The sequence below is a fragment of the Lepus europaeus genome, chromosome 8 (assembly GCF_033115175.1).
Source record: "Lepus europaeus isolate LE1 chromosome 8, mLepTim1.pri, whole genome shotgun sequence".
Taxonomy (NCBI): Eukaryota; Metazoa; Chordata; class Mammalia; order Lagomorpha; family Leporidae; genus Lepus; species Lepus europaeus.
Window position 1 is genome coordinate 11,938,204 of NC_084834.1, and position 58,772 is coordinate 11,996,975.

Below are 58,772 nucleotides of genomic sequence, written 5' to 3' on the forward strand. Positions count from 1 at the left end.
GCTTGTGAGACTTGGTGTACTGCCTTCCCAAACTCCCTAAGCACAAGGTAATCTTAATTAGTGACCAGCTCCTCTGAGAAATAATTACAGCTGCTTTAATTTAACAGAAGCAAGGGGAATCCTTCATCCCGCTGTTACATAAAAGTGACCTGGCTCCAGTTTCTAATTATATGAAGCCATTAATTATTAAACCTCTGAGTTAAGTGCAGGTAAGAGAGGTGCAGAAGATGTTAAAAACCAGAGGGGCCGGCGCTGTGGCACAGCAGGTTAACGCCCTGGCCTGAAGCGCCAGCATCCCATATGGTGCTGGTTCATGTCCTGGCTGCTCTACTTCTGATCCAGCTCTCTGCTGTGGCCTGGGAAAGCAGAAGATGGCCCAAGTCCTTGGGCCCCTGCACCCATGTGGGAGACCTGGAGGAAGATCCTGGCTCCTGGCTTCAGATCGGCACAGCTCCGGCCATTGTGGCCAATTGGGGAGTGAACCAGCAGATGGAAGACCTCACTCTCTCTCTTTCTCTCCTCTCTCTGTGTAACTCTTTCAAATAAAAAAGTACATCTCTTAAAAAAAGAAGGAAAAAGAGTAAATTCACCTTGTGAATTAGAATTAAAAAAAAAAAAAAGAGTAATGAGCATTTCTAAAATAGCTACACAGGGGGCTGGCACTGTGGTGTAGCAGGTAAAGCCGCCACCCATGGTGCCGGCATCCCATATGGGCGCCCGTTTGGGCCCTGGCTGCTCCACTTCCAATCCAGCTCTCTGCTATGGCCTGGGAAAGCAGCAGAAGATGGCCCAAGTCCTTGGGCCCCTGCACCTGTGTGGGAGACCCAGAAGAAGCTCTTGGCTCCTGGCTTCAGATCAGCACAGCTCCGGCCGTTGCACCCAATTGGGGAGTGAACGAGCGGATGGAAGACCTCTCTCTCTCTCTCTCTCTCTCTGCCTCTCCTTCTCTCTCTGTATAATTCTGCCTTCCAAATAAATAAATATTTATAACATAAAAAATAGCCACATAGAAAAGTTATCATATATAATTGCCAAGCTTATATGACATACACTTGTGAATGTATAAGTAACCCACATTGTAAGGACATCTCATGAGGGCACTTCAAAAGCTTCATGGAAAAATGGAATTAAAAAATAACGTTTATTTTGATGCAAACATTTTTGAAGCCCATGCATAGCTTTTTCATAAAAACATTTTTGTGAACTTTTTGAAGACTCCTCATACAATATTGCTATCTTCTTACAAGTGTGTGTAATTTTTATTAAACAACCTTGGTATAGAAAATAAGATTGATTGATTGATTTGACAGACAGAGAGAGAGAGTTCTCCCATCCGCTGGTTCACTCCCAGAACAGCCACAACGGCCAGAGCTGTGCCTATCCAAAGCCAGGAGCCAGGAACTTCTTCTGGGTCTCCCACACGGATGCAGGGCCCGAGCATTTAGGTCTTCATCTACTGCCTTCCCAGGCCATAGCGGGAGCTGGATTGCAGATGGAGCAGCTGGGACTTGAACTAGCGTCCATATGGGATGCCGGTGCCGCAGGTGGAGGCTTAACCTACTACACCACAGCGTTGGGCCCTAGACTTTTCCTAATTGGAAAAACATAGCCCAAAGCAACATCCTACCTGTGATAGCCTGATATAATAATCTCTATGTAGTTATAAGTAATGAATACTGTTGTCTGGGAAATATATATTCAAAGGTAGATATTCAGGCCATTTGGGGGGCTGCGTACAAACTCCTTATCGGCGTTATCCTGTGGTCTTCCTAGGAGAACTGAATACTGAGAACTGTGATGAGTGCTGGGAGCCAACACTGGCTGGCATCACTGTTGCTGTTTGCATCATTACAAAGCAGGAGAAAAGAGTGGCAGTGACATTATACACTATCGTCTGGAATAGAATTTGATAGCTCTTCACACCTGGGCGCCTGCATTCCACAGGTGAGGCCACACAGCGAAGGCGTCCCAGCACGCATCCAGCTGCCTGGACCAGTACACATTCCGGAACCCTTGTCCTGTCAACTCGCGCCCCCTACAGGCCACTGTTTCCACATAGCCGATCTTTCTGAAGTTGAAAGCATAAAACTGACTGGTCATCCCCCTGCTCAGAGGCTCTCCAACACTCACCTCAGAACTCTTCCCCACACGGATTGGCCCACGCTCCTCTCTCCCAGGGCTCTTGCATTCGCTGGTTTTGACTGGGGACAGGCTCCTTGCTGGCTGCAAAGCTGTGGCTCAGATGTGGCTCCTCAGCCCGGTCGCTTCCTGCCTAGTGTAGCTCACAGCACATCCTCCGCCCTTCTCTGCCTCCCTACCCCGCTAATGTCTCGGTAGTGTCTGTCTTGTGCACCGTCACGTCCTGTCATTCCTGAAACACGCTAAGCTCTGTGTCTTGTTACATCCCTGGGGCCAGCACTGTGGCGTAGTGGGTAAAGCCTCCGCCTGCTATGCCAGCATCCCATATGGGCGCTGGTTCGAGTCCCAGCTGCTCCACTTCCAAATCCAGCTCCCTCCTAAGGGGCTTGGACAAGCAGCAGAAAATGGCCCAGATGCTTGGGCCCCTGCACCCACGGGGGAGACCTGGATGAAGCTTCTGGCTCCTGGCTTTGGAAAAAAAAGAAAAAAAAATTCCTCTGCTCTTTCTGCTGAAGACAAAGAGGGGCCAACTCTGGGGAAGCAGGTCTGTACTGGTCCGAGCTCATCGCTGTTCCCAAGTCATCAAACCTAGGTGCTTTCCAAGGGCCTTCTCACTGCAGCTAGCTACCAAGGCTGTGTGTGAAAAAACACTAGTAACAGCTAGATTAAGGCGGTCTTTCCACACAGCCTGAGGTTTTATTTATTTTTAAAGAGTTATTTATTTGAAAGGCACAAATATGGAGAGAGAAGGAGAGAGAGAGACGGAGAGGGAAAGAGAAATCCTCCATCCACTTGTTCACTCCCCAGATGGCCGCAACAGCTGAGCCAGGCTGAAGCCAGAAGCCAGGAGCTTCTTCTGGGTCTCCCACGGGGGTGCAGGGACCCAAGGACTTGGATCACTTTCTGCTGCTTTCCCAGGCGCATTTTCAGGGACCTGGATCAGAAGTGGAGCAGCCAAGACTTGAGCTGGTGCCCATATGGGAAGCCAGCACTGCAGGCGGAGGCTTAACCTGCTACGCTACAGCACTGGCCCCACAGCCTTAAACAAAGTTAATGTAAAGTGTAATTAGGAAAACAGATGTGCAGAAATAAATACTTTTTTTAAAAAAATTACTCATTTATTTGAGAGCCAGAGTTACAGAGAGGGGGAGAGACAGAGAGATCTTCCATTTGTTGATTCACTTCCCAAAGGGCTGCAACAGCTGGAGTGGGGCCAGTTTGAAGCCAGGAGCCTCCTCTGGGTCTCCCACTTGGGTGCAGGGGCCCAAGCACTTCGGCCATCTTCCTTCCACTGTTTTCCCAGGCCATCACAGGAAACTGGATCAGAAGTGGAGCAGCTGGGACTTGAACTGGGTGCCCACAGGGGATGTAGGCAGAGGCTTAGCTTACTATGCCACAGCGCCAGCTCCAACAGCTTCAGATTTTAAACAGAGTTCATGTAGAGCATAATTAGGAAGACAAATGTGCAGGAATAAAATACCTCTTAAAGCCAAATGAAGATGTGCGGAGGTCTCTCCTGTTTGGATCTTTTACCCTTTTTAGAATTGTAATCAAACCCTCTACACAAAGGAATCGGTGCAATGTTTTCCAAAAATCAGCTTTCCCAGGAAAGAGAACAAAAGAATCTAAATCCCAGCAGCTCTGCCTCCTGTTCACCCAGTTTCAAGAGGGAGGAAAAAAAAAAAAAAAAGCCTGGCATTAATTGGAGAATGGCTGCCACGCTTAAACTGTGCGCCTTCACCAGCATATTTCTTCTCAAGATCACGTCTCTGGCACACAAGCAGGCAACAGCTTCCAAACAGCCTGAACCTTTAGAAGTCACCAGGAACAGACAGCTAACAGTCTACTCCGGGAGGATTCTCAAGATCAAAGAGACTTTTTATCTTCCTCGCCAGCATCTGTAATTAAAGACCTTATCTTTTATTTTAAGCAAAGCAAAACAAAAACAAAAGTATTGCCTTTATGGAATTGGTTGTTTTTTTGTCTTAAAACCCACAAGGTTGAGGGAATGTCATTTAGAATGGCTTCCCCCAGAGGTTTCTGGTTAGGGATCCTCCCCAGGGAATTTCCTGATGGCTGGGTGGATTGGCATCTAAATTTATTCTTGGCAACCTCAACAGTCCAAAGACCTACCAACAAAACACAAGCACAGGAAAAACACCCAGCGCCCGGTGGCGAAAGAACCTCTTCTTGGCTTATGATTGCCAAGGCTGGCGTGCTTCTGGGTTACTCCTTAACTACAACAGAGGCTACCACCTGGGAACCCCACCCAAAGCCAGGGTCAAAAATTACAGGGACACAGCAAGGACACAGCAAGAAGGGGTTGTGGTTTCAGAAAGAAAAATGGCTCTTGGCTAGCACCTCTTAGCTGGCGCCTAAGAACCTTTGGCTCTGTGCCAAACACTGGCTTTTTTTTTTTTCTATGATTAAAAAAGTCATCTATCCCGAGAGGAATGTGAATTCAGTCTATTCCGGAAGAAAGAAGGGGATGTGGGTCTGCCCTCCGTCTGAAGAGGCAGGTGCTTCACACCCAGGAAGCTGCAAGAGAAAGCTCTGGCTGTCGACCGTGTCTCATCACGTCGGGAACCGGGTTTCCCTCCACTCAGATCTGACGGTCACCAGGAACGGGCAGAAGCAACAGGGGGGACAGCACTGACCCACGTGCATGGCGCCGTTTAGATGTCAGCGTGTCCCACCTTCCACGCCAAAAATGCCCGACGTGGCTTAGCTGCTTACGAGTCTTCCAAGGAGATGGCTGAGGTCAAGGTTTTAAGCTGCTTAATGGCCTGTTTGCTTTGCTTAGCTCTGTTCTCTGTGGGACATTAATCCACCTCTCAAACTCAGGTTTCTAAGTAAAGGTGGACCAGGGAACAGGGCATAAGCAAAACCACCATCAATGACAGGAAGACACCTGGGCACTGTAGCCAATGGGGAGGGTCATCCGCAACACCGCATCTGGTCCTCCTGTTCACCCATGCCCCGCGGCGGGTGCTGAGACCCCAGCAGGAAGCCAGGGAGCATCTCCACCCAGAAGGAACTTGGTGTAAAAGCCAATAGCAAAACTGCAATGCAAGTCCTGTAAGCCGGAGTCCGCAGCCACGGCGTCCAGCCTGGGAAGGCGGCGGGGAGATGGCAGGAAAGGAGCGGCCAGAACGAAGAGGGAATATCCTGCTGCAAGGTGGTGCCAATCAAGGCACCCGCACGAGCCCTGGATGCAGGGAGGCGGGGCCGGCACTGTGGCATAGTGGGTTAATCCTCTACCTGCGGTGCCAGCATCCTGTATGGGCACCGGTTCAAGTCCCGGCTGCTCCTCTTCTGATCCAGCTCTCAGCTATGGCCTAGGAAAGCAGAAGATGGCCCACGTGCTTGGGCCCCTGCACCCGCGTGAGAGACCTGGAAGACACTTCTGGCTCAGCTCTGGCCATTGTGGCCATTTGGGGAGTGAACCAGCAGATGGAAGAGACTTTCTCTGCCTCTCAATAAAACAAGCCCCCTCGCCCCCCAAAAAAAACAACCACCACACGGACAACCACACTCATTAATTAAATACCCAGCATGGGGCCAGTGCTGTGACAAAGTGGTTACATTGTGATCTGCAGTGCTGGCATCCCATATGGGCGCTGGTTCCTGTCCCAGCTGCTCCACTTCCCACCCAGCTCCCTGTTAATGTGCCTGGAAGACGTCACAAGTGCTTGGCCCCCACACTCAAGTGGGAGACAAAGATGACACTCCAGCCTCAGCCATTGTGGCCATTTGGGGGAGTGAACCAGCCGATGGAAGATCTTTCTAACTCCTCCGTCTTTCAAAGAAATGAATCTTTCAAAAAAAAAAAAAAATCCAGAATACATGATTATTTTATCATACCATATCGATGAAGTCACATGTTCCATTAGACAGAAACTAAACTTTTCTGAAGTGAGCATATTTCACCTGTAAGTTCCCTCCTAAAATCCCATAATCAAAAAGGAGGCTAGATCTGATTAAAAAAAAAAAAAAAAAAAAAAAAGTTTGCAAACCAGTAAGGCACCATCGCCCCCCTGTGTTCAGTAACCTTCATTACACCCACAGGATTACCACAAAAGACCACACATGGATTGTCAACAATTACAGAATATAGCTTTATTTATAGAACCTTACAAATAAAACATTTACAGTCCATATAAGTTATTTTCTCTGCTAATTTCTTCTCATAACACCTGAGTTATTTAAAAAAATACTGTGGTGGAACTGTAGGACTGTGAAGGGAATATAACAATAAAAACCTAACCTCTCTCTGCAAAACTCAGACTTTATTTCCTGTAAAGCAGATTTCTGGCATATTATCACCTCCTCGGAAGAGGACTTAGGAGCTGGTCTGTCTGGGAAAAAAAAGAAGGCTGAAGATGCTAATGTCAGGGGTGTGGACAGTCCTCCAAACAACCCATTACCCCATGGAGGTCTCCTGTGTACAAATGCCCAACACGGCCAAGTTCAACACACGAAAGCCGAACTGCCACATCTCTCACAGGGCCAATCCACTGCCAATGGCAACTCGACAATCAGACGACCTGGCAGCCCGGCCAGTCCCAAGCTTGAGCTTGACTTTGGGTCTGGCCTCTACACCGATTACGGTGCCAACAAGGAGCCTTTGCCTGTGAGGGCGGGTTCTTGGGTCACTGCAGGTGCACATACACAGGGAATGCACTGCCCTAGTCCAAAGCTTGCTTCTCTATTTGCTAACAAAGAGACTCTGTAGCTCCCAAACGACAAAGCACTACCTTTAGCTCAGGATGGTTCTGTGGAATGAATGACAGGGCTCACAGGGAACGCTAAGGCTATACACTTGACACATCAACGTGAATTAAGTACAGCAAGATCTCCCAGAGTCTTATGTTTCAAGTGTTACCTTCTGCCGGCTCCCGAGAGCAGTGTAAGAAGCACAGAACAGATGAAGAAATTGCTTTAAAACAATAATAACGATCACAACACAAAAACGTTAAAGATGCCGACACGCGAGGAATTGGTTCTTTGGTTAAAAAAAGTGGACCAAAACCCTTAGGAGGAGTTGGTTTTGATTTTGAACCGAGACTCTTGGTCACCAAAGGTTTTTCTTCAGCAGAGTTGTGGGCGGTCATCCACTTCCACCACAGCTGGTGGATCAGAACCGAGCCACTCCGAGGAAGTCGCCCCCGCGGCTTCCCCACTCGCGCCCAAGAGTAGCTGGGGTCTCGGGGCTTGTTGTCCAGTGAGAGAAAACAAAGGAGATGCTGTTTTTCAGGACTGAGGGAGCTAGAACAGACTGGGGCCTCCGGCCAGTCACCCACGCGAGCCCCTGGGCTGCAAGTGTGGGCGCCTCTAAGAAAGGGGCCGAGGGGTCTCGCATTATCAATATGATAATGGGAAATCCATTCACCTAGTGAACCTGGAGATCGGAGGAGGGGGCTCCAGTGCCCGAGGCTGGCCCCCCAGCTCCACAGAGCAGCCTGCCTGTCCGCGGTCCCGAGAGAACGAGAGCATTTCATCGCCAACCCAGGACTTGGCCTGGGTCCCGGCTGAGGGAGGCGGCGGCGACCTGGGCAGATCCGCCGGCAGCAGTGACATCCACGGGGCCGCAGCCCGAGTTCCAGAGACGGCCGCGAACTCGTCCTTCCACGGACGGGACGGGCCAGTCCTAAATTCTGCCTGCCTGATGCCACTCTGGATCAGCCCTGCCTCAGCGGCGCGCACCCTGCCTCCGAGTCTGAGTGTGCTGGGGGGACGCAGACATGTGCTCAGGATGTGCTTCTAAGGGAAGCTGGGAGCCGGGGAGGGGAGGTGGGGGTCACAGCCAGGAAGAGGAGGGTCCCCGCGCCTGCTCACCGGGGAGCCATGCACCTGCAGCGGGAGCCAGCGAGCACACACAAGTCCCCGGGCCTCCTGCCCCTCCAATGACCCGCGGTGATGCCCGCCTCCCCTATTGGCTGCCTGCTGAGAGAAGAGGCAGGCAACTGCCAGGGCTTCGGAAAGCTGCGAGGGAGGGGTTCCTGTCGCCTGCCCCTTCTCTGTTAAGAGCAAGCGAGAACGGGCTTCAGAACGGGCCGCCTGTGGTTCCCCTGTGAACCCGCACGGAGATTCACGGGCCCCAACTCCGGATGCACCTGCTGCTTCCAGCCAGGTGCTGGCCACCGGCTGGATTTTGCATTGTAGGGTACAGAGATCTGCAATCTCTTGAGCGATGATTCCGAGACAAAGAGGCCAGGGTGACGAGGGAAGCAGGCTCGGCTCGGCCTGGAAGGTGCATTGAGATTCTAGAGTCGCTGTGGGAGGAGAGAGGGCAAGGCCAGGGTGCGAGGCGCTACCTAGCTACCAAGAGGCTGGCTCCCAGCCTGGCTTACTCCCAGGGCAGAGCGGTGTGACAACAGCCAGCATCCGAACACAGGGACGCACAGTCAGGGTCGCAGGCTTTAACCCATGGCCTCCTCCGTGGTGCTCGGCGGACGCCAGGGCCAGGGACCGGACGGTCCGGGGCCGCTAGCCGATCTGGATCTGTCCCGAGTACATGGTGAGCAGCAGCATGATGGAGAATCCGGTCAGGAGACCCAGGTTCTGGATCACGAAGGGGATCAAGACGCTGCCCTTCCTCTCATCCTCTCGGGAGACCTCATTCATCTCGGGGAACTGAGGACAGAGAGAGAAACCAGCGCTGCAGGCCTCTCCCACCCTCGGGACGCTAACCCCGTTCCCTGCATATCCACACTCCACAGCTGCCCGAGTCCCTTCATAAACAACACAGTGTTTGCACGGAATTTGCATACACCCTCCCCGTATGCTAAAGATCATTTATTTATTTATTTGAAAGGCAGAGTGACAGGGAAAGGAGGGAGAGACAGAGAGAGAGAGGTCTTCCATCCGCTGCTGGTTTGCTCCCCAAATGGCAACAGCTGGGACTGGGCCTAGGGGAAAGCCAGGAGCCAGGCACTGGTCCACCCAGGTTTCCCATGTGGGTGGCAGCGACCCAAGCACTGGGGCCGTCCTCCACTGCCCTGCCAGGTGGATCAGCAAGAAGCTGGATTGGACGTAAAGCGGCCAGCACTTGCACCTGTGCTCTGTATGGGGCGTGGACGTTGTCCCAAGAGGCGGTTCAACTCCCCGAGCCATGTGCTCGGCGGCTCAGGTACACTTTAAATTACCCCAGACGACTTGTAACACTGCACCTAACGTAAATGCAGTGCGCACGGTTATCAGGCTGTGTTATCTCGGGAATGACAAGAACACCAATCTGTACATGCTCAGTAACAGGCATCCTTTGAAAAAAAAATCCTTGGGACCCACAGGTGGCTGAGGCCGTGCAGGGACGGAGACGCCACAGCGGACTCAGAGCGCCACCGGCTACCGCACTGGCCGCCGGAGAAATCTAACAGCGGGAGCCGCTGGAGCCGGTGCCCGCCGCAGCTGCACGAGGATCTAGGGAAACAAAGTACCGCCCAGCCACGTGTCTCGTGGGCTTACAAACACACTTGGAGAATCTCTCTGCTGGTCAAGTGCCCCTGTCCTCTCTTCGGGAACTGGAGCAAGTGTCTCAGGCAGGGGTGGGGCGCGTCCAGCCTGCGGATCCGTGAGGACCGTTGCGGTCACTGGGGCCGGGGCTGGCCCTGCCAAGGCGACCGCAGGCGCGACTTGAAATTCACGTCTGCATGGGGCTCCTTTGGAAGCCGGTAACCTGTGTGGCCCGCCACTGATACCGTGCATATCCACGTGGCCCTTGGTGCAACAACAGGATCCCCGCCCCGGAAGGGGACGGAGAATGGAGGGACAGCACCGCTGGGGTTCAAGGCCCCACTGGCTGCTATGAACCGTCAAGCAGTGCCCCCTGAGAGACTGCCACCAGAGAGGGCAGAATCCAAAGCACTCCCACAACCTGATGCTGCACTGGGGCGGCCAGCACTCTCTCGGTATCAAACGTACTTTATGCAAAGGATATGGAAAAATAATTCATGCCAACAGGCCGAAGCCCGTGCCATGCCAACAAACAAGGCAAGGAAACAAATCGACCCCATCAGTGCCACACAAACACACAACAGGGGCCGGTGCTGTGGCACAGTAGGTTAAGCATCTACCTGCGGCACAGGCATCCCATATGGGCACCGGTTCGAGTCCTGGCTGCTCCACTTGCAATCCAGCTCCCTGCTAATGCACCTGGGAAAGCAATAGAGGATGGCCCAAGTGCTTGGGTCCCTGCACCCACGTGGGAGACCCTTCTAGAAGAAACTCCTGCAGGGCCAGCGCTGTGGTGTAGCAGATAAAGCCACTGCCTGCACTGTCGGCATCCCATATGGGCACTGGTTCAAGTGCCGGCTACTCTACTTCTGATCCAGCTCTTTGCTATGGCCTGGGAAAGTAGTGGAGGATGGCCCAAGTCCTTGGGCCGCTGAACCCGCGTGGGAGACCCACAGGAGGCTTTTGGCTCCTGGCTTCAGATCGGTGCAGCTCCGCTGCTGCGGGCAACTGGGGAGTGAACCAGCAGATGGAAGACCTCTCTCTCTGTCTCTCCCTCATTCTGTCTGTAACTCTGCCTCTCAAATAAATAAATCTTTTTAAAAAATGCAACAGATGCATCATTGCAACAGTGAATTCAAACAACTTAAATGGTTACACCAGGGCCCTGCACTGTGGTGTAGTGGACGCTACCTGCGGCATCAGCGTCCCATGTGGGCACTGGTTTGAGTCCCAGCTGCTCCATCTCTGATTCAGCTCCCTGCTAGTGCATCTGGGAATGCAGTGGAGGATGGCCCAAGTGCTTCAGCTCCTACACCCATGTGGGAGACCCAGCTCTTGGCTCCTGGCTTCCGCCTGGCCCAACCCTGGCCATTGTGGCCATTTGGGAAGCGAACCAGCAGATGGAAGACCTCTCTCTTAACTCTGCCTTTTAAATAAATAAATAAACCTTAAAAAATTGGTTACACCGAATGTTAGCAGATACAGAGCAATGTATACTTTCAGACACTCTTTGGCAAACAATTTGGTGATGTGTGTTTTAAATGCCTGGGGTGGGTGTTGGGCCTGGTGACTAAGCTACTGCTTGGGATGCCTGCACCCGTCTCACAGTTCCTGGGGTCAAGTCCCAGCTCTGGCTCTGACTCCAGCTTTGGCTAATGTGCACCCTGCGAGGCGGCAGACGATGGCTCAAATAGTTGAGTCTCTCCCACCTGGGAGACACGGATGGAGTTCCTGGCTCCTGGCTTTGGCCTGGCCCTGTCCCAGCTGTTGTGGGCATCTGGGGATTGAACCACTGGGTGGAAGCTCCCTGTCTCATAAATAAATAAAGAGAATTTTAAAGGCCTGAAATCATGTGTCCTCTTTCAGCCTACAAATCTAGTTCTGGAATTACAGCTTGTTTGCTCACCAAACACCAGCACCTGCCATCGTGTGGGTGTGGCTTACACCCAGGGCTTCCTGTGTTGGAGGCCTGGCCCCTCCATGTGGTGGGGGTGACATAATGGAACCTGTTTTCAAAAATTTATGTCCTGGGGCCAGTGCTGTGGCAGAGAAGGTTAAGCCAGGGCCTGCAGTGCCAGTATCCCATATGGGCACTGGTTGAGTCCTGACTGCTCCACTTCCAATCCAGCTCTCTGCTGTGGCCTGGGAAAGCAGTGGAGGATGGCCCAAGTATGCAAATGGCTGTTGTGGCCATTTGGGAAGTGAATCAGTGGATGGAGGTTCTCTCTCTGTAACTGTTCCTTTCAAATAAATAAATCTTTTTTTAAAAAAGAAAACAAATACAACACATGAAGAGAAAAAAGGAACAAACCCAAGGGCTTTTGTTTCTTGCTTTGGAGCGACTACGGGATCCTCTTCCTCCCTCCACGTATCTGTTGGGTGCCCAGTCTATACATTTACACAAGGGCCCTGGATTCAGCAGAGCCACTGTCCTCAATGACCTACGCTAACGGAAGTATCAACTCCATGCTTCACTACCTCCTGTGTCCTTCGCACCACCGCGTTACATCCCTAACCAGGCGACCTGCGTAGGTGTGTGAGAGGCGCCTCAAGAAAGCTATTAGAACCAACACGTGCTCAGCTTTCTGCCCGGCCGACCACGTGCAGGAGCCGGCCCGGCCCCCGGACACTCACCATATCAGCCAGAGCAATGTACAAGAACATGCCACCGGCCAGCGCAAAGATCCAGTTGGCGGAGAAGTGGCTGCCGGCCAGGATGCCGAAGGCCAGGCCCACGTAGCAGCAGCAGGCGGAGAGGAAGTTGAAGAAGAGTGCCTGCTGGATGCTCATGCCGGCGTTGAGCAGGATCACGAAGTCCCCTGTGCGTGGACAACAAGCAGGAGAAGGCGGCTGGGAGTGGGGTCCCAGGAGGAGACAGCACAAGGGAGCAGCAGAAGGCGTCAACTCCCAGACCAGAAGGGACGTGCCCAAGGGACCTTCACCTTCCCGCGCCCAGCTGCCCCCGCCTGCCCAGCTGGCCACGCCCCTGCAGCCTAGAGGCCCTCGAGACCAGCAGTGTCCTCCTCGCTCCTAACAGCTGGGGAACAGGAGGCACTTCCTCCCTCGCAACTGCGGTGAACAGTACTTGTGGGAAACAGAATTGGGACTGGGGCAGGGACAGGCGGAAGTCCTTCGCCCACAGGCACAAGCTGCTAAAGGCCATGATTTGACCTTGAGGCAACACTGAGCCTCCCAAGGGGACACACCCAGTGCCTCCCACCGCTGGCTCCAGGCCTCTCCTCCCCTATCAGACTTCTCACGAACGTTCTCGGGGTAAGACAGCATTGACTGTGCACTTAGAATAGCGCATTTCCCCTAGTGCTCACAATAACACCATAAGGAGGTACTGTTATTAAGCCTACTGTGTAGCTGTACAAACTGAAGTCACAGCACGATGGGGCTAAGGGCAAACACACACCCCTGGAGATGTGCTAAGCTACTGTCTCTCCTGCGCAGATTTCACATGGTCTAGTGAACATTGTGCGGAGGGCAGGGAGTGGCGTGGGATCGGCCACAGGAAGCGTGCCCGTGCCGGCGCAGGTGCGCCGCGGGACGCGGGCGCTCACCTAGCTCATGCGGGAACTCTTCGCAGAGAATGGCCACAGACGTGCTGATGCCTTGGAACACGGACACGGTGAAGGAGGCGCCGATGGCCAGGCCGTCGATGAAATTGTGGAGGCCGTCGCTCAGGGTGATCATCCAGGCCAGGGTGCCAATGTCAGAGTAGCGGACGCCTTTCAGCCAGTAGCAGGCGCTCTGGGAGGCCTGCAGGTCCTAGAGGAAGGCACAGCGCTGCAGCCCACGGCAGGCCCCCCGTCGCCGTCGAGGCCATCACCCTGGAAGGCTCCCACTGGGCTGCTGCCGGGGCCGCCACCGACCTGCACGGACAGCGAGCCCACGATGACCTTCTCGTCCCCCGCGGCGGCCTTGCCATCCAGCTCGCTGTCGCAGTGCTGGGGGATCATGTGATCCAACTCCCCATTCTGCAGCTTCTCCGTCACGCCCTCCTCCTGGTCCTTCTTGGAAGGCAGCGTGTCAGAGGCATAATGGCTGTGCCCATGATGATGCTGGAGAAGTGAAACACTGTGGTCAGGACCAGCACCAAAACCGCCCAGCTCGTGAGCACCTACCGAGCCCAGGCACGGGCAAGAACTCGCTCCCACCATCAGGCCAGACCCAAGGAGGCCACACCCAGCAAAGGCAGGGGAAGCAGCTGTGCCCGGGGCGGGGCGTGAGGCCTCGCCGCTCAGACACTCGGCTCCCAGCAGGGTGGGTTAAGGTGCCAGCTGGGGTGCCTGTGTCCCACATCAGCTCCATCCCGACTCCAGCTTCCTGCTCATGCACACCCCGGGAGGCAGCAGGAGATGGCTCGTTCAAGTACTTGGGTCCCTGCCGCCCACATGTGGGAGACCTGGATGGAGTCCTAGGCTCCTGGCTTTGGCCTGGCCCAGGCCTGCCCATTGTGGCCATTCAGGAAGTGAGCCAGTGTATATGAGATCTCCCTCTCTCCTCTCAAACAAATAAATATGCAACAGGGGCTGGCATCATGGCGTGGCAGGTTAAGCCACCGCCAGCATCCTACGTGGGCAGCCGGCTTGAGTCCTGGCTGCTCCACTTCTGATCCAGCTCCCTGCTAATGCACCTGGGAAAGCAGCAGCAGATGGCCCGAGTCTTTGGGCCTCTGCCACCCACATGGCAGACTGGGATGAAGCTCTCGGCTTCCGCCCAACCCTGGCCGTTGCAGCCACTTGGGGAATGAGCCAACGGGTGAAAGATCTCTTTCTCTAACTCTGCCTTTTGAATAAAATAAATAAATCTTTAAAAAAAAAAATGTAACTGCACTTAGGGCAGTCGCTCCATCCAGGGAGGGACCGCTGCTCGCTGACTCCACGTCCAGTTCAGCAACCACCTAGGCGATCGAAATATACACGCCAGGCACTGAAGACGTCCTTCTTGGAAGCAACCGTGGTCCCAGTGCTGCTGTCTCCACGGTCACAGGCCCTCTCCCATATTAAGGAAATGTCTGGGACAAATCCGAGGGGACAGATCACTGCCTGCTGGCCTGGTCTGGCTGCCTGGCTCCCAGCGGTGCCTTGTGCCCTGCTAGCAGCCCCACAAAGTGACAAGCGGACCCTCTGTCCTAACCCACGGCAGGAGCCGCCTTAAGCCACCCGCAGGACGCAGGCGGAGCTCTCCCGGCGGTCCTGTCCCCGGGACGGCCTCCCGTACCGACAATCGGGCCTCACCTCGTTCTTCTGCTTCAAAAGCATCTTCAAGATCTTCTCTGTGAAAAAGAAAAGATAAAAGCCCCCAAACACCACTGCGGACTTGGAGACATAATAATCTTCCAGAGGATTGAACCCAAAGGCCTGTGGAGCCAGGAAAACACAGTGAGTTGATGGGAACCAAAAACCCGGCGCTGGTCGCTGCTCATCTCTCAGCTACTTCCTGGAGTCTAGGACAGAGGAGAGACCGGTCCTGGGGTAGCTGCCACCTAACGACCCTGCTCCCTGTGGGTCCGTCCGAAACATCGGGCCCTAGCACGGCCCCGCCCCAGCTGGAGGCGCTCTCCGCCCCCCTCTCGGGCGCAAAGGACACATCCAGCATCCTGTGGGCGCCTACCACTCTGGGAGGACCATGCCTTGGCTCTGCCGCCGGGGACTGTGGCTCGTGCACTCGTGTGTGTGTGTGTGTGTGTGTGTGACCTAGCATCCCAGGCCGCTCTGCCCATAAACCCAGAGCCATGGGGTAATTACGCTTTCTAAAACGGGAAGCAGGAATTACAAGATGCGTCTGACCACAGGGCCCGCTCTGCGACCGCAAAGCCGAGGAGGCTGGCGACGGTGCCGCAGGCATCCTGGGGGGGGGGGGGGTGCTCAGAGCTCTTCCTGAAAGCCCTGCTTGTTCAGAAGGGGGGGCCAGCGAACCCACTGGGAAGAGTGGAGATCAGGAGAATTCCAAGGTACGCTCCTGATTCGCGGTGCAAAGCGCTGCTTTTCCCAGGACCAGCCAGAGATAAAAGCGGATGGCCACCAGGGGGAGCGCTGCGCTGCTCGGGGAGAGGTCAAGGTTCTCCCAGATTCGGGCTTCCGGGGGCCAGGTTTGGTGGGCACCCTCCAGGGCAAGGTCCCAGGGAAAAGCAACGTAAAAACAGGCAGCAGGCACCTCTCCTCCCACAGCCGGAGCCATGAGGGCCGGAGGAACACGCAGGCCTGGCTTTGGGACCTGCAGGGCCCGGACAGGCAGGCTCGGGGACATGGCGGGGTTCCCGGGCAGGTGAGATTCCAGTGTTTCGGGAAAGCCCCGGCCCGAGGGCCGCCAGGGCTGACTGGCTAGGAGAACACGGCGCGGCCTTTGGGAAGGCAGCGTGTGCTGCAGGAAACGCAAGGAGTCCTCGTTCTGTTCCAACTGCGGCTTTACCCGGGCTGCATTCACAGTGTCTCCCCCAGAGACCGCAGGGGCACAGGTGCAACCCAAGGCTGCCAGCCGGCAGCCCTACAGACCCCCGGCTGCCTGCTCTCTCACTGGCTTTTCCCACTGCCAGAGGCACAGCCAGTGCACGTGAGCCCTGCCTGTGTGGGATGTGGACAGCGCTGCCCCCAAGCTCCCTCCTGAGAACTGGGGCTTCGGACCGAGCCCCCCGCTTCTGCCGATGTGTCTGAGCCCTCTCTGCACCCCTTCCAACACTCACAGCTTCCTCCTGAGATGGGTCCTCTCATTATGCTCTGGGGGTGAGGGGCTGGCCCAAGGCTGCAGAAGCCACTGGGGTCTGGACCCAGCTCGCCAAGCTGCCTCGGCTGGCCTCGCTATCCAGAAGGAAAGGACCCCGAGGTCCCCCCACACATACTCTGCCTTCCGTGTGCATGGGGTGGGGGACGGGGAGACGGCCCTGGCCGGCCATACCTCGGGGATGAGCTGGAAGAGGGCGTTGGAGTAGAGGGTTCCAATCGCCAGAGCTATGAAGTAGAGCAGCAGCCGCTTGTAAAAAGTCTTCTTCATGAAGGGCACCACGCTGGCCCCCATGAGGGAGCAGAGGGAGATGACGGTCACACACAGGAGACCGTATCCCCACACTGCCGTCGGGAGGGCCAGCCCCAGCCCCAGCCCCAGCCCGGGACAGAAGGAGCGCCGTCACCAGGTGGGGCAGGACGGGGTAGGGATGGGGAGGCGCCAGGGGAGGTGGAGGTGGGCATTGCATGGAGAATCAGAGAGAGGGAGAGAGAGAGAGAGAGAGAGAGAGAGAGAGAGAGAGAGAGAGAGAAACAGAACATTTGTTAGTGATTCAACTCTGATGAAATCCCCTTCAATCAGTTCAGCGGAAACAAGGAGGAGTCCGAGGGGACCCTGGAGCCTGGTGACTGCTTAGAGCCCCTGTGGCCAGCAGGGAGGGGTGAGGGCAGGGCAGGGGTGGGCTGAGCCTGTGGCAGAGGCTCCCGCTGCCAGGAAAGGGGACCAAGCGGGAAGCCCCCGCTCGTCACACAGACGGCACCCCCGGGGCGTGGCTTCGCTCGGGCATGGTCCAAGACCCGATGCCTGTCACGACCCGATGCCCATCACGACCTGTGCCCGTCAAGCCCGATGCCCCTAAATCCCACTGCTAAGACTCTTGGTGGTCTGTGTTTCCAGCTGCTCAGAGGAGCCAGGGCAGCAACAGAGCTCCAGGGTGCCCCCGTCACAAAGAGTATTTCCTCCCAGCGCTCCCCAGCAGGCCCCGCTCTGGGCCCCAAGTCCAGGCCCAGGAAAGGCAGGACACAGGGGAGCCAGGACAGCGCAGGGCCCGGACGATGGTGGCGTTTTTCCGTTCAAACCGGCGACAAGGCATTTCATTTCAAGTCTTTTTTTAAAAAAAATTAATACAATCGATTTTGGGAGCTGGAAAAAATACCCCCGAGGTGAGCGTCCGTGGTCCCTTTGCCCCGCTGAGCGCCTGCCTGCGAGATCCAAGTGGAATTCTGGGATGGTTTCAAGTTGCTCAGCCTGAAGCCACTTCTGCTGTAATTAGGCAAGGCACGTGGTCCCACCCGGCACTCTTTCTGGGCCAATCTTGACCGGGAAGGGCTGGAGAGCCATTGTCACGGGCTCTTTATGGACTCTTGCGAAGGGGTCTGCCGGGTGCCGGCACCCCCCGCCCCGGTCTCCAGCAGCGTCCTGGCCTGAGCTGAAAAGGCAGGCGGGCAGGCGGGCGGGCAGATGTCAACTCGGGTGGTATTTTTTAGAGCTCCTCAGTGATGACAATTAAGACCCCAAATTAAAGAAACTTTTCAAAAACAGTCCAGGAAGGGCACCAGGAAGTCAGCCGTAGCAGGAAACTCAAGATGCAAGACCTCAGGGCCTCGGGGCCCGCCCCTCTCGCCCCTGGGCATCTGTGAGCTTCTTTGTCCAGGCCTGGCCAAAAAGCCCCTCCAGTGTGGCTGGGGGGGGAGTCACAAAGGACAGCCCTTGTCCAGGGCCATTCTGTGTGTGCCCACGGCTCACCGCACTTCCACCCACCTCACTGCAGGCGGAGAACGTCTCGGGGCTGCCCTGAGACCCACACCCACGGTGCAGTGGGGGGAGACCGGAAGCTGCCCGGCATGGGAGGGGCAGGACTTGCACCCAGCTCAGAGCCTTGCATCTGACCCCAGTGCCCGGAGCAGTGAGAGAAGGCCCCGGAGGTCCGGGGTGGGGGCGGCGCCGGGCGCGGGGGGCTGATCTACTGCACCTCTGGGATGAGCTGGAAGAGCGCGTTAGAGAGCAGCGTTCCAATGGACAGCGCGATGAAGTAAGTGAGCACGCGGCTGAAAAACGCCCGCTCCGTGCACGGCAGGACGAGGACTCCCAGGAGAGAGGCCAGGTTAATCAGTGAGACACTGAGGAACCCGAAGCCCCACACTGCGGAGGAACAAGAACACACGGGGCCTCCGTTACCGAGGCGGCCGCCGTGGCCCGGGGCCTGCGGGAGGGCGCAGGGGACGCTGTGGCTGGGGGGACAAGGATGACGCGGGCCCAGGACACACCACGACGGCTCAGGGGCTGCACGAAGAAGCCACTGGGCGGGCATGTGGCCTGGCAGTTGGGATGAGAGACCGGCACCCGGTTACCAGAGTGCCTGGGTCCGAGTCCCAGCTCCGCTCCGTATCCAGCTCCCTGTGAAAGCAGTCTCTGGTAGGCAGGGGAGATGGCTAAGTAACTGGGCCGCTGCCCACGCCTGGCTTCTCTGGGCATTTGGGGAGGGAACCCAGGGATGCGAGCTCCAAGTTTTCCTTTTGAAACCAAGGTGTGAGTCCCACTCCCTCCTTTTTTTTCCTTAAAGATTTATTAATTTATTCATTTGAAAGGCAGAAGGGGGTGGGGAGGTGAGCGAGAGATCTTTCATCCATCCCCGGGTTCACTCCTCAAATGGCCACAATGGCTGGGGCTGGGCCAGGCTGAAACCAGGAGCCAGGAGCTTCATCTGGGTCTGCCACGCAGGTGCAGGGACCCAGGCTCTCGGGCCATCTTCTGCTGCTTTCCCAGGCACATTAGCAGGGAGCTGGATGGGAAGTGGAGCAGCCGGGACTGGAACTGGTGCTCATACCAGATGCTGGCGCCACAGGCGGTGACTGTACCCGCTGAACCACAGTGCCGGCCCTGCATTAGCCCCTTTGTGGCTTAACAAAAAAAGCAAAAAAGAAAAATAGACCAAAAAAAAAAAAAAAGGCATCCTCAGGCTGCGGAGGAAGTCTCGCGGTAAACGTTCTCGACACCCACCCAGGACCCTCGCACAGTGCTAGACCAGTTCTGCCAACAGGAGACTCGGCAGGGCCGCCGTGCCCCTCAGGGGCGGTGCGGGTCTGGCAGCAGGGGTCCAGCGTGCGGCGACGCCCGTCTGGGGCCACGGAGCTGCGCCTGGCTCGCCTGGCTCACCTTCCACGGCGCTCGGCCCGCCCTCTGCCGTCTGCTCGTCCTCCTGGTTCTCCTGGTTCCCGGAGGTGCAGGCGCGGGAATCCAGCTGCTGCAGCACCGCGGGACAGAACTCCTGGAGCTCGCGCCTCCCGATGCGGGACTGCTCGCTGAGGTTGTGGGCAGCAAACAGGTCCCCGGAGCTGAAGCACTACACGAGAGAGAGCGGGCGGCCGGAGGCCTCTCAGAACCCGTGGGGGGCCGCTCGCCCGGGCCAAGCATGCCCACCGGCCATCGGCTGCCTGGGGGCGCGGTTAGAACAACTCCATCCTGGCCGCCGCGATCTGGGGATGGTTTCGGGAAAACACCGTGCTATCGGCCTAGGTGAAGATACCGGCTTGGCCACAGCCTCACCGGGCTGCACAATGCAGATTCCAGATTCTCCCCACGTGGCACTCCTGGGAAACTCTGCAGTTTTATTCTGCTTAGACTTGATCCACACACTCAGCAGCCCTTTCCGGAGCTGGTTCTGCCTGAGCTGCTCGCCAAGGGTTAGCCCTGCAGGCGCAGCCACACATGTGCGCGTGCCCAGAATGCTGAGGGCTGGACCTTCGGGGCCTCAAGCTGCAGCCGCCACCAAGGCAGGCCCTGAGACTCTAGGGCCGGGCTCTGTCCTGCCACACACACACACACACACACACACACACCCCAGAGCCTCGCATGGTCTCTGTCCCGCCACACATACACACACACACACCTGAGCCTCGCATGGTCTCTGTCCCGCCACGCACACGCACACACACACACACACCTCTGAGTCTCATGGTCTCTGTCCCGCCACACACACACACACACACACACACCCTGAGCCTCGCATGGCCCATCCTCTTACCAACAGCCTCAAGGTACAGCCCCTGGACACCTCATCCCTGAACTGCCTCCAATGGTCCCAACACGCACGTATCCCCCGCTCTCCCGTCTGCATTGGTTACTGCCCAAGCCACAAACGCCAGGCTTCGGTCTAAGCCCGGCTGGCCTTGCTCTCTGCTGCTCGTGCTGCCCAGACTGAACTCCTTGGGTACTCACCCCTCCCCCTCCTGCTCACAACACCGGGCACAGGGCACAGGGAGCAGGGCTGATGGACAGACCCTGCTGCCACACGCAGCCTGGACTCTGCGGAGCTGTGGGCTCGGTGACACAGGAGAACCAACCCAGAGCCAGGAGCCAAAGACCGGCTTCCCTCCGTTCTCTGCCAGTCCCTGCCACACGCAGCCTGGACTCTGCGGAGCTGTGGGCTCGGTGACACAGAACCAACCCAGAGCCAGGAGCCAAAGACCGGCTTCCCTCCGTTCTCTGCCAGTCCCTCCAGGAGCTCACCGTGGGACTCAGTGCCCGCCCCGTGCCACTTAGGGTTTGAATGGGATTTGGCTTCCCACGCTCCAGCAGTCCAAAAGTGACAAAGTCTTAGGTCAAGGGCCAATGGATTAATGCTGGAGGCTCCACCCACTTGAAGTGTCTGAAGGCGGGACCTTTGGGAAGTGAGGGGACTGGATTGGGTTGCTGGGTGGAGCCCCATGACCTCGGAGGAGGCCGCCCACCACGCACCACTCTCATCTGTGGACCTCCCGAAAGGGTGAGCTGCAGTGAGACCTCCTTCCCTCACGGGGCGCCCCTCTCAGGTCACGGAAGGAGGCAGCTAATGCACACCTGCCCCTGGACAGACTGCAAGGAGCTCCCGGGACGGAGCACAGGGGGTGTCCTGGAGCTCCAAGTAATCCCAGCACAGCTGAGCCTCTAGCCTCACGTCCAGCCTTCGGGACTCGCATTTGGCCCTAGACCCACCTGCCCCCTCTCAACCCACGCCACGCCGCTCAGCCACCCTGGACCCAGCCCGGCTGCAGCCCCAGAGAGCGCCTTACTGTGGAGAGGTTCCGGTGCCCGTGCAGGGGCTGGGTCGCATTCTCCCGGCCCACTCCCACATGCAGGTTGTTCAGCAGGGTCGTCAGCTGCAGCAGGGTGAGGCTGTCCCCCTTGCCATAGCGGTCCATGAGGTCTTGCAGGAAAGAGGCAGCACTGATGGCCGGTGTGGCAGTGGCCACGGCGTGGGCCTTGGGGGCAGCTCTCCACAGGCCCAGCAGGGTCAGCAGGAAGTAGCCAGGGAGGGCTGGGCGCAGCAGCTTCATGGTGGCCATATGCACCTGCAAGGGCACAAAGCCGGAGAAGGTGAGGCCCCGCCCGTCCCCATCTCCTGCCAGCCGTGCCTGGCCCGTGAGCCCCGCTCCAAGCACGAGGCCACTTCTCTACTTCCCCTGCCTGGCCTCTGAGAGAAACCTTTCTCTGCAAAGCAGAAAAGGAAAGTAGGTGCCGGCCATTGTGATGCACTCCTCAATTCTGGTGCCAGCATCCCACGTGGGCACCTGATCGAGTCCCGGACACTCCGTTTCTGATCCAGTTCCAGCCAATGCACCTGGAAAACTCAGCAGAAGACGGCCCAAGCGCTTGAGCCCCGGATGGAGTTCCTGGCTCCTGGCTCCATGCAGCCTGACCCAACCTGGCCGTTGCGGCCAGCTGGAGAATGAATTAGTGAAGAGATCTCCTTCCCTGTCTGCCCCCTCTCTCCCACCACTCTTTTTTTTTTTTTTTTTGACAGGCAGAGTGGACAGTGAGAGAGAGAGCAGAGAGAAAGGTCTTCCTTTACAGTTGGTTCACCCTCCAATGGTCGCCGCGGCTGGCGCGCTGCAGCCGGCACATCGCGCTGATCCGAATCCAGGAGCCAGGTGCTTCTCCTGGTCTCCCATGCGGGTGCAGGGCCCAAGCACTTGGGCCATCCTCCACTGCACTCCCGGGCCACAGCAGAGAGCTGGCCTGGAAGAGGGGCAACCGGGACAGAATCCGGCGCCCTGACTGGGACTAGAACCAGGGTGCCGGCACCGCAGGCGGAGGATTAGCCTATTGAGCCACGGCACCAGCTTCCCACCACTCTTTCAAATCAATAACAAACAAATCTTCAAAAAGATTAAAATTAGGGGCTAGTGTTGCGGTGCAGTGAGTTAAGCCCCTGCCTGTGAGGCCGGCATCCCATACAAGCATAAGTTCAAATCCCAGCTGCCCCACTTCTGATCCAGCTTCCTGCAAATGTACCTGGGGAGGCAGCAGAAGACGGCCCAAGGACTTGGGCCACTGCCATCCACATGGGAGACCCGGATGGAGTTCCTGGCTTCTGGCTTTGGCCTGGCCCAGCCCCACCTGTTGTGGCCATTTGGGGAGTGAACCAACAGATGGAAGATCTCTGTCTTTCACATAAATAAATGTTTAAAAAGTGAAAAGTAATCCAAAGGCAAACTCGGCAGGTTTGACCACACTTAAAATTAAACAGACGTGGTTATCATTTTGTCACGCCTTTATCTGGTAGAGATACTGGGATCATAGGGAGGGAAGCGCAGGAGCCGTGAGTCAGCCTCATAAAGACACGGAGTCAGGCACGGGATCTGCTCACACGTGATGGGGGGCGGGTGCACGCAGGGCCGCTGCTGAGACCCAGTGACGAGCGGACAGGACCTCATCCGGTCCTCGGGCTGCTCTCTGCCTGTCTGACGTTCTCCAAAGCAAAGCCCAGACTGGCACCAGGGTACACCGGCACAGGTGACCAAGGTTTACTTCATCCCGTGTGAATTCGTGAACAAGCATGAAAAAAATCCTCAGCCTCGCTATGGCACTGAGGACGTACGTTTTTCACACGTGGCGAACACCACTTTGCTGTTTACAGCAGAATGCATTTTTAGCTGTCACCCCTTACCTTAGTAAGACTAAGCATGAGAACGACGCATTGCCACGGAACGGACAACTTCGGGGAAGCTGCGTGCTAACAGAAATACTACGGAAGTGGAAAACACAGCCACACCGCACTCTGCATGCCAGGCTCGCTCCCGCTCCCGGTGGGGCTCCCCATTCCAGGTTCCTGATAAGCAGACTCCGGAAGGCAGCAGGAAGGCAGCAGGTGACAGGTGACGCTCAGGTAGCTGGGTTCTTATCACCCTCTGGTGCTCTGGGCTGAGCCCTGCCCATCACAGACATGTGGGGAGCGAGCCAGCATATCCCTTTAACTCTTTCCCTTCCTCTGCCTCTCAAATAAAATGTTTTCAAACATCCGCATTCAGGAGCAGGTGCTGTGGTACAGGCACAGGCATCCTATACAGGCGCTGGTTCAAGTCCCGGCTGTTCTAATTCTGCTCTGGCATACTGCCACTGGGCCTGGGGAAGCAGTGGGGGGTGACCAGGTGACCCAAGTGCTTGGGCCCCTGCACCAGCCTAGGAGACCTAGATGAAGCTCCTAGCTCCTGGCTTTGGGCTGGCCCAGTGCTGGCTGTGGCCACAGAGGCCACCTGGGGTCTGAAGATCGGTCTCTCTCTCTCACGCTTTCAAATAAATAAATAACTATTAAAACAAAGCAAAACAGGAAAGCTCTAACAGCAGGCTTGCCTGAATCCTGTCTCTATTGTTGACTAAGTTATTTCCCCAAAGTCCACGTTCTAGAAACAGCCAGAGTAGCCAGGCAGCTCTCCGTGCTCTTTAGCAGGTTCCTGAGCCGCTCTCTACCTCAGTCTTCTCATCTACAAAATGGGCAGCCACGTCATAACGGTGAGGAGTTAATGGCATAAGCCACGAGCCATAGAAAGCATCTGACAGGGCCTGGCTGTAATCACTGTAAGACCTACACTTTAGTTGGGTGCCCTCAACTTCGACTCTCTCGGCCCAGTGAGAGGCGCACCCGTCACAAAAAGCCACTCCTGCAACGTGTCCGTCTGGGGACATCTGGGGCTTTAGGGACACGCACGGACCTCACAGAGGTCAAACGGTGCTGTGATGGGACAGCCAGGGTCACCCAGTGGCTGGACCGGGACTCGCGGAGCTCAAATCCCCAGCAAAACGCAGAAGTTCCAGCACGGGGCGGGGGGGGGGGGGGGGGGCGCAGGCTGGATCTTGGGAGAAGATGACCACCTGGCCCGGCTGCGAGCCACCCTACAAGGGGAAGAAGGCGGGTGTGGGCTCAGGAGAGGAGAGGCCAGGAGACGGTGGACGGCAGCCGCCACGTGCCCAGTGCAGCCCTCGTGGTGCCCACGCGCCCCTTGCTTCCTTCAGGGCAGGCAGGGACCCCGTCCCCAGCCGACCGACGTGGAGACCGCGACACGGAACCCACAGCCAGCAAGCAGCAAAGCCAGAAAAGGAACCGCTCGGGAGGGGAAGGCGTGCGAGTCAGCGCATCAGGCGACGTCCTGCCCTCCGCCCGGAGACGTCGGACACCCAGGCCAAGCACTGGAGATGAACCCACGCCGCCAGGCGCCAAGGCGAGACACAGTCTGTCCACAGCCAGAGGCCCAAGGAGGCCCGGTGCAGAGAGGTCACGCCGCCGCTGAGCACGGCTCGGGGCCAGCTGAGCCTGCCTCTTGGCAGGCAAGAACGGGAGCCCTCTGCACCAAGGGAGCGTCTTTGTGTTGTTTTTTTTAAACTACAAGTTATTCTTAGATGGGAAAAAGTTTACAGAGGATTCTCTGGAGGAGGGAAGCAGAAAGCAAGCATCCTTAGCTGGGAGGGCAGGGCCATGGCTGCAGGAGGAAGCCCAGCTAGAGGAGTGTGTGTGTGTGTGTCCATCCGTCCGCCTGTCCATCCGTCCCCCAGGGGAGCAGGACAGGGGGTCGGTGTGTTGCCCGCTCTCAGGGACAGGCTCTGCCTGCCCAAGACAAGCCACAGCCTCTCAACCCCCTGTTCACTTGCCCAGCAACGACACAGTCAATTATTTCGGCGCCAGGGCCAGGACGCAGACACAGGAGACGTGAGCGGGAAGTGGCCGTTCTGGAACCCTCTGTGGTGGCCCAGAAGCTTCCGTGCCATCCCGAAGGCTGGCGCACGGCACTGCTGCCTCCCCCCGCCCCTCCTTCCCCTGGTCCAGCAACACCTCTGATCCACTCTGCCGCTCCGTGGGTGCACTTTATCGTCCTCCACGAGGGTGCTTTCTAAAGTTCCTGGGAACAACCAATTAAAAGACACATTTGTTTTGGCGCAAGTAAACCCTGAAACCTATGCATCAAGGGGGCCCACGGGGCGGAGGCGTTTAGCTTAGCAGCTGAGACGCCACGCCAAGCCCGGGTTTGAGTCCCACTTCCGGCCCAACTCCAGCTTCCTGCTAACACAGACCCCGGGAGGCCATGGTGATGGCTCAGGTGACAGTTCCTGCCCCCTCCCTGGGAGACCCCGATCGTGTTCCCCACCCCTCCCCGGGTCTGGCCCCGGCTGCTGCAGGCATTCGGAGAGTGACCCAGCGGATGGGAACTTGAGGCGTCAGGGCGTCCAGAGCCCTGACGTCACCCACCCAGGCAACCACGGCAAGGCAGAGCCCACTGATCTCTCGGGGCTGTCTCCGGCTGGCAGCCCTCACGTCTGCCTGAGAGGAAACCATCTCCCGCGGCGGACACCCCCACTCGAGGTCAACACGGGCCAAACAAGCAACCGGCGGCTGTGGGCGAGCTCGGGGCATTTCAGAGCCTCCGAGAGAGCAGGACAAGCCCACATGCCCGCAGAGAGCAGACGAGCGGGCTCCGGGGTGCAAGGCAGAGCGGGCTGCTGGCCCCCAGCAAGTGTGGATGCTGGCGCTGGTAGGCCTTGGGGTGTGACTCTGCTAAGTCAGGTTCTTTTTTTTTTTTATTTTTGACAGGCAGAGTGGACAGTGAGAGAGAGACAGAGAGAAAGGTCTTCCTTTGCCGTTGGTTCACCCTCCAATGGCCGCCGCGGTAGGCACGCTGCAGCCGGCGCACCGCGCTGATCCGATGGCAGGAGCCAGGTGCTTCTCCTGGTCTCCCATGGGGTGCAGGGCCCAAGCACTTAGGCCATCCTCCACTGCACTCCCTGGCCACAGCAGAGAGCTGGCCTGGAAGAGGGGCAACCGGGACAGGATCGGTGCCCCGACCGGGACTAGAACCCGGTGTGCCGGCGCCGCAAGGCGGAGGATTAGCCTAGTGAGCCGCGGCGCCGGCCCTAAGTCAGGTTCTTTCCTTCTTTCTCTCTGATTTGTTTATTTGAAAGGCAGAATTACAGAGAGGGAGAGAGAGAGAGAGTTCTTCCATCTGCTGGTTCACTCCCAAACGGCCACAACAGCCAGGGCTGGGCCAGGCAGAAGCCAGGAGCCTGGAACTCTATCCTGGTCCCCCACATGTCTGCAGGGGCCCAAACACTCGTGCCATCTTAGGCTGCCCTCCCAGGCGTGTTAGCAGGGAGCTGGATAGGAAGCGGAGCAGCGGGGACTGGAACCGGTGCCCATGTGGGATGCCAGCATCGCAGCTGGCAGCTTAAACCGCTGTGCCACAGTGCTGGCTCCAGGGGGTTTCTTTAGTTTGAAAAGAGGAAGAGAAACCCACAAAGTTGTTTTTTTAATGGATATTATAAAAGAGAAAGTGTGTTGAAACGCTGTACAGAATATAAAGATTTCTGAGTTAAGACAGAGAATTGAAATGGCAGCACAATTTTTCTTCCCCTGATAGCAAACAACAACAAAGTGACAGTTGGGGCTGGCGCTGTGGCATAGCAGGTAAAGCCATTGCCTGCAGTGCCGGCATCCATATGGGCACTGGTTCGAGTCCTGACTGCCCCACTTCCCATCCAGCTCCCTGCTAATGGGCCTGGAAAAGCAGCAGAAAATGGCCCAAGGGCTTGGGCCCCTGCACCCACGTGGGAAAGCAGGACAGGGTTCCAGGATTCTGGCTTCAGCCTGGCCCAGCCCTGGCCATTGTGGCCACCTGGGGAGTGATCCGGCAGATGAAAGAGCTCTCTGTGTGTCTCTCTCTTTCTCTGTAGCTTTGACTCTCAAATAAATAAATAAATAAATCACACAGAGAGAGGAGAGACAGAGAGAGAGGTCTTCCATCCACTGGTTCACTCCCTAGATGGCAGTAACAGCCGGAGCTGAGCTGATCCAAAGCCAGGAGCTTCCTCCAGGTCTCCCACGTGGGTGCAGAGGCCCAAGGACTTGGGCCACCTTGTACTGCTTTCCCAGGCCACAGCAGAGAGCTGGATTGGAAGTGGAGCAGCCGGGTCTCGAACCGGCACCCACATGGGATGCCGGCACCCCAGGCCAGGGCATTAACCCGCTGAGCCATAGTGCCGGCACCTCAAAGTTTTAAACAAAAGAGTAAAAAAGCCAGCCCCAAACACAGCAACGGCAGCCAAGCAGAAACAGGCTGACTTCGAAACCAGAGGCCAAGAAAGGAAGGAAGGAGCCGCTCTGCCCCGCCCCCACCCGACCCCACAAGCCCAAGGAGTGGAGCAGAGCTCGCCGAATCCGCAGAGGTCCGCAGAGCTGGCCAGAGGCAAGCTGCCACCCGCTCTTTACCCTGTCCGACTGAGGAGCGCTGGGCTGACACCCCGGAGGGAAACAGGGCTCCAGGGCAGACGGACATACCTCCCAAATCCGGGGCGCTACTGCAGTCCCGCCCCTGCCCTACAGCGCGCACACCCGGCCTGGGGTGCTCACTCCTGCAGGTGGGCAGGAGCCCACGGCGCACGCACGCACAGGGGCACAGGCGTTAGCTACAGCACAGCCAACAGCAGGTGGACCGGCAGCTGCCCCTCTATGGCAGGGTGAGTTAGCACACTTTAACTGGACCAGGAGATCGCAACGCCAGGAGTCACAGGAGTAGAACCCAGCGCTAGCTCAGAACGCAAATCCTGACAAAGGAGACGCTGAGAGGAGCTGCAGGGAGCGCACACGGAAAAGCCCTAACTCACAGAGCAAGCAGAGGGGCTGGCGTTCAGCAGAGTGGGTAGAGCCGCTGCCTGCGACGCCAGCGTCCCATATGGGCACCAGTTCCAGTCCCAGCTGCTCCTCTTCCTATCCAGCTCCCTGCTAATGTGCCTGGGACAGCAGAGGATGGTGGCCCAAGTGCTTGGACCCCTGTACCCATGAGGAGACCTGGATGGAGTTCCTTACTCATGGCTGTGGCCTGGCCCAGCTCTGGCTGTGCAGCCATTTGGGGAAGAGAATCAGCAGATACAAGAGTGCGCGCGCTCTCTCTCTCTCTCTGTCTCCTTCTCTCTGTAAGCTCTGCCTTTCAAATAAATAAACCTAAAAAAAGAAAAAAGAAAGAAAAGGAGGATGCCCACAGAACAGGGGTTCCAGACGGGAACGGAGCTGAGTCCCGGGGTAACTGGCCAAGCTGTCCCGTGGCAAATGAAGCAGAGGCTCCAGCCCCGATGTCACTTCTACGCCACTGCCTCGGGTTCAGCTGCACGCACACGGCAGGACCTTGGTGGCCAGTGTCACACGGCGACACGGGGTAACGCCGCTCCGGTTCCGACCCGGCTTCCAGCTATGTGCACGGGAAGGCGGCAGAGGATGGCCCGGGTACTTGGGCCCCTGCACCCGGACGGGAGACCCAGGTGGGGTTCCAGGGTCCCGGCTTCACTGTGGCAATCTGGGGAGTGAAGCAGCACACGGGAGACCTCTCTCCTCTCCCCCGTACCCGCCGCCTCTTTCTCTCTCTCTCGGTGTGTTGCTCTGTCTTTTAAACAGATCTTGAAAACACAGGATTTTAGGCAACCAGAAGAAATCCTTTTGCCCCTGAAGATCTCACAGGAAGGCTGTGAAACACGCCCACTTCCAAGTGGAAGAAAATGCAGACGCCCTCCCGCTCCCGCTTCCACTTCCGCTTCCGGGGAACATCCAGTACGGGAGAATCCAGGTGCGTCTACACAGCTCCGAGAGAAAGAATACAGGGGCCAGGACAGCGGGCCATTTGGTAAGGACAACGGGCAGCAATTTCTGAGCGTGAGGGGGACACAGCACAATGACATGTCACGGTAAGAGGGCTCGGATAAGCATCAACGTTTATCTGAAAGGCAGAGAGAAGTGGGAGACAGACAGACAGACTTCGAGAGATCCTCTACCGGCTGGTTCACTTCCCAGGTGGCGGCAGCAGCCAGGCCTGGGCCAGGCCAAAGCCAGGGGTCAGGAGCTCCATCCTGGTCCCCCAGCTGAGTGGCAGGGCCCAGGCACTTGGCCACAGTCCCCGCCTTCCCAGGGCGCACGTCAGCAGGAAGCCACATCAGAAGCAGGACCACCAAGCCTTGAACCAGGCACCTGGACCCGGGGTGCACGTGTCACCTGCCGCCTTGTCACAATGCCAGGTAACAAATCACAAATAAACAGAGAGCGTTCAGGGACACATCACAGGACATGATCCTACTGTTTAAAAAAGCCATGTGATGATACAATGACCACCATCAGACTTGGGGGAACAAGTGAGAATTCTGGGGCTGGCACTGTAGCCTAGTGGGTAAAGCTGTTGCCTGCAGTGCCAGCATCCCATGTGGGTGCCGGTTCGACCCGGCTGCTCCACTTCCGATCTAGCTTTCTGCTGTGGCCTGGGAAAGCAGTGGAGGATGGCCCAAGTCCTCGGGCCCCTGCACCCACGTGGGAGACCCGGAAGAAGCTCCTGGCTCCTGGCTTTGGATTGGTGCAGCTCCGGCCATTGCAGCCAATTGGGGAGTGAACCAGTGGATGGAAGACCGACCGACCGACCGACCCACCGACCTCCCTCCCTCTCTCTCTCTCTCTCTCTCTGCCTCTCCTCTCTCTGTGTAACTCTTTCAAATAAATAAATAAATCTTAAAAAAAACCTTAGAATTCCTGTGTTCTCATGTTTCCCGAGTCAACAGATTCTAAGACAGAAATAAGTTAATTATAGATCTGTTTCACAAGCTATTTACTGGAGTCTTGGGAAACACATTTCCTTAAAAACTTAGTGATTAATTTCATTATCTTTACTTTCTTCTTTTCTAACATCCAGAGAGACGGGAGTCTGTCTTACACATAGGAGTATTTGCACCTGTTTCTCCACGGTCGGTACCTGTGCCCACGTCAGCCAGGAGAAAACCGGGCCAGGGCGGCTCCTGGTGTCCAGGGCTCTTTGTCCACTCCCTTCCAGGCCCTCACCCGGCCCAGCTGTGGTGCTCGCCATGGGCACACAACAAGCCGGGGGATTATTTTTAAAATCAAGACAGACAGAGATAAACAGAGAGAGAGAGTGAGAGAGAAAGGTCTTTCTTCCATTGGTTCACCCCTCAATGGACGCTGCGCTGATCTGAAGCCAGGAGCCAGGTGCTTCTCCTGGTCTCCCATGGGGTGCAGGGCCCAAGGACTTGGGCCATCCTCCACTGCCTTCCCAGGCCACAGCAGAGAGCTGGCCTGGAAGAGGAGCAACCAGGACAGAATCCAGCGCCCTAACCGGGACTAGAACCCGGGATGCTAGTGCTACAGGTGGAGGATTAGCCTAGTGAGCCATGGCACCGGCCTAGGAAGAAGCTTTCTAAATACGGCACAAACCCCAGCGCTCGCAGGAGCGATCGCGAAGGCATCTCGGCACTCATGCCCGCCAGGCGCCGCCTCTGCGCTCCACACTCCCGGTCAGACAACAGCACAGTCATCCATCCGCTCCCTACCACCCTCCCCGCCTATAATTAGGGGCCCCTGCGGCCTGGGCTGTCCCACCGCCCGGGAACGCCCCTGAGGGTGGGATCTGCACCCAAGCAAAGTGCACCCCTCGCCCCGCGGGCGCCTGGGCACTCGCCCTGCCCACTCCTGCCCTCCCACCCAACCGCCATACCCTAAAAGGACATGTTCTGGTTCTCGCCTCCCAGCTCCCACCCCCACGACCTCAGCCTGGGGCTCTGGCACCGCCAGAGGCCACCCAGGGTGTGCAATTTCCAGAGGTGGTGCTGGCGGGGGCAGCGGCAGCCTACTTAACACTCCCTGTCCTCCACCCCCTCCCCCCCAGTGACACCTCCCTCTGTTGCTGCAAGGACGGGGCAACTTCAATCAAAACAAGAAAATCCCAGCTGATCCAGAAGCAGGGAACAAAATTAGAACCGGCGGCCTGCAGCTCCTCGGCCACTGTTTACCGAGCTCCCGCCGCGGGGTCAGCGCCCCAGAGAGACTGTGGCCAGGGCCTGGGATGGCTTCCTTAGCCCCTCGCCCAGCCCCGACCGCCTGCCAGGCCCAGGGGCCGCCACCAGGGGGCGCACTGCAGCAGCACGTTCCCCATGGCCAGCCCTGCCTGGACCACCCATGGGACCGGCAGGGGGCGGCCAGGGAGGCCAGCAGCCAGGTCCCCACCCCAGCAGAAGCCAAGGCCAGGGTCAGCGGCATGCACATTATTCACACATCATGTCCCTGATGCCCGGTTGCAAAAGTCTGACCTGTTGTCCTGCCCTCACTCGTTTGTCAGGCCAGCGCTCACGTCCACCACGGCGGTCGCCTACCTGACACCACACTCCCTGCCTTGTCACCCAGGGTCAAATAAATAAACGGGAAACACGACCTAGCGGCCGAACCAGCAGAGGGTAGGACGACTCAGGCAGACCTGGCTTCCAGGTAGGGCCTGCTGTTAACCTGCCAATGGGCTGGCTTCCCGCACCAGACGGCGAGGCAGGCGGGCCCACTGGGGTGCTCTGGCCAGTGAGTCAGGGCTAGAGGGTGCACAGTGCACCCCTTCAGCTCAGCTCCTTCCTGGCTCCCTGTCTTCGGACAATCCCTGAATCTGCTCATCTGCTCGGTTACCTCCACTTCCAGGAAGTCCTCTTGGACTACTCTTTCAGCACTTTTGTCCCACTGCCTTGAAGTCCCAGGTACCTCATCTCCCCAAGGGGCTTCCCCAACTAGGGTTCCCAATCCCTGCCCCCAGCATCGGACTGGCATAGCGCTGGGCACACAAGGGGCCAGGAGCTGAGAATTTCTGCTGATGTTGGCTGTCACGACCACTCCCACTCGTTACTCCCTCTCCTCTAAATGCCTCCCTTATCTGGGATTCCATCTACACTACAGGAAGGGAACGTTGGCTTACACCCACCAGACTTCTAAAGCTCGGTCCAAGACTTCATTCATTCAACAAACATTCACAGCTTCCAGGATCACGCTCGGCGGCAGGGCTGCGGCAGGAAACGCAAGCCGCTCCACGCGCACCCGGCCAGCGCCACGACCATACAGGCGACGGACAGGCCAGGGATCAGCCTGCCGTGTTAGCAGAAGGGGATTCTGTACGGGGCAGGAAGTGGCTCAGAGACGCGTCAGAGGAACCGATGAGGAATTGTTGGCTAAGCGCCCCACGAGCTGCTCCCAAAACTCACGTCGCACAACTGGGTGGGCGGGGGGAGCTGCCGCCTCTGCCTGCCTGCGCCATCGGGAGCCCGGGCATACGCAGGTGGCCTGCTGCACCATCCGCCCCGCTCCCACCAGCAGAGTGGAGGTCCCCCGGGCCCCCCGAGGAAAAGGGCGCCCAGGAGCTTCCCACAGGCGGAGGCCGATGGCCTGTCCCTGGAGCGTTCTGTGTGGCCGCGAAGATGCCACCTGGGACACCGACATCCCACAGCGGAGGGCTTGGGTTCAAGTCCCGGCTCTGCTTCTGACTGCTGCTTCCTGCGCATGCCCAGCCTGGGAGGCAGCGGGCGACGGCTCCCGGCCAGCCACGTGGGAGGCCGGGATGGCGCTCGTGGCTCAGCCCGGGCCTGGCGTGGGCATCTGAGGTGGGAGCAGCAGACGGCAGGTGTCTGTCTAGGTCTGCTTTTCAGACATACATTTAAAACAAACAAAAACAGGCCCCTGCCATGGCCCGTCATCGGCCCGCCATCTCCCTGTGACAAGTCAGCCCGCTCTCTATGGCCCCCCCCACACCAGGGCCTTTTGAGAGAAGCCCCGGGGCACTTGCTGAAGCCCCACTTCCCAGCCCCTCCCACAACCCCAGTCTCTGGGGCGGGGCGGGGGGTGCTGCTGCTGTTCTGCCTTGAACACACGGGCCAGGGGGTAGGAAGGACCTGAAGCCCCTGGGCTGGGGGGGAGGGCAGAGCCGGCTTCCTTCTGCCCTGGGGTCCAGGGCTGAGCCGGAAGCCAGGGGCCCCCAGGTGTAATGCCATCCGCCCACCTGTCAATCAGAACGCCCGCTTCCCTGGCATGCACCTGCATCACCGGGACCCAAGTGGGGCATGGGGCTCCAGGGGCTGCCAGGTGTCCTGCCTCCCCTCCCCCACCCCTGCTGGTGTGTGTGTGTGTGTGTGTACCGTATTTATGTCAGCATGTTTGTCTTCACGCATGACAGGAGCCTGGAGTAAAAAAAGGAACCCCCCGCCCCCCACTCACCCAGGTCAGCTCCTGCTCAAGACCAGGGCCCCAGCAGCAAGGCGGGGGCTGCTGCCGGGGCTCCCGACGCCTCTCTTTCTAAAGAACTATTTATTTATCTGGAAGTCATATTGCAGAGGGAGACAGAGAAATAGAAAAAGGGACCCCCCATCCTCTGGGTCACTCCTCAGATGGCCACAATGGCCAGGGCTGGGCCAGGCCGAAGCCAGGAGCCAGGAGCTTCATCTGGGTCTCCCACGAGGGTAGAGAGGCCCAAGGACTTGGGCCATCTTCCACTGCTTTCCCAGGACATCAGCAGGGAGCGGGATGGGAAGTGGAGCAGCCGGGACAAGGCGGTGGCCTCTTGATTTCTCAGTAACCACAAACAGGTACCAGCTGGCTAATACGGAGCCCCATCCTCGTGAGAACAGGGCTGTCGGGAAAAAAATGAAAGAGGAAAAGCCCGAATTTCCACCTGGGCCGAGAGAGGTGGCAGCAGGGGTGGGCTGTGCAACCACACTCATGAATCACAGGTCCCCGCTCTCCCTCCCACACACACGCTCTCTGGCCAAGGTCACTGAGGCCAAGCCCACCCTCCCGCCCCCACTGCGGCCTCGAGTCGGGCTCACCTTAAACCACACCATCCTGCTTCCTCCAATCCCAGGCTCCCGTGGACAACCAGCTGCAGCCTGCCTGTCCCCCGGCTTTCATCACATCACAGGGACCCCACCCCCTCCCCATAACACACCTGCGCACCTCTGGCCGGCAGTGAGTCGTCCCCTGAGGCCCCTGCGCCGCCCCCATCCTCCCTGGCCACGTTCTCTTGTCCGGGCCCTTGGCACCTTCCAGAACATTCCACCCAGCTAGGACTCGGAAGCCGGATGGAGTCCTCCCAGGACGTGAGGGGCCTGCGCAGGGGAAGCCAGCAGAGCTCCCTGGCACCCCCGCCCCCAGGAGGCGTTCCCACCCTCCGGGGCTCTCCCTGTCATGCTACCCGAGAAGGACAGACTTCTGCGAGGGCACTTGCTAGAGGAAAATGGAATTAAAAGATAACTTTATTCTGCTGCATGCAAAATTTTTTGAAATCCATGCACATCAGAAGTCTTCAACAGATTCCGGGAAATGTGTATTATGAAAAACCTAGGGGCCGGCACTGAGGCGTAGCAGGTAAAACCATTGCCTGCGGTGCCAGCATCCCACATGGGCACCAGTTCAAGTCCTGGTTGCTCCGCTTCCAATCCAGCTCCCTGCCTGGGAAAGCAGTGGAGGATGACCCAAGAGCTTGGGGCCTCTGTACCTGCATGGAAGACCTGGAAGAAGCTCCTGGCTTTGGATCGGCCCAGCTCCAGCCATCGCAGCCACTTGGGGAGTGAACCAACGGATGGAAGACTTCACTCTCTTACTCGGACTTCCAAATACATACATAAATAAATCTTTTTTTAAAAATGCATGGCTTTCCAAGAACATTCTCTGCACCACAATAACTTCCATTTCCCACGAGCTTCCTGCTGTCTGCTTCAGTTTTCAGTTAATGTTGTTGGCTGTTTCCTTCCAGCCCGGTGAGCCTGGCAGGGCCTTGGGAAGCACTGGCTGCCGGAGGGTGCAGGCAGAGCATCACCCTCCCCTCGCTTCAGTACCCAATGCCTGCACCGGACCCGGCCAGGGAGGCACCAGTGAGGGCCGCGGGCACAGCGCCCTCTGTCCAAGAGGCGCGAAGGGGAGCACGCAGACCAAGAACCTCTGCCCTGTGTCTGGGTCGGCTCCCACCACCCAGCTGCAGAACAGGCGGCACAGCACCCCGCAGCCAAGCCCCCACCACCACCACCATGCTCAGGGGAAGCAGCCTCCGGTGGCCCTGGTGCGGCAGCCGGCACCTCCCCAGCAAGGCCTGCTGGCATGCCCACTTGCCCGTCGGCCCCTGTTAGAAAGGGATCAACATTCTCACTGGACTTAAAGGCTTAGCCCCTTCCAGGCGCCGCGACCCCACAGGGGGCAGCGGATTGGCGTACGGAGGGGGTGCTGGATTAATTTCAGCTCACGGCTGGGACCCGCTCCGTGTGGCTGCCAACCCCAAACCAGAGCGGAAAGAAAAGACGGCAGAACTCTTACCGCAGCACCAACCACAATCAGGACACCTGGAGAAGACAGCCCAAGGCCCGCGGGCAGAACACGGGCGCCTGGGCCACCAGCCGGAAGCACATCCCCAGCCGCCAGTGACAGCGCCTCCGACCGCCGCTCATCCTTCCAAACCTCCCCTCCGGGAAGATGTCCCAAGACACTACAGGGTGAAGCGGCCGTCCTGGAGAACCGCGGGCCGCCCAGGGCACACCAAGGGAGGAGGCGTCGCGTCGCTCGGTGAAGTCAAGTTCCCCTGGCCACCCGGCTTTGCCCCACAGCTCCTGCCACCTCGTGGCATCACACACGCCGGGCCCGGGGTCTGATGTGTACACGTCTGACCTCAGCACTTCCAGTGGCTTCCGGGCCACCGTGGAATCGAATCACCTGGCCTGGCCCACGGCCACCCTCCCCCTTCCCAACCCCCCACCGCCGCTCCTGCTGACCCTTGTGCACGCCCAGAGTTTGATCTGATCCCTTTACTGTAGGGCTGGGGCCGTGGAATCACTGGGCAGGCTGATCTCCCAGCTGATAATTTTGCAATGACGTCATAAATATGCAAAATGGCCTGGGGCAGAAAACAAAAGGCTCCCCGCCCTTGCTTCACTGCATCACGCTTGTCCTGACCCCACGGCCTTTGCACCTGCTGCGCGCTCTCGCCCTGGATCTTCACAACAGGGCTCAGTTCAGACGTCAGCTCCCGCACAAAACGCCCTTGCCCAGCTGGCTCAGAATCCTAATATGCCGGCCTCTGAGCAGGCACCATGGTGTAGAACAGCCCTCTTCCAGGCCGCTGCTCTAGTGCAGTGGGTTAAAGCCCTGGCCTGAAGCGCTGGCATCCCATATGGGTGCTGGTTCAAGTCCCAGCTGCTCCTCTTCCGATCCAGCTCTCTGCTATGGCCTGGTAAAGCAGTAGAAGATGGCCCAAGTGTTTGGGCCCCTGCACCCGCGTGGGAGACCCAGAAGAGGCTCCTGGCTCCTGGCTTTTGGATCAGATCTGGCTGTTGCAGCCATCTGGGGAGTGAATCAGCAGATGGAAGACCTCTCTCTCTGTCTCTACCTCTCTCTGTAACTCTTTCCAATAAATAAAATAAATTCAAAAATAGCCCTGGTCCATCATCAGTCCCCAAAGCGAGCCACTGAGAACACGTGTCCCGTTCACACACAGTCGCGCTGAGAAGGGTACCGTGGTGTCCACACCCAGGCGAGCTCTGAGTGACACGGGGGTGGGGATCTGTCTTCCACAGGGTCCTTTCAAGAGACCCGAAGACCCCAGAGGGCCACACAGCTGGCAGGGAGCTGGGACACAAGGTGGTGGTGGTGCTGCTGGCGGTATGTGTGTTGGGGGGTGGGGTCCAAGAGGAAAGTAGTGGGGGGAGGCGGGCAGGCAGGGAGGCGGGCAGGCAGTCTCTCTCTGCTTCCCACAGCCCGAGGACAAAGGCCTTGAGGGCGGAACCCACCCGATGATGATCCTGCCAAAAGAACATTTTCCCTTTTAGCCAGAGGGGAAGAAAGAGGGAATTTCTCCTCTGCTCATGGAAACTCTGAGTCTTGCGCAGCCAGCGGCACACACCCTGCAACGCTCGGGGAGGGGGCTGGCGCGGGGCTGCCAAGAGAAGAGGGAGGAGCGGGAGAGGCACCAAGGTCACGGCCACCGCACACCCGGGCTCCTCTGGCGGTCAAGGCCTCTGCAGTGGGAGACCCCTGGGCGCAGCATTGGTGGTGTGAGAGGGGCGGCCGAGGCGGGGGGCGGGCAGCTGGCTGGCCCGACAGGCCCACGGGGCAAGCTTTGGTCAGCGGCCCAGCCTGGGGGAGGGGGTGACTTTGTACTCTCTGCACCTTTCTGGGAAAGGAGATGGCTTGCTGCCCCTGGAAACAACCCCAGGACCCGGCACCCTGGATACCTGCCCAGCCTGTCACGTGGACAATGTCCAACACGGGGGAAACGGTCAACAGCGAGACAGAGGTAGGCACACGGGGATGTCACATGGGCCTGGGGGCAGTGGGAGGGAGGGATGCTGGGGCCCTGGCCGGGGCGCCTCCCCACAGTGGGGGCAGGGCCAGCCTCCCCTGGGGGCCAGTGTGGCTCCGCTGGCCTCCCACGCCCCCACACTCTGTGCTCTGAGAAAACACAGTCCCTGGGGATCGGCTTCCAGGACAGGGCGACGGAGGGCCCCACAGCCCCTCCAGCCAGCTCCCCTCATCTCACAGTGCACGCTTGATGGGCAGGGCCGCCCCTTCCTCCTGAGTTTCCAGGGAGAACACTCGCAGGGGCTCAGCTCCGCCCCTCGCCTGCCCCTGCCAGAGGACAGCCCAGCAACCCCTGGGGTGGGCGGGGCGGGGGCTGCTGGCCCCTTCTTCCACAATCTCACTTGCCGCGCCTGCTCTCTGTGAGCACCTGCGTCCCGGGATTCTCCCCAGTGGGGAGCAAGAACACACGACTCCCGCTCCTCTCCGCCAACCTGCCATTCCTTTAATCAGCGTTTCTGTTTCCTCTTTTACACTCGGCCTAACCTTGCAGAGCCACGTTCGATCTTTTTCTTAACAGTTCCCTGCGTGACCTTTGGGCGCGTGTCCTAATACTACTGCTAATTAGTAATTTGCCCTTTAGCTTAAGTCAATGGGCATTATTGACAAAGTGTTAAACTCTGAGAGAGACACCGAGACAGGGAGTCAGAGGAAGAGGGACCTTCCACCCCCGGCTCACTGCTCACCCCATCCAGCTCCCAGCTCACGTGCACACACCCTGGGCGGCAGCAGGCCAGGTTCCAGGGCTCGGGGCTCTGCCGCCCACAGGGGAGACCCTGATGGAGTTCCTGGCTCCTGGCTTCCGCTCAGCCCAGCCCTGACTGTGGCGGGCTTTAAGGAGTAGACCACTGTCCGGAAGATCTCTAGTTTTCAAATAAAATGGAAATGGAATTTTCAAACAACTGGGTTCCTCCAGGCGCCTCGGGGCAGGAGCGCCACTTGGACACCGTCTTTTCCTCCTGAATTTTCAGCTGATCTCAACACGAGTTGCCAGGATTCACGGCTGTCTGCGCCTGCTTTCCAAGCAGTATTTCTGTGTTACTTCGTCTGATGTTCTCAACAGTCTCATCAAGATACAGTCCCCGGGGCCAGTGGTGTGGTACAGCGGGTGAAGCCGCTGCCTGCAACACCGGCATCCCACACTGGAGCCCCAGTTCGAGTCCCGGCTGCTCCGCTTCCGATCCAGCTCCCTGCTAATGTGCCTGGGAAAGCAGCGGAAGATGGCCCAGGTGTTCGGGCCTTGGTGGCTTTGGTCTGGCCCATTCTTGGCCATTTGGATTGTGAACCAACAGATGGAAGATTTTCTCTGTGTCTCTCTCGGGCTCTAACCTTTCAAATAAATCTTAGAGAAAGAGAGATTCCCCAGCACCTGCCTGGCCCCAAGGCCTGGCAATGACGGCGTCTCATAGTAGGAAGCGAAACCCTGCCCAGCGGGACCCAGCAGTGAGCCTCTGCCCCCTCCAGACATGCGAGACGCCTTACAGGGGAGGCAGGGGGGCTCACCCTCAGCGTGCACCGGGGACACTGAGGCTACGAATACAAGAATGCGTTCAAAAGATACTACAATTATTAGGAAATATTGCTCGCTAAATTCCTACACGTATTCAGGCCTGTTTTTAGATATTTCTACTCCACTCTATTTATCTATCCTATATCAATGCCACATTTTTCTTTCTTTCTTATGTTTGTCCAAGTCCCAACTTCACAACTCTCCCTGTTAATAAAAAATTGTTTCAGGCTCTCCGTGCGCATTTGTTCTTTCAGATAAACATTCTGGAAACCCATCCCATGGAAACGGTCCTGGGAGGCGGTAAATATTTAGCTCTAGGGAACTCTTACTTTTTAAAAAGATTTATTTATTTGAAAGACAAAGTGACGGGGGAGGGGGAGAGAGAGAGAGATCTTCCGACTGCTAGTTCACTCCCCAAATGACTGCAACAGCTGGGGCTGGGCCAAGGTGAAGCCAGGAGTCCCATAGTGGTGTCCCAGGGGACCCGAGCACGTGGGCCATCTTCCGCTGCCTTCCCAGCACTAGCAGGGAGCTGGACTGCAAGTGGGGCTGCCGGGACTCCCAGCACTCATATGGGATGTTGGTAGTCACCGGCTTAATCCACAATGCCGGCCCCTGGGGAGTTTTTAGAAGTGTGCATTTGACGACAAACACCAAGGGCAGCTGCTCCGTCCACGGGGAACACCGCAGTGGACAGAAGGCAGACCCTCCTCCCAACCTGCACAGAGCTGACACAATGAAACACCACAAGCAATCTGAGTAGCAGAAAGCACCATGTTGCTGCTATAATAAAGCAAGGCGGTCCACAAACACCACAAACACAGAGTTAGGAGCGCTGAGTGTCAGACTTCAACGTGAGCCCTGAATACCGGAGTCAAGGCCCTACCCACTAAGTCATACTTGTAGGGAAAAGCGTCTCGTATCAGAGAAGCTGAGAAAATTAAACGAGACACGGAGTACAAACACAGTATCTGCTGGACAGGGATTGCACGGGAAACGGTAGTTATCTGCAGCAACAATGACACGGAAACGTGGTTCTACGTTACAGAGAGAAAGAACCTACAAAACCACACGTACAACAGATGGCTCTCCCTAAAACGTCTATGTTTACAGAAAAAGACGAAAGACACAGAGGCCAGCATTCTGGCAGAGCGGTTGAGCCGCCACTCCATGTGAGCACCAGTTTGGATCCCGGCTGCTCCGCTTCCGATCCAGCTCCCTGCTAGTGAGCCTGGGAAAGCAGCAGAAGATGGCCCAAGTGCTTGGGCCCCTGCCACCTGTGTGGGAGACCCGGAAGAGGCTCCGGGCTTCGGCCTGGCCCAGCCCTGGCTGTTGTGGCCATCTGGGAATGAACCAGCACATGGGATCTCAATATCTCTCTCTCTCTCTGTTATTCTGCTTTCCAATAAATAAATCTTGGGGGCAAAAAAAAGCATAAAAATAAGCATAACAAAATGTAGCGGGTTTAAGGGTAGCCTCCGTTCCGTTCACAGGTATTTTCTGCAGTGACCGTGTGTTGCTTTACGGCAAGTTTCAGACACCATCAGCGATGGGAGGGGCCCTGCAGAGCCCCAGGGGAGCCTTCCTCTCCCCCTTCCGGAAGCTCTTCACTAGGCGGCAGACCCTGGTCCTCACCTGCCCCTGCTGGACCACACCTGTGTGCCAGGTGCTCCTGGACCACAGCTTCCTGCCTAGGACCCGGGCGTCTGAACACCTGGGGCTGACAGATGAGCCTCACTCGAGGCTGGCACACCAGCCCGAAGGGGCAGGACCACTGGACCAGGCCCTGCGGCCCCCCGGTGTGGCTGGAAACTCCGGGAGCTCACTTTTCCCTGGGCACCACGCAGGTACCCCGACTGCTGGCCTGCCCACCCCGGGGCACACGGTCACGCTCGGCAGAGCTGTTCCCACCCAGGCCACTCATGCCTGTGCCACAACGCGTGGCCTCTGGGGCCAGCCCGAGACCCACGCGGGCTCACATCTGAGTTAACACGCGCACAGCGGGCAGCCTGAGGCCAACCCCCTGCTCCCCTGCAGCTCCGGGACCCAGAGTCCACCGAGGACATGTTCCCCGGCGACCAGGGGGCCAGTGGGCTGGACAGGACTCCCAAACTCACGTGCCCCCGAGATCTCAGAAGGAGCCGTGACCTGGAAGCGGGGCCTCTGCGGTTACAATCGGTTAAGGATCGTCCAGCCCGAGACGCACGGAGCCGTTCTAAGAGAAGGCACAGGAGGCCTGGACACAGGGCCACGTGGAGGGGCACGCCTTGTGAGGCCAGGGCGGAGCCCGGAGTGACAATGACAACGCCCCAAGCCAGCAAACCCCTTCGGCCACTAAGAGCCGGATGGGCGGGCCAGCATGCTCCCGGGGGAAGCTGCTAGAAGGGGCACTGTGGCCTGGTCACAGCCTGGATCTGAGCCTCTGGCCCCTGGATCCGCGAGCAAAGCCACCGAGAGGCTAAGGTGCCGGGGAGAAGACCTTGGCGTGGCAATGAAGACCTAGGGCTTTTCGCTGCCATTGGCAGGGTTCTGACGTGACCCCCGTGACCCCGGCCCGTGTGTGGGCAGGACCCGTAAATAAGACACAGCATGGCCTCATCTGGCCGAGGGGATCGTGCAGGCATCCGCTGACCCAGTGAGCCGCCGGAGCTCCTCGGGTGAGCCCCTGAAGGGGATGGGCTCCCCTGGCCCCGAGATCTGGAGCCCGGGACGATTCAGCGAGGGAGGGAGGCTGCGGGCCAGCCACGATGGTGGAGGGGTGGGGAGGAGGCGAGGGCGTGTGGGGGCCTCCAGGCGCTGGGGGCCGCCCCTGGCTGGCAGCCAGCCCAGGGAACGGGAAACTTCAGTCCTGCTAGCCCCAAAGAACTAGATCCTGCCACAGCTGGGTGAGTCAGGCAGAGGCCCCCAAACTCCAGACGCGAACACCAGCTGACACCCTGGGTGCTAGCCTTGCGGGACCCTTGGGGAGGCAGGGAGCGACACAACGTCTGGGGTCCTGACCTACAGAACTGACGGACAGACGGACAGACGTCCGTTCCCTGGAGCAGCGAATAAGCAAGCTCTGGTCACAGGTGGCAGAGCCAGGTGGGGCTGGGCACTCCTTCCCACTCCAGCGGACTTGCGTGCGCACATGCTACCGACACGCCTGCGGGAGCGGGGAGCGCGGCCCAAACGCGGGGCAGCGGTGCTGCCCTTGGCCAGGGCAGTCCCCAGAGCGTCTATGTCCTCCCCTCACAGAGAATTCAGAAGCCAGGAGCCGGCCGCGAGTCTGGGGCAGGACAGAGACCCCTGGCCGGCGCGCTGCTAATGGGCCATTCGTGCATCCCCGTGCTGCTCTCCGTGCAGAACCACGCGTCGGCCAGGGATACCAGCGCCTCCGGGTGGCTCATCCACAAGGGGAGGTCTCGCAGCACAGAAACCGACAGCCCACACGTGGAAACAGCAGGGGCCATGCCACGACAGCAAAGCAACTGCCCGGCCACGTGCTTCTGAAGATGCCGTACTAGAGAGAGAGAGAATCATCTACCTGCTGGTTCCCCCGACGGCTGCAACAGCCAGTGCTGGGCCAGGCCAAAGCCAGGAGCCAGGAGCTTCGTCTGGGTCTCCCCCATGGGTGGCAGGGGCCCAAGGACGTGGGCCATCCTCTGTGCTTTCCCAGGCCATAGCGGAGCGCTGGATCGGAAGTGGAGCAGCCGGGTCTTGAACCAGCGCCCATATGGGGTGCCGGTGCTTCAGGGCAGGGTGTTAACCCACTGCGCCACAGCGCCAGCCCCTGGCCTTGTCTTCTAAGAGGGTCCGGCAGCAAGGAGCACACCCAGCCCCCGGCGCTTGGTTTCTAAGCACCATTCCCCAACACAAGGGACCAGGGCTCCTCGGGGGCAGTGCTGGCTCTGGGGCAGGGGCAGGACAAGAGGAGCCTTGGGGAAGCAGAAATTAAGAAAATACTCTGAAGAGGAGACAAGGCTTCCAGAAAGAACCGGGGAGGCAGCCTGAAGGAGTCCTCGCCTCAGCGGCCACAGCTGGAACAGGCCGAGCCGCCAACGAACGGAGATGGCGTAGATCGAACCCGCGGAATGCAAGCCGGCTGAGCCAACCACGGAAAACACGCGGCTCTCCTTTACATCACCAGGCTAACACCATGGAAACCCCGGGCTGCAGGCGGATGCTGAAGTGAGGGGGTGCAGGGCCACAGGGAAACACGGATGCACGGTCCCTAAGTACCTCCCGAGACCACGGAGGCAACGCGGCAGGCTTCCCAGCGCGGAAACACCACGTCCACGGGAGACGGAGGGAACCCCCCCAACCAGGGGACACGCCGCCGACACAGGCCGCCCTGAGAGGCAGCAGAGCCATTCACGGGGCTCTGCTCCAGCCGCGCGACCTCCCGGCAACAAGAACAGATGGAGGGACTACGGAGAAACAGGCACAGCGGGGCCGCCGGTCAGACGCCGGGACACCGGACCTGACAGATGCTGGTGCTGCGTACCAAGGCTCCCGGCTCACTCAGCAACACGGACACGGGGCGAACACTGACGCCCTCCTCCTCTTTTTTTCTTAAGATTTACTTATTCTATGGGGTCTGCGCTGTGGTGTAGCAGGTAAAGCCGCCACCTGCAGTGCCGGCATCCCATATGGGTGCTAGTTCTAGATCCGGCTGCTCCACTTCCAATCCAGCTCTCAGTTATGGCCTAGGAAAGCACTGGAAGATGGCCCAAGTTCTTGGGCCCCTGCACCCACATGGGAAGACCAGGAGGAAGTTCCTGGCTCCTGGCTCCTGATCAGTGCAGCTCCAGCCATTGCAGCCAATTGGGGAGTGAACCGGCAGATGGAAGACCTCTCCCTCTCTCTACCTCTCCTTCTCTCTCTATGTAACTGACTTTCAAATAAATAAATCAATCTTTAAAAAAGAGAAAAAAGATTTACTTATTCTAAAGGCCGAGTGACAGAGGGGGGATCTTCTACACCCCTGATTTACTCCCCAAATGGGGGCAACCACACTGGCCCCGCTACACTTTTCTTTATAATAAACATGCATTACTTCCCAAAAACCACATCAAATAAAAGGTACAAAAATACCTAATGATTATTTGGGGAATTCTGTAGAATATGAGCATATTCAAAAAATCCATGGAAAATCAATTGACAATGTTGGTGCAAATTTTCTTTTTTTTTTTTTTTAAAGATTTATTTATTTGAAAGAGTTACAGAGAAAGAGGGAAAGATAGAGACAAAGAGAGCTCTTCCATCCACTGGTTCATTCCCCAGATGGCCCCAGTGACCAACGCTGGGCCAGGCCAAAGCCAAGAGCCAGGACAGGAGCCTCATCCGGGTCTCCCATGTGGGTGCAGGGGCCCAAGCACCTGGGCCATCCTCTACTGCTTTCCCAGGTGCCTTAGCAGGGAGCTGGATTGGAAGTGGAGCAGCCAGAACCTAAAGCAAAATGCCAGAATGCTGGTTCCTTCGGTGCAATTTTTAAAACTCTAAAGAAACTTATTTTGGGGGGCCAGTATTGTACATGATAGCACAGTGGGTTAAGCCAGTGCCTACAACAACGGCATCCCATATGAGCGCCAGTCCTGGCTGCTCCACTTCTGATCCGGCTCCCTACCAATGTGCCTGTGAAATTAGTGGAGGATGTAGCAGGTACTTGGGCTGCTGCCACCCACATGGGGGACCCAGATGGAGTTCTGGGCTCCTGGCCCAGTCTGACCCAGCCCCAGCCGTTGCAGCCATCTGGGGAGTGAACCAGCAGATGGAAGATCTCCAACTCTGCCATTCATAAAAAACAAAAACAAAAACAAAACAAAATCCTATTTTTCAAATACCCATGTGTAGCTCATCAGTTTTTGGAAGATGCTTTTCAGGAAGGGCCGGGAGGAAGGTGTTCGGTGTTCTGAGGGTTAAGGATGGGAGGGGACACTGTACCAGCGCAGCTGGTGCAGACCTGGGGCCGTGGGGCTGCTCTGGATAAGAGAGGCTGGACCCTGGGCCAGAGGCCAATGGACACACAGCTCCACGCTCTCAAAGAGCCCTGGACCACAGACCCCAGTGCCTTCCAGGAAGCCCGGCCTCTCGCTCTTCCCTCCACGGCTCTGCTGACCGCCCTGCCCTACCCACACAGCACCCCTGCCCAGATCCCACCTCCTCTCCCTTCTCCCCAACTTCCCGAACTTGGCTCAAGGACGGCATTTGCCTCCTGGCTAAGATGCCTGCGGCCCATGTCGCCCAAGTGCCTGGGTTCGGGTCCCGGCTTCTGACTCTGGCTTCCTGTCAGGCAGTGTGGACCCAGGAATCAGCGGGTAAAGCCTCAAGTAACGGAGTCCCTGGGCTCCCAGCTGGCCGCTGTGGGTACTGTAGCGGGGGAAACCAGCAGATGGGAGCGCTCACTCTCTCCGCTTCCCTCTCTTAAAAAAAAAAAAAAAAAAAAAAAAAAGAACAAAACCCAAAACAACCTCTTGGCTCTACTGCACCTGTCAGAAGTGTCCCCCGGGGCACTGCGGTCCCCTGGCCTCCTTCCTTGTTTGTCACTCACTGGAGTGGAGCACACGCTGCCACCGGGTGCTTCCCCTACTGCCAAGCTACTCCAAACACACTTAACAAGCGTCTTGCACAAGCATTTCGCCTGAGCCAGACTCTGCAGGCCCGGCCGAGCCCCTGCAGGCAGGCTGCAGCCGCCCCCGGTGTGGGAGGGAGTCGGCCTCCCTGCCCCAGGCCAGGAACTCCAGGACCCGGCCCTCGCCAAGCCTCTTCCCCAAACCTCCTGGGGCCAGCTCGGTGCTGACTACGGAGGACACTGCCCTGGCCAGGAGGAAGCAGAAGTGCAGAAGAGAGAAGGTTCGGATTTGGATGAAAATCAAACAGCAGTCTTGAGGGTCCCCGAGCTAAGCACCCTTTTTATTATTACAATGTTGGGACGGCACAGCCTCTCCACAGACCACACGGACTGTGAACAGAGTGTGCCTCTGCGGTTTTAGCCATTCCTAGGGCAGAGCTGGGACTCATCCCGTCCCAGGACTCCGACTCTCACCAGCAAATTTCCGTTCCAACCTGCTGCTTCTTTCCCCTCCACAAATTACCATGAAATCCTGGAGATCCAAAAATACACACAACACCACTGTCTCCATCACCTGTTCCTATTTTGAAAAAGTTTTCTAATAAAAATTTTTTGAAGACGCATTTATTTAGTTGAAAGGCAGAGTTGCAGAGAGGGGGGGGGGAGATGGGGGGTGTCTTCCATCCACTGGTTCACTCCCCAGAAGGCCACAACAGCTGGAGCTGTGCTGATTCGAAGCCAGGGTCCAGGAGCTTCCTCCAGGTCTCCCACGCGGGTGTAGGGGCCCAAGGACTTGGGTCATCTTCTACTGCTTTCCCAGGCCATAGCAAAGAGCTGGATGGGAAGTGGAGCAGCCAGGACTTGAACTGGTGCCCATATGGGATGCCGGCACTGCAGGTGGTGGCTTTACCCACTGCGCCACACTGTAGGCCCCAATAAAATATGTTTTTGTGTTAACACAAAAAATTTATTTTAAATGAATAATTTTTCAAATTTCTGTTTTAATTTTTAATATAGTCAATATCAGCAGGCACAGCCACACAAACAAGTGGTAAAAGTAAGGGGCGGGGCTGGCGCTGTGGCACAGTGAGTAAAGCCGCTGACTACAGTGCTGGCATCCCATATGGGCGCCAGTTCTAGTCCCAGCTGCTCCACTTCCCATCCTGCTCTCTGCTATGGCCTGGGAAAGCAGCAGAAGATGGCCCAAGGCCTTGGGCCCCTGCACCTGCATGGGAGACTCAGAAGAAGCTCAAGTCTTTGGATCAGCTCAGCTCCAGCTGTTGTGGCCATCTGGGGAGTGAACCAGCGGGGGGAAGACCTCTCTGTCTCCCTGTCTCTACCTTTCTAACTCTTTCATATAAATAAAATAAATCTAAAAAAAAAAAAAAGACTTGTTATAAGAACTGCAATTAAGTTACAGATGCACGTAACAGTAGGATCTGAAAGGGAGCTGGCTTGCAAGCGTCTTAATTCTCACTGTTTGCTCCAAAAGCCACAGCAGTCCCACTCTGCAGAATTCACTCTGTAGTCTTACACACGTAGGAAATGTCTTTTGTACAAAATTACTCATTGCAGAAGTGTATATAATGGCAAAAGCAGAAAACAACCCATGGTTGGGCGGAGGGTGGGGGGAGAAGGTATATGACAGATCTCCCACAGGACGGATCCCCACGCAGCTGTCATCCGAACACGCTGGGAGCCGGGTGCGTGCTGAGACAGGTGCAGGAAAGAAACCGGGTGCTGCCGCCTAGCACTGGCAGGAGGGGAGCAGGCCGGCGTCGTGGCTCGGAGGGTTAAGACAGGGCTGCGACACCCGCATCTCAGACGGGAGGGCTGGCCTGAGTCCCAGCTGCTCTGCTTCCCATCCAGAGAGGGCCCAGGGCAACCCTGCCCCCTGCCACCCACGGGGGAGACCTGGGTGGAGCTCTGCGCTCCTGGCTTCAGCCTGGCCCAGCCCTGGCCATTGCTGCCATTCGGGGAGTGAACCAGCAGATGGAAGATCTGCCTCTCTCTCCCTCTCTCTGTCACTCTGCCTTTCAAATACGTAAGAGGGGGAAAGCACCTGGGACTGTGTCTTTCCCTGCTTTGATACCTGAACTATGTAAGTATAACATAGTTGAAAAAAGTGGAATAGAGGAAATGAGAACTCACAGATGACACACTGGTGTGATTTTTATATGCAATTCGCAAGCCGAAGTAAGAGACCTAGAGACTCAACGGAAAGGCTTTGGCCCTAAAAGCAAAGCTCTGGTGGCTAAAACTAGGGGTTGGCGTTTGGCACAGCAGGTGAGATCCTGGGTGGGATGCCAGCATCCCACACCCCATACATGTCAGACTGCCTGGGTTTGGGCCCTGGCTTTGCTTCCAATTCCAGCTTCCTACTCATAGACACGCTGGGAGGCAGCAGGTGCTGACTGGGGCCCCACCACCCACGTGGGAGACCCCGATGGAGATGGAGCTCAGGGCTTTCGGCTTTGGCCTGGCCCAGCCCCCGCTGTTACAGGCATTTGGGGAGTCAACCAGTGGATGGGAGATCTTGCCTGCCTTTCAAATAAAAATTTCAAGTTTGGGTGATTAAAATATATACATGCTTTAAGAAAAAATAATTTAACACACATTTTTGGTTTTTTAATTCCCAACCTTAAAAAAACCATTTATTGATTTGTATTTATCAGAAAGGCAGAGAGAAGAGGAAAGAGAGAGAGAGAACGAACCATCTACCCGCTGGCTCACTCCCCAGATGCCCACGACAGCCAGGAGCCAGGAGCCAGGACCCGGGTCTCCCAGGGGGGCGGCAGCGATGCCAGCACTTGGCCATCACCTCCCGCCGCCCCAGGGGCCCTTAGCGGGAAGCGGGCCAGAAGCAGAGCCAGGACCTGAACCCAGGCCCTCCAACCCAGGACGTGGGCGCTCCAAGTGAGTCTCAACCCCTGTGCCCAGCGCCCGCCCTGATGAAATTTTCCTTTTCCCTTCAGTACTGAGACAAGTGCACAAGGGCCAGCGGGGACTCCATCGTGACAAAGCGAGGACAGTCACCTGTTCCTTCTACCACGGCCCTGGGCTCTCCCGGCCCTGGCTCTGCTTCCAAGTCCAGCAGGAGGAGGGGGCAGGGGGCCCGAGCACAGCTGGCTGTGGAGTTGCCAGAACCCCCCCAGGGCAGGCCTGGCCTCTGTGCAGAGAGGGGGCCCAGCAGGGGGCTCTGCCTCCCTGGTGTCAGAGGGGCCCCAGCAGGGGAGACTGGGCAGTGGGGCTCCCTGCACAGCCCTCCAGCCCTTCCTTCCCAAGGCTGCGAGAGAAAGACGGGGCTATCAGCCATGGCTCCGCACGTAGGAGTAAAGGCAGCGCCATCCTCTGGGGCCCTCCGTCAAGTCTGGGCCACTGGCAACCAGCGAGGCCCGGCAGCCCCAGCCCGCTCTCTGGATACAGCTCCTACACCGTAAAACACAGGGCCCGGCCTTGGCCCAGGCGCCTCCAAGTCCACACCCTGTCCTCCGAAAAATGGCCAGGCGGGTCCCTGCTTCAGGGTCCAGTGCCAACAGGCACGGCCTGCTCACAGCGCTGCTGCTTAGCACCCAAGACCGTGCGGGTGGAGGTCCTAGTGGGCGGGCGAAGGGTGAGGGGGCACAGGTCTGGGAACAGGACAGCCGGGCACACACAGCCCAGGGGGAGTACTCCTCTACAGAACCCAGAGTTGCGCCCAGAGTGTAACACACACGTAGACATCTTCCTAAGCCAAACCAGCGCACCACCAGTGGGCAGAGCCGCGCCAGGCCACAGAGTCACCTCTGTGTCCCGGCTCCTCCCGCTCCCACGGCCCACCCCACCCATCAGCTTCTGGGAAGCTCTCTGCCAGGTGCCGGGCACCGGGGCCCCGGCCCATGAGGCCATGAGGCAAGCCCTCGGCGCTGGGGGCCACAGGGCAGGGACGTGGACACAGACCTACCCAGCCCGCCCCTGGAACTCCGCGTCCAGACACCGGCTCAGGCAGAGCGTCCTCCTCTCTGAACTTCACCGGACAGAGCACCTAGGGGGGTTCTGCCCCTAGGGGGGTTCCTCCTCTCCAGCACCAGGAGGGGAGAGGCCTGGGGGACCACAGAGCAGCCCCCTAGCAGCCGAGGGGACCCTTCCTCCCAGAGCAGCCCTGGGGTGGGATTCGTGCTCTGAGAGTCCCGGGCACTCTGGCTCCCCTTCGGAAGCCGGCGATTCTTAAGTCTTCGCGTCCAAACCGGGGCCAGCGGGCTCCTCTCCCTCCACTCCTCACCCGCTGCTAGGGTTCGCAGCCAACACCTGGGCTTATCGCCCCTTAGCCTTGCCCTCCCCAGGGTGGAAGGCCAGCGGGTCACAAACAGGAGGACTGCAAGCAGAAACAGGGCCTAGGGTTCAACTGCCGGCCAATCCGCCCCCGGGCAGCTCCCGCGGGGACCCACCGTCCTCAGCCTCCAGGGCTGGGGTTTCAAGAAGTAAGGGGCACAGAGGCACAGTGCGACCCCACCGCAGTAACCCTCCCCAGGGTCACAGGGCAAGCCAGGACAAGCCGCCGAGCCCACCCTGGCGCTGCTCCAACCAGGGTCGGGCTGGGGGCTGCTCTGGCCCGCACCGATCCGTCAGACCCCCACGCCCACCCCGGGGGGCTCCGCACGTCCAGGCCACCCTGGTCGGAGCTCAGCAGCCCCAGGTCGGACCCCAGATCCTCAAAGAACCTGCAAGCGGGAGCTGAGCACAGCGTGGCTTGAGCGGAACTCGGGGTCCCAGGGCGACCTCCGGGATGGGTCCAAGAGGGGGCAGCCTGAGCCGGACCGCCAAACGCGCTCGGCACCGGCCAGAAATAGCCCAGAGCCACCCTCCTGGGTCGGGCGGGGTGGGGGCGGGGTGGGGGGGGCGCCGGGGCGCCTCCGCTGCTCTCCGGCTCCAGCTGCCCATCCGCCGATCACCTGCAGCCGGAACGTGGCCTGGGAGGGAGCGGGGGCAGGGGATACCGTTCCTGGAAAGCAAAGTCCAGGAGGCGCCGGCCCCCCACCGTCCACGGCAGCGGCCCCCGGGGCTGCCCATCCGCCCCGCGTGCCCCGCGCACGCCGGGTCCCCGCCTTCCAGCGCCGGTACCCACGCTCCGGGTGCCCGTCTCCGGCTCCCGCATCCCGCGCCCCGCAGAACCGGCCGCGCGCCTGTGACCTCGCCGCCCTCCATCGCAGCACACGGGGACGCGTCCACGCGCGCAGCCAGGCTCCGGGTCCCAGGCACCGCGGAGCCCCCACTCCCCGCCCCCCGCCGGCCGCGCGCGCGCTCGCTCCCGCTCACCTGCAGCTCGGGCGGCCCCGCGCACTCGCCCGCAGGCCCCGGCGGCCGGCGACAGCAGCAGCAGCGGCGGCGGCGGCGCGGTCCGGCCGTGCGTCCGCGAGCACTGCCCGCGCCAGGCCCCCTCCCTGCGTGCGGCCGGCCCCGCCGCGCATGCCCGGCTATATACCCCGCGCGTCACGGCGCGCCCCGCCCTCGCCGGGGCTGCCACGTGGGGCGGCGCTCGGAGGCCGCCCGGCCCGGCCCGCAGGCCCCGCCTCCCGCGGAGCCCGGCCCGGGAGGCCTCGGCCCGCGGCGGCGCCCCACCTGCGCCGTGCCTGCGTCTGGACACGTCTCCTTAAGGAGCCGCGCGCGCCGCCGGCGCCGGGATGCGCTCGGGGCAGGCGGCGGCGCCCCGGGGCTGCTGGCTCTTGGGCCCCTTGCGGCCGGCCGAGCGTTCACTTTTCAGACCAGCCCGCCCTTGCCGGCAGCCAGGTCTACTAGCCCGAAGCCCGGGCACGTGGGTCTCTGTGCGGGATGGCGCGGAGCGGGCCTGCTGAGACGGGGGGCGGGCCTGGGAGAGGCAAACTTGCTGGGAAAACGAGCCGCCCCTTGAACTTGCCCTGGTCCCGCTCCCTGCGCGGCCGAGCCCGCCCTCGGCGCCTGGCCTGGGAGGCCCGCGGGGGGGGGGGGGGGGGAGCCGGTCTGGCCTGGCTGCGGGCAGCCCGGAGGCGCCCAGCTGGCTGCGGCCACGGCTGCAGGCAGGGAGGGTCCGGGGACGGCCCCCCACGATGGCGGGGGGAGGGTCCCCGCTCCCACCCCGCCAGTGGCAGGAAGGCCCTGGGGCTGGGGGGGAGAGGAGAGCCAGCCCCGGAGCCAGGAGAGAGGGCTGGCCAGGTTCTTTGTCTCCGGGCAGAGGCACTAGCTGGGTGCTGAGTTTGAAAACTCAATTATCCTCGCCCTGTAATTACGGTGCTGCAGTGGGCACAGCCGGCAGTGAGGAACCCCGGGCTCGTCTCAGAGTAATGATACCTCTGCAGCGTTGCCCTCGGAGCCCCTCATCTTCCCAGTAACCCTTTCAGCCTCTAACGTTGCGTGGGCCCTCAGTGATCCAGTGCCCACTACCGAGATACAGTAACCCCCCCCCCACAGGCCCCCAAAGCCGGCCTCGCAGGCGGGGTGCCCACACGCCCCTCCAGGGCCTCTCACAGCATCCGCACTTGTTTGCCACCAGGCTAGAGGTACAGCTGCTAAAGTCCACATACACAACCCCGAAGCTGATAAGCTATCAGTCACCCACTAGGGGACGACAATTAATTATTAACGTGGCAGCTCCAAATTAAAAGGTCTTCAACTCTGCCCCTCCACCCCCGCGAAATCCTTTATGTCCTCTGAAAATCCCACCCGGTTCTACTGCTGGGTGTTTGGTGCCTGCTGCCCGCTTTGGGGCCCCAGTCTCTCTTCCCTCCACTTAAAGTGCTGCCTTGTGCTCTCGCCACTCCCTCCCTCCCCTTTGTCAGAATTCTCACTCTTCACGCACTTCTGACTCCACAGCACTTCCTGAATCTTCCCAAGGATACTCGATCCACTCTTACACGTTTTTCTTTCCTGTAACCCACATTCTAAATTATTTAACGCTGGGGCTGGGGCTGGGGCACAGTAGGCTAAGCCTCCGCCTGCAGCACCAGCATCCCATATGGGTGCCAGTTCCTGTCCCGGCTGCTCCTCTTCCGATCCAGCTCCCTGCTAATGGCCTGAGATAGCAGTGGAAGATGGCCCTGCACCACATAGGAGACCTGAAAGAAGCTCCTGGCGCCGGCTGTTTGCAGCCATTTGGGGAGTAAACCTGTGGAGGAAGATCTTTTTCTCTGCTATTCTACCTCTCAAATAAATAAATAATCTTTTTTAAAAAATTAAACACTGCAACTCCAGTATAAATAATACCATAGTGGACAAACATTTCACAATGTCCCTTAAATGTGCATTGCATTAGTGTCTTACATTGTAGTTCAATTTTTTTTTTTTTTTTTAAAAAGTGGTGGGGCCAGCACTGTGGCATAGCAGGTAAAGCCACCGTCTGCAGCACCGGCATCCTATATGGGCACCAGTTCAAGTCCCGGCTGCTCCACTTCCCATCCAGCTCTCTGCTATGGCCTGGGAAAGCAGTAGAAGATGGCCCAAGGCCTTGGGTCCCTGCACCCACGTGGGAGACCCAGAGGAAGCTCCTGGCTCCTGGCTTCGGCCTGACCCAGCCCTGGTCATTGCAGCCATCAGGGGAGTGAAACACAGGAAAGATCCTTCTCTTTCTGTAACTCTTTCAAAATAAATTCATTTGTTTTAAAAATGGTGTTAAACCCATTCCAATGATTCACGATCATTGCTGGGCTGCAACCATAAAGCTAAAACTATACAGTTTGAGGTCCGGCGCTGTAGTGCAGTGGGTTAAAGCCCTGGCTTGCAGTGCCCACATCCCATATGGGTACTGGTTCAAGTCTCGGCTGCTCCACTTCCAATCCAGCTCTCTGCTGTGGCCTGGGAAAGCAGTGGAAGATGGACCCAAGTGCTTGGGCCCCTGCACATACATGGGAAACCTAGTGAAGCTCCTGACTCCTGGCTTCAGATCAGCTCAGCTCTGGCCGTTGCAGTCATTTGGGGAGTGAGCCAGCGGATGGAAGACCTCTCTCTCTGCTTCTACCTCTCTGTGTGACTTTTTTTTTTAAAGATTTATTTATTTGAAAGACAGAGTTACAGAGAGAGGTAGAGGCAGAGAGAAAGTCTTCCATCCGCTGGTTCACTCCCCAGATGGCTGCAATGGCAAGAGCTAGGCCTATCTGAAGCCAGGAGCCAGGAGCTTCTTCCTGGTCTCCCACATGGGTGCAGGGGCCCAAGCACTTGGGCCATCTTCTACTGCCTTCCCAGGCCACAGCAGAGAGCTGGACCGGAAGTGGAGCAGCCGGGGTAGAACCAGTGCCCATATGGGATGCTGGCATTTAGGCCAGGACGTTATCCCACTGTGCCACAGCGCCGGTCCCCAACTCTTTCAAATAAATAAAATAAATCTTTTAAAGAAACTATTATAGTTTACTTATACTTTTTCCTTAAAATTACTTTAGCTATTATGTCCCAGCTGTACTATCCCCTGAGCAATAAATGTACCCTTTATGGACATTTTGAAATGTTTTTAAAGTTCTATTCTTTTGAGAATGGTAACAGGTGAATGATTAGAGCATTTTGATATTTTTAAATTTACTATGAAAATTTCATGAACCTACAGCAAGGTTCAATATTCAGTTGAGCAAGAGATTATGTACACAACTGATGTGTCACATAAGAAGTGCATTCATGAAAGTACTTTCTAGAACCAGCTTGTCACTGTATCTCAAAGTCAGCACTGTGTTTCACATGGTCAGTGTTTGAAAGCAGCCGTGCTGTGACAGGACCCCGGACAATGCAGACTGCGTAGTGACCAGTGGAGGCCTGTGTGTGACAGCCGTGCTGTGACAGGACCCCGGACAGTGCAGACTGCGTAGTGACCAGTGGAGGCCTGTATGTGACAGCCGTGCTGTGACAGGACCCCGGACAATGCAGACTGCGTAGTGACCAGTGGAGGCCTGTGTGTGACAGCCGTGCTGTGACAGGACCCCGGACAGTGCAGACTGCGTAGTGACCAGTGGAGGCCTGTGTGTGACAGCCGTGCTGTGACAGGACCCCGGACAGTGCAGACTGCGTAGTGACCAGTGGAGGCCTGTGTGTGACAGCCGTGCTGTGACAGGACCCCGGACAGTGCAGACTGCGTAGTGACCAGTGGAGGCCTGTGTGTGACAGCCGTGCTGTGACAGGACCCCGGACAGTGCAGACTGCGTAGTGACCAGTGGAGGCCTGTGTGTGACAGCCGTGCTGTGACAGGACCCCGGACAGTGCAGACTGCGTAGTGACCAGTGGAGGCCTGTGTGTGACAGCCGTGCTGTGACAGGACCCCGGACAATGCAGACTGCGTAGTGACCAGTGGAGGCCTGTGTGTGACAGCCGTGCTGTGACAGGACCCCGGACAGTGCAGACTGCGTAGTGACCAGTGGAGGCCTGTGTGTGACAGCCGTGCTGTGACAGGACCCCGGACAGTGCAGACTGCGTAGTGACCAGTGGAGGCCTGTGTGTGACAGCCGTGCTGTGACAGGACCCCGGACAATGCAGACTGCGTAGTGACCAGTGGAGGCCTGTGTGTGACAGCCGTGCTGTGACAGGACCCCGGACAATGCAGACTGCGTAGTGACCAGTGGAGGCCTGTGTGTCGAGCTTTCCCGTACAATCCCTACACTCGTTACTAGAGCCGAGACACGTCCGAGTAATCGCCACGTGTATCACATGTATGGCTTACTCACCAATCTGTGAGCTACGGCAAGAAAGATCCCCTAAGTGTGTAAGTGTGCCGCGTGTGAAGAGACACCTGCTCGGCACACCCGGACTTGCTGTGTCCGAGCCCACACACGACTTGAGAAGCTGTTTTGTCAGGCAGCGAGAACCGTGGCGAGGCCAACAAGCCAGGCCATGCCAAGCCGAGAACACGCTGTGAAAAATGTACCGGAACCTTCCCAGGTATTTTGCTGCTTTCTATCAAAAATAGTCAACATGACACAAAAGCCACTTTGTCTGTTGTGCAATGAATGAAAGGGTTTGTGCGCTCGGCGTCCTACCTGCAGGACAAACCTGTCTCTTTGTTCTTCATGCTAGAGGCTGTGCAAGCTCTCAATGATGGTTTCCAATCGATTTGCGTGCGCTCATGTCAATTTCTTTGGTGTAGCTGCAGAATTGGAAGTTTGAGACCCAGCAGGTGAACCCACCTTGATTACAGGAGGCTCCTGAATAGATCCGACGCCCTAACGCAACACCTTGCACATAACAGAGTCTCAATAAATATTTGCTGGGTGGAGGAACAGGCCAGCTCACTGGAGGTTTCATGTTGGGCAATATTTAAGGGAACGGAGCACAGAAATTGGGCACTTTTGCTGTTCCCGGTGCCCTTCCGATAAGATCCCCCAGCCGCCTGCCAGGAGATGGAGACAGACTTCCCATAGATGAGGAAGGGGAACGGCTTTGAGCAAGAGGCCACAGCAGTGAGACCCCAGCCCTGACTGGCAGCTGGCGAGGGTGGAGCCTCCTCGCTGGTTTGTACTGCCAAGGTGGACAAGTGGATCACTGGGTGGGGTGGGGACAGGAACTCTTCCCCTCCCCAGCTCTTGGGCCAGCTCAAGGCTGAGCTGGGTAAGCCGGGTTCGGCTACAGACAGGTTACAGCTTTCCTTAACAAGGAAGAAAAGCACGTCGCTTTGTATTAAAAGGTACACGCACCGGGGTTTGCAGAAGACAGGTCCCTACAAAGGAAATAAGAAAATGAGGTTTTATGAGGGGCTGTCGTGTGGAGTGACCGAGCCACAGCCATAGCCACAGCCACAGCCACAGCGGAGTTGCCGGAGCTCAGCACAATGGAATCAAGCAACTTGTAAAACGGGCCAGTTTTCCTAGAAACAGAGATTCATAGCAGCCTCTCCGAATGGGCCACATTGACCTGAGCCAGCGTAAAGAAAACTCCTGTTAGGATCACCTTGGGAATGATTCCAGAAAGAGCCCATTCGACCATGAACCCGACTTGTTTTTTCTTTTTGGTAATGCTAGCCGACTTCAAGTCACTGATGAGCACGGACATCCATGGGTGAGGCGGTAGGGGTGTGCTTCCCACCGTTCACTCCAAATCCTTGCCCCCACATGAGGCGGGAATTCAAAGCAGAGGCCTGAGGCCGGGGTGTGAGTGAGAGCAGGATTATGTAAAGCGAGAATACACTGGGGCTGAGTGTGGGAGGAGAGATGCCCGCAGGGAGAGGGCGCAGAAGGCCGGAGGGGCGCTCCCGAGCCCGCCCCCCACTGACGGCACAGAGGTGGTGCTGTGACTGGGCAGACAGGCAGGCTGGAGTGTGGGCTGTGTCCCGGGAACCCAGGCCTTCTAGGAGCTTCATGGCAGCTCACGTGGAGCTCATGATTAAGAGATTTGTGGATTGACTTTGAAAGGCAGAGGGAGAGAGAGACACAGATCTCCCATCATTCCCTGACAGCTGTGCAGTAACCAGGGCTGGGCCAGGCCCTCCATCTGGACCTCCCGTGGTGTCAGGGGTCTGAACATCTGGGCCACCACCTGCTTTCTCAGGTTCATCAGCAGGGAGCTGAATCAGAAGTGGAGCAGCGGGGACTTGAACGGCAGCTTCAACACGGGACGTCCCAGGCAGCGGCTAACTCCCTGCCTGTTCTCACATGAACGTGGTGGAAGAGAAGGGACGTTTCTAAGCTTTGCTCTTTCCTTAGCCCCCATCCTGCAAGAACAGCTCCTCAGAGGGCAATCCGTGCCGCGCTTCGGGCAGGCAGAGGCGTTTCCCAGTATTTAGCTCGACTCCCCATGCTAAGGAGGCTCCTCGGGGTGGCATGTTCTGATTCCTTCCAGAGCGAGCTACAGGGAACCGGAAACGAAAGCCAGCAATTGTCACCCCACAACTCCGATGAGCGTTAATTACCCTCGGGAGGAAGTGTGGCCTTCAAGGCAGCTTTCCTGAGCAGGGCCACGGCCTTTCCTGTAGCCTATGGAGCAGATTTCTCGGGTGCCTGCTGGGGGGCGGGCCTGGCTTCCCAAGTGTGGGGGGGTCAGAAGTAATACAGAAGGGTCTATGTAACTCAAGTCCAAGGACTCACGTCCTAGGGCCCCACCTCTTGTCAGCCAACAGTTGGACTGAAACATCTTCAGAAGCCTCCACTGTTAACCCTGATAGCTTTAGCAACTCCCCCCACCACAGAAATACTGGAAAAAATAAATAAAAGTTGGCTCTACGGCACGTACCCTAGAGTGATTTGTGCATGTGCTCCAATTTGTGGGTGCACACTGGCTCAGAACGTGCCCTGCGGTCCTTGTGTTCTGTGACGCTGGCAGTGATGTCTCCAGTCGTCTCTGACTTCAGGTGACTTTTCCCGGCCACTCTAGCTAAAGGTTTGCCCACTTTGTCCATCTTTTCGAAGAACCAACTTGTGGTTTTGTTCATTTTTCTTCTGCTGTTCTGTTCTCTATGAGTTCCTGCTCGGATCGTATTTTTTTGAAAACTTTTTTGTCCTTGCCTGTGAGTGTGTAGCCGGCCAACAGAACTGCAAGCTGCCGGGTGGGGGAGGGGGTATTTGCATTACCCCTTTGGTCCTAAGGCGTGGTGTGCTGGTGACACCGACCACCGTGCTGTCAGCAGCCTTGCGCTTCTGGTGTGCAAGACTCTGTCCTTGGTGGTCTGTGGTTTCACCAGGGCGGACCTGGCAACGGATTTGCTTTTCTTTCTCCTGAGGAGTGTCTTCAGTTAGATGACCCGCAGCTGTCTTTAAGTCTGAAAAAATAGTCTTTATCTTCTCTGTCACCCATCCTTTGTTTTCACCTACAGGGACTTCTCACTTTTTTTTAAAAAATTATTTATTTACTTGAAAGAGTTGGGGGGGGGAGAGGGAGAGGGAGGGAGGGAGGGAGAGAGAGAGAGAGAGGGAGGGAGGTCGGTCTTCCATCTGCTGGTTCACTCCCCAGACGGCCACAATGGCCAGAGCTGTGCTGATCCAAAGCCAGGAGCCAGGAGCTTCTTCCGGGTCTCCCACGCGGGTGCAGGGGCCCAAGCACTT

General features: G+C 57.8%; 1 protein-coding gene and 1 long non-coding RNA gene across 5 annotated transcripts; one reads left to right on the forward strand and one right to left on the reverse strand.

The window, feature by feature from the left end:
• Positions 1-6,233: 6,233 nt before the first annotated feature.
• On the reverse strand, positions 6,234-55,868 carry SLC39A14 (solute carrier family 39 member 14). Of its 4 annotated transcripts, XM_062199396.1 has the most exons (10): positions 51,112-51,218; positions 25,409-25,475; positions 21,375-21,653; positions 19,480-19,666; positions 16,498-16,667; positions 14,841-14,963; positions 13,473-13,661; positions 13,161-13,368; positions 12,229-12,413; positions 6,234-8,775 (listed from the first exon to the last, which is right to left on the reverse strand). In XM_062199396.1, the coding sequence occupies exons 3-10, from the start codon at positions 21,645-21,647 to the stop codon at positions 8,629-8,631; spliced, it is 1,482 nt and encodes a 493-aa protein (XP_062055380.1). In that variant the 5' UTR covers positions 21,648-21,653; positions 25,409-25,475; positions 51,112-51,218; the 3' UTR covers positions 6,234-8,628. The 4 variants fall into 4 exon arrangements, with proteins under 4 accessions (XP_062055380.1, XP_062055381.1, XP_062055378.1 ...); XM_062199397.1 differs by lacking the exons at positions 25,409-25,475; positions 51,112-51,218 and adding an exon at positions 55,779-55,868; XM_062199394.1 differs by lacking the exon at positions 25,409-25,475 and having other exon boundaries at positions 51,112-51,220.
• LOC133765456 (uncharacterized) lies at positions 37,363-38,976 on the forward strand. Its single transcript, XR_009866591.1, has 3 exons — positions 37,363-37,449; positions 37,578-37,691; positions 38,725-38,976. It is a non-coding gene; the product is annotated as an uncharacterized LOC133765456 (long non-coding RNA).
• Positions 55,869-58,772: the final 2,904 nt, after the last annotated feature.

What these genes read in the sequence shown, in the direction of transcription:
- SLC39A14 (XM_062199397.1), bottom strand. Translation starts at nt 21,647, where the DNA reads ATGGCCACCATGAAGCTGCTGCGCCCAGCCCTCCCTGGCTACTTCCTG. An exon ending in GGCACCGGAACCTCTCCACA is followed by an intron (nt 19,667 to 21,374) that starts GTAAGGCGCTCT and finishes TCTCTCGTGTAG; the next exon opens with TGCTTCAGCTCCGGGGACCT. An exon ending in TGGGCTCGCTGTCCGTGCAG is followed by an intron (nt 13,369 to 13,472) that starts GTCGGTGGCGGC and finishes GCCTTCCTCTAG; the next exon opens with GACCTGCAGGCCTCCCAGAG.